The sequence below is a fragment of the Benincasa hispida genome, chromosome 1 (assembly GCF_027475165.1).
Source record: "Benincasa hispida cultivar pf3 chromosome 1, pf3_genome.v1.1, whole genome shotgun sequence".
Taxonomy (NCBI): Eukaryota; Viridiplantae; Streptophyta; class Magnoliopsida; order Cucurbitales; family Cucurbitaceae; genus Benincasa; species Benincasa hispida.
The window spans coordinates 68,325,696-68,397,784 of NC_143478.1; the positions used below are offsets into that span (position 1 = coordinate 68,325,696).

Consider the following 72,089-nt stretch of genomic DNA (forward strand, 5'->3'; position numbering starts at 1 on the left):
ACTTCCTGACTGCTAGAAAATATGTACAAAATATCTTTTGAAATTAATGAAGTGCTTGTTTTTTCAAGAGGTGTTCATATTTGTTCTACAAGACTCGAAAATAACTTGTATATATTAAAACCAACTGAAGCAAATACCATTTTAAATATAGAGATGTTTAAAATGGCTGAGACTCAAAATAAAAGACGAAAAATTTCTCCTAACGCCTATCTTTGGCACCTCAGACTTGGTCACATTAATTTCAACAAGATTGAGAGATTGATTAAAAACGATTATCTAAGTCAGTTAGAAGATAGTTCTTTACCTCCATGTAAGTCATGTCTTGAGGGAAAATGACTAAAAGATCATTTTCTGAAAAAGGGTCTTCGTGCCAAAGAACCTCTCGAACTTATACATTCAGACCTCTGTGGTCCGATGAATGTAAAAGCTCGAGGTGGATATCAGTATTTTGTTAATTTTATTGATGATTATTCTAGATATGGCTATATTTACTTAATGAGCCACAAGTCTGAAACTCTTGAAAAGTTCAAATAATTTAAGACTGAAACAAAAAACTTGTTAGGTAAAAGAATTAAAATACTTCGATCCGATTGAGTTGGTGAGTATATGGATTTACAATTTTAGAACTATTTAGTAGATCATGGAATTCAATCTCAACTCACAGCACCTGGAACACCACAACAAAATGGTATTGAGGAAATGAGAAATCGAACCTTATTGGACATGATTCGATCAATGATGAGTTACGCTCAGTTACCTCAATTCTTTTAGGGGTATGTAGTACAGAATGCGGTATATATTCTGAACATAGTTCCCTTAAAAAGTGTTTCAGAAACACCGCACGAATTATGGAAAGGTTGTAAAAGTAGTTTACGTCATTTTCGGATCTGGGGATGTCCAGCACACGTGTTGGTACAAAATTCTAAGAAACTAGAAATATGTTCAAAATTATACCTCTTTGAATGATACCCTATAGAAACAAAAGAAGGGTTGTTTTATGATCCCAAGAAGATAAAGTGCTTGTATCGACAAATGCTACATTCTTGGAAGAATATCATATTAAAAATCATCAGCCTCGCAATAAACTAATATTACAAGAAATGACCAAAGATACTATAGAAAAATCAACAAAAATTGTTGATTAAGCTAGTCCACCAACAACTGTTGTTGTCCCGTCACGTCCTTCTCAAAAGTTGAGTATGCCTCGACATAGTGGGAGGGTTGTTCATCAACTTGAACGCTATATGGGTTTAACAGAAACTCAAGACATCATACATAATGATGGACTAGATGATCCATTAACCTTTAAACTGGCAATGGAAGATGTTGATAAGGAACAATGGATAAAAGTCATGGACGTAGAAATGGAATCGGTGTACTTCAATTCTATCTGGGAACTTGTAGATCAACCACATGGCCTTAAACCTATAGGTTGTAAATGGATCTACAAGAGGAAACGAGACCAAACTGGTAAGGTGCAAACCTATAAAGTCAGACTCGTGACAAAAGGTTTACCCAAAGAAGGGGGTTGATTATGAAGAAACTTTTTCTCCTGTTGCCATGATAAAATCTATAAAAATACTTCTATCCATTGCCGCATATTATGACTATGAAATATGGCAAATGGATGTCAAAACAACTTTCCTGAATGGACATCTTGATGAAGATATTTTTATGTCTCAACCAGAAGAGTTCATTGAACAGGGTCAAGAACAAAAAGTCTGTAAGCTTAAAGGATCCATTTATGGATTGAAACAAGCTTCTAGATCCTGGAATATAAGATATGACACTGCGATCAAATCTTATGGCTTTAGATAGAATGTTGACAAACCTTGTATATACAAGAAAATAGTCAACAAAACTGTAGCATTCTTGATGCTTTATATTCATGATACCTTGCTCATTGGGAAAGAGACAAGTTTCCTTGCTGACGTAAAGAGATGGTTAGCATCGCAATCCCAAATGAAAGATTTGGGGGATACTCCATATGTCCTAGGGACTCAAATTTTTTGAAATCGAAAGAACAGAACCCTAACACTATCTCAAGCATCTTATATTGACAAGATGTTGTCAAGATATAATATGCAAAATTTCAAAAATGGTATGTTGCCTTTTAGACATGGAATTCATTTGTCAAAGGAACAGTGTCCTAAGACGCCTCAAGAAGATGAGGAGATGAAAAGAATTCCATATGCATTTGCAGTTAGGAGTTTGATGTAAGCAATGTTGTATACACGTCTTGACATATGCTTTGCAGTTGGAATCGTCAGTAGGTTCCAATCCAACCCAGGACACAGTCATTGGACTGCCATAAAAAATATCTTAAAGTATCTAAGGAGAATGAGTGACTATATGCTTGTGTATGGACCTAAGGAATTGATCTTTATCGGATACACTGATTCTGAATTTCAGACTGATGTAGATTCCAGGAAATCTACTTCAGGATCAGTTTTCACTCTTAATGGATGAGCTATAGTTTGGAGAAGCAATAAACAGAGTTGTATCGCTGACTCCAAGATGGAAGCAGAATACGTAGCTACATGTAAAGCAGCTAAAGAAGCAGTATGGCTACGCAAGTTCTTGGCAGATTTAGAAGTGGTTCCAGATATGCACCTGCTCATCACTCTGTATTGTGACAATAGTGGTGCAGTTGCCAACTCGAAAGAATCAAGGAGTCACAAACGTGGAAAACCTATCGAAATAAAGTACTATTTCATCAGGGAGATAATACACCGATGGATGTGATCGTCACGAAGATAGCCTCAAAAGAAAACTTTGTTGATCTGTTTACGAAGGCCCTCCGGCTAAAGTGTTCGAGGGCCACCTGGTCGGACTAGGACTACGAGCAACATAATCTAGGGCAAATGGGAGAATGTCTATGGTATTTTAGATGCCCTAGTTTATTGTATTTTCCCCTATGTTTCTCAACATTATAAACATTGTATATATTTGTATGTTTATTTTCACTGGAGTTTTTGTCCAAAGGGAGATTGTTGGGAATGTCTTAAAACTCGCAGTTCGTAAATTTCGTGTTAAACATTCTATTTATCAATAAAATAAAATATTGAGTATTTTATTCAATAAAATTATTGATATTGCATTCTATTATGAAAATCCAATAAACAATCCATGGCTATAGTATGAATACTTTAACTTTATATGGTGACATACACAGGATCAAGTTACAGTATATAGCCTAAATGGTCTATAAGTATATGGATGAAATTGGGTATCTCATCCTGGTAACACTATTGGATGCGACCCATTTTGTATACTGATACAAATGATGTGATCCATAGATCATTCATGTAGAGACATGTAAGTGGGGAAATCCTATGAAATGAGTTTGCATAAGACAGGACCTCGAAATAGTCACTTTTCTTTATAATGTTCATTCACTGTTAAAACTGACTATTTCAAACTAAAATGACCTAAGTAACTCGATCTTAATCCTTAGCTAACTATGGACTTCTGTTTATTTCAGGATTATCCTTTGATCCACATAGGTGAGAGTAGTCCAACAACACTGCTCAATAAGCCTCCCATTTTGGGGATAAGACCAGATAGATAGCTGGAGATATAACCTTGCAAGATAGAATTCACTCCTACCCGTCTTAGGGTTAGCAGATAGGTTGTTCTCTTAAGTGTTGATTTCTGTTCTTGAACAACGGGGCCCCACCCTCTCTTGGTAGAGAGGGACATAATTCATAAGTGGTGTTATGAATCAGTTGTTCAATAGAGAGTCAGTGGGAGCTTAAGGAACAAGATGTATTTACAGGGGTAAAATGGTAATTTTGCCCCAGCTGTAAATACGAACGACCTGTGAAGAATCGACTTACCAATTATGATTAAAATGGATAGAAATACATCTACAGTGAGGAGAGTGCAACTATCGAGCTATAGTGGTATGTCTTGAGAGTTAACAAATAGTAATTAATTCGGTTTAAAGAGTTTAACCAATTAATTACAAATCGTTGGAGCTCGTGATCTGTAGGTCCATTAGGTCCCTCTACTAACTCGTAAATTGGATTGATAAATTGAGTATTATCGGATGAAATTTGAAACGTTCAAATTTAATTTAGGGTTTCAATTAATTGTATACGATAAAATTAAAACGTTTCATTTTATTGAAATTGGAGAATCAATTAATATTTAAATTATGATTTAAATATTAATTATATGAAATTGAATCATATTAGTGGAAATGGTGTTTTATGAATTTAATATTAACATATTAAATTAATAATCTAATAAAAAAATTTAATTAATTTAAAATTAGCTTTATTTAAAATTAATTAATTTGAATTAATTTTGTAAAATTAAATATTTAAGTAAAATAGTTTATTTAAATATAAAATCATATTTTAATCAAATTGATTAAAATATGATTAAAAGGGTCTAGTGGATTTTTCCAAAAATCCACTATGGTGATTAAGTGTTTAATCACCAAATTCCACTTAAGTTTCATTAAATTGATGAAGCTAGAGCTGACCTCCATACACACTACCTCTCCATGCATAATCTGAACTTATAAATTAAACCTCAATGTTGATAATTGAGGAGGCATGCTGTGTTTTTCACAAAATTTCTGCTACAGTGAAAACACACTTCCCTCTCTAAAGTTCATCCAAATTTAGCTCAGTTTGAGTGTTTCCACCACACAATCCTCACTTGAGATTAGTATAGAAGATCTTGATGGTGGCCTACTTGAATATTTGAGCTCAAATTTCTAGATTTCTTGCTGAATTCATGGAGTTTCTTCAAAGGTAATGTGTAACTCAAACCCTCTTGTGAACTTGTTATGAGTAGCATGTTTCAAACTCAAATTAAGAGCAGTTAGAGTGCTTAATCATTATGAATTCTTTCATTGCATGTTATCTAACTCCTTCAACACTATTCTACAATTCCTTGGTTAAGAGTAGCACATGTAGTTACAGTTGATATCTTCAACCATGGAATTTACGAGTCAAGTCATAACCATAGAGTTTTCAGTATCCCACCCGACAAAAGAAGGGTCATCTGGGCTAGGGCGGGTGTTTCTCTCGTAATGTAGCCAATCTTTCCTTGTCTACGGATATACATTTGAACACTTTGGACCAACGAAGAAAGCTATCCCCATTAAGCCGAATGGTAGTTATATGAATAGTGGGACCGTTGGAGTGGATCTCATTATCGAAGACTTTAGCAATAGTTTACTTAGTTTCTGACATATCGCTAAAGAAAACACAGACCCAAAGAAAAAATCATAGTTTGGAAAACAAATCACCAAAAAAATATTTAACAAATGATAGAAGAGAAAAAATTGGTGGAGAGATAATAACAATGGACGACAGAAAGCGGGAAACACGACGAATGGTGAGGTAGAAACAATCGACCAACCCACGAACAGAAACTTAGAGTTTGGTGTGATATTCAACCAACAACCCAAAAAATTGAACCCGCACAAAGAGACACAAAAACTAGCGAAGTCTAGTGAATTGGAGCAAACCCACGATGTCCGATGGAAATGTGATGTTCGACAAGGTTTTGAGTGACCTATGGTGGCGATAAACAATAAGAAGTCCGATTAGTGGTGGCGACTGCACTCAGGCCCATGTTAAGGTTTTCTGGTTGGCAGAAAATTAGGGTTTTAGGTCTCAATACAATTTTTGTCCTAATGCCATGCTGAAAAAGAATTTTTTCTCTCTTATTCTTCTTAGAAAGAAAGAGTTTCTTAAATAAAAGAAACACCCATTATAAATAAGAAAAATAAAATATACAACAAATAACACAATAAATACAATCATGTTGAGTTTTATGTCCTAAAACTCGTGGTATGCAAACAATGGAACTTATTCTAAAAATCCAATAAAGGTGTTATTGAATAAATCTATTACTTGAATAGAAATCCAATAAACTTAAAAGTCCCTTGATTATTAGATGAGTACTTGAGCTTTATATGGAGACATAAAGATGGATCAGGTTTGAGTAAATAGTCAAAATGATCTATGGTATATGAATAAGGTTGGGTACCTTATTCTGGTAACACTATTGAATACGGCCTGCTCTGTAGTTGTTACAAGGAGTTGTAAAGTGTTACAGACGAAGTGATCCTAATTTGTTCATGTCATACATGAGAAGTATGGGTGTCCTTGTGCAAAAGAATTTTTACAAGATCGGACCACGAAATGAGTCACTCTTACTTTATAACGTTGTTTACTGTTTGAGACTGACTATTTCAAAGCGATGACCTAAGTAACTCGACCTTAATCCTAAGCTAACTATGAACTCCTGTTTATTCGGGATTACCCTTAAATTTGCATAGGTGAGGGTTGGCTCAACAACGCCAGCTCAATAAGACTCCCATCTCAGATGTAAGATTAGATAGATAGTTGGGGATATAAGGTATAAGAGGAAATTCACTCCTACCCGTTTTAGGGATAATAGAGAGGTTGTTCCCTTAAATGCTGATTCTGGGGTTTGAACAAGGGATCTGCCCTCTCATTTGGCATGAGAGGGACTCGATTTTGTTGATTGGATCACAAAGCAATTATTCATTAGGGGATCAGTGGGGACTTAAGGAACAAGAGGTAATTTTTGGGGTAAAACAGAGATTTGACCCAGCCGTTATTACAAACAACCTGTGAAGGGTTAACTTACTGATCATGGTTATATCGAGTGGACATAATATATCTACAATGAGGGGAGTTCAACTATGGGCTTCTGTAGAGTGGCCCATTAGTTAACGAATGAGGGTTAAATCAGTCTAAGAAGTTTAGCCGATTAATCTCGGATCGTTGGAGCCCATGATCTGTAGGTCCATGAGGTCCCCCTATTAGATTAGAAATGGATAAGCTCTGGAGTAGCGTGATAAGTTAATTTGAAACGTTCAAATTGGAATCAAATGGAATTGGAGAAAATATATTTAAATATGATTTAAATATATGAAGATGAATTTGTGTAAAAGTTAATTTAATATTGGATATTAAATTACTTAGAATTATTTAAATTATTTAAATAATTATTTATTGATTTCATTAGAAAATTAATTTATGAAATTAATTTGATTTTAGAAATAAAATATTATTTTAAAATCAATTTTGGATTTTGGAAATTGGAAAATTACACAAACTTGAAAAATGGTTTTATCAAGTTCATCTTCAACTAGCTCAAAATGAAACCCACCTCTTCCTTAATTTACTCCAAGCATGAGCTGTATCCCATGTAGCACATCTCTTTGCATGATAATCTATAATATATTGAAGAGATTGAAGTGAAGAAAAGATTGATGAACCAATAGAATTTTTTAGAAAAATTCTTGAGAAGAAGGTGTTCTTCAATGGGTTAGTTCAATGAGCTTTCTCCATATTCCCTTTGATTCCAGCTTATTTTGAGTCCCACAACCCAATTTAGAGCACTAAAAGGATAGTAGGGAAGATCTTGTGGTGGTCTACACAAAGATTTAGAGGATTTTGCAGCTGGAAATAGAGATTTCGACGGTTCGTCCAAGGTATGTTCTTGAAACCCTAAAACTTTGTTTTAGCATGTTTCTTTTCTGCTAGAATTAATCAATTAGAATGCTTATAGATCCTGATGTCTTCTGCTGCGTGCTGGTATCGATCCAACAATTGGTATCAGAGCATCATATAAGTATTCAATTCAGATTAATTTTGGTTTGGTGGGTGTTTTATATGAAAATATGAAACTATTGTACTGATATGGTTTTCTGAGTTTTGGCCTTTAATTTCTCTTTAATTTATCATTTAAATTTGTAATTGGCTCTTGTTTGATGAGCTTTAATGTGTTCCCAAGAGTCATTAATTTATTTGGAGTCATTAGAGTTGAAATTAAGCTGTAATTCAAAGAAACAAGCGAAGAGGCCGAGTTGCAGATTCCAGACGATCAGCCTCTGTTCATATCGTCGTTGAGCTTCAGTAGCTAAGCGATCGTTTAGCTTCATGCCTCAGATAATGTGAAGAAAAAGCTAAACGATCGTGTAGCTTTGGGCGTTGATCGTTTAGGTATTGTGCGCTAGACGATCGTCTACCTCTGAAGCTAAGTGATGCGTTGTATTGCTATACAATGGCACTACACGATCGTGTAGCTTCGAGTGGGAGCTAAGCGATGCGGTGAAGAGCTATACGATGGTGCTGAGTGATTGCTTACCACGATTGTTTACCTTTGATCGGGAGCTAAGCGATGCGTTGAGTTGCTATACTAAGCGATCATTTGCCTCTACGTGGTATCTAAGCGATAACATTAAGCGATCGTTTACCTTTGAGCGGTAGTTGGACGATGCATCTAGAGCTATGTGATAGCACTAGGCGATCGCTTACCTCGTGCACACGCTAAACGATCAAGATGCAGCACTAAACGATGGGAGCTACACGATCGTGTAGTAAATTGTCTGTGCTAAACGATGGAGCTATGCGATAGTGTTTGACACTAAGCGATCGTGTAGCATCCTCCGACGCTAAATGATGACACTATACGATAGAAGGAAAATACTACATGATCGTTAGCTTTGTTAAACAATAAAGTAAATGTTAAATGATCAAGGCAAATGCATGACGATGGTTGTCAATGTTAAACAATCAGACTGAATGAGATTTTGGCAAGAGCAAGAGAAGACGGTTCGACCGATTCTCTTGAGGTTTGGTCCGATTCAGCTTCAAATAGTTTGTCATTGGTCTAGTTCAGACTCTGCTGGTCCAGTTCAGAAGGTTCGGGTCTGGTTCAAGCGGTTTTGGAGTGATTCGAGCGATGTTGAAGCTGTTTTTGTAATAGTTAGGCTTTTGTTTGCTTGTTTTTGCCAAAACTAAAATCATATCAGTCCATGTGTTAATTATTTATGCATTGGATGTATGTTATAATTAAATAAATCTTGTATGTGCATATAGTATGCCATTTAGATTTAAAATCCCACCATAGGAAGCATGCAACATGCATTGAAAGTATGTTATAATTTGTTATAATATATAGTATGCATGTTAGGGTTTCTTGTATTTAATATAAGTGTTATATTAGATATTGAATGTCTGTATGTTGTGGATGTTTAGCATGTCTAAAATTTTATAAGCTATTATAAAATTGGGATAGACATTTAAAATCCATAACGAAGAACAGTTGCATGCTCACTTAGGTTAACCACTTGTTTTAAATAGTTAAAATATGTCGTTAAACTTGTAAAACTAGGGTTACAAACTCAACCGATAAATAATCTTGTCAAAGGTTGGGGATATTTAAGTTGACGGTCTACGGAACACCTCCTACCTGGAGATTATGGCCGAATAATTGAGTGTTGGTAACCAGTTTTACGAGTATTCGTAAGCGATGTGAGGTAATGAAAGGGTTTATCACCTAGACACGTAGGCTTAAGTCCATTTATAAGTGTTATACTTGGATAAACCACATAGACTTAGGGTTGTTTTTATTAGCCGGAAAATAACCTAAGTATATTTTTTACCCAAAATTAGAACACTTAAGTGGTAGTGAATAACTTCTATATGATAGAGTTGTTAGAAAACTTCAACGGGAGATTAATAACATACACGGTATGTTATTCTTAGCTCTCGCGTCTCTAAGAGTTCACAGTCTAGATTTAAGCGTACTTCATGTCACCCTGGGAGTGACCTCCATTTGGAAAGTATTTTTTAGCTTAAATTTAGACTCTGGTGAATAAGGGGAAGTTGTTTAAACAAGAATCAAGTGTACGATTTCAAACTGCCACGTCTCCACATAGTTCATACCATGAGATTCATATGACGCTTTGTGTCACCCTAAGAGTGACCTTCATTCGGAAAGTGTTTTGTATGAGTCAATATCAAGGTGAACAGAAGAAGTAGTTCATAGTAAGTGGGTGAAGGAAATGTGTCAACATATCCTGGGGTCTCTTCCGTTAGTTTGAACCGTGAGATTCCTATGTTGCGCCTGTTGGTTAGCTTTAAGCGGCCCTTTGCTAGTCGGTCATTTTTAGATGGCTATTCCTTCGGAGGGTTGTAACATAGGATTTAGAACAACTCAAGCTCTAGAAATGGATAGGATTTCTTTGGTCATTAGTGGCCTCTGACATCCGAAAACGGCAGGTTAAATTATTAAGTGTTAATAATGTCTGACCAGAAGCGGTACCTAAATGACTATCAGAATATGAGTTATTCTAGAGGTAGTATTTAGTAAAGAATGTCTTGATGTAGTATCATTGCAAAATAATAATCTTGGGTATATTATTAAAATTGCTAAAACTATATTGGATTTATAATTTCAGAATGATAAGTTCAAAAACAAGTGTTGGCATCGAATAAAACTCATTGGTGATAATTATGTGAATTTGAAATCAAATTTGAACACGATACTTATGATAGATGATTTGCGGTTTGTCTTAACTAAGGATTGTCCTCCTATTCCTAGCTCTAACACAAACACAAATGTTCGAGATGCATATGACAGATGGGTCAGGCCTATGCTTATATCCTGGCCAGCTTATCTGATGTGTTGACAAAAGAAGCATGAGGATATAAATACTGCCAAAGAGATTATAGAATCTCTATAAGGGATGTTTGGATAACCATCCTTCACATTGAGGCATGATGCCATTAAGTACGTTTACAACAGTTGCATCAAAATTGAGACCAATGTTCGTGAACATGTCCTGGACATGATGGTCCACTTTAATGTGGCAGAAATAAACGGTGTTGTCTAGATAAGAAAAGTTAAGTTGGTTTTATTCTAGAATCTCTTCCGAAGAGTTTTCTGCAATTTTGTACAAATGCATTGATGAATAAAATTGAATACAAATTGAATACTCTACTGAATGAGCTATAGGCTTACCAGACAATGTTGAGAACAAAGGGTCTGGAGTCAGAAGTAAATGCTACTACTTCTGAACTGCATCCTATGTAGTATGAGCCCACATCTTCCTTAATTTACTCCAAGCATGAGCTGCATCCCATGCAACACATCTCTTTGCATAATAGTCTGCAATATATTGAAGAGATTGGAGTGAAGAAAAGATTGATGAACCGATATAATTTTTCAGAAAAATTCTTAAGAAGAAAGTGTTCTTCAATGGGTTGGTTTAGTGAGCTTTCTCCATATTCCTTTTGATTCCAACTTATTTTGAGTCTCACAACTCAATCTAGAGCACCAAGAGGATAGTAGGGAAGATCTTGTGGTGGTCTACACAAAGATTTAGAGGATTTTGCAGCTGAAAATAGAGATTTCAACGGTTCGGCCAAGGTATGTTCTTGAAACCCATTAAACTCTGTTTTAGCATGTTTCTTTTCTGCTAAAATTAATCAATTAGAATACTTATGGATCCTGATGTCTTCCGTTGCGTGCTGGCTTCGATCCAACAAATCAAATATATCATAATAAATACAATGTAGATAATAACAAAAAAGAAAATAATCAACAAAAATTATATTAGATTTGGTCCTCATCAAGACCAAATTTGATGCTACCTCCTGTTGGTAAAGTTAACGAAATGCAAATTGTAACATCCCGAATTTTAGGAAAATTTAAGTTAATTATCTAAAATTATTGAGTTTAAATTTTCCTTTCATTTGGAAAATTGGGGTTAAATTGAAATAATTGAAAAACTTTTATTGATTAAATTGAATTTAATTGATTACATATTCGAACTGATTATCTTGAATATTGAATTTTGCTTTCCTTTGATTTTCGATTTTAGGGACAACTTAAAAAAAAATAAAAGAGATAATTAATTTCATGTGGTTTTGAATTGATTTAAATATTTGGAAGGATTTAATTTGTATCAAATTGATGGATCTTATGTATTTAATTTTGGTTTTTGAAGCCTAAATTAAGATAATTTGAAAAGTTAATTGATTTTTAAATTTAATAGAATCTTTGGAGATTTTGGAGATATTGTGATAAAATATTTTATTTATCTTTTCAAAATTTGGAAAAAAAAAAAGAATTGAGATTTTTTTTTTCAAAATTAAATGAGAGTGAAAAAAGGTCAAAAAATTGGGAGAAAGCAATTCGGTTTTTCAGCGACAGCTTCCACAAAATTGTTGATTTCTAGAGTTTTAACTGTTAGATCGTGCTCAAATTTGGCTCGAGACATATAAAATTTCATTTTAAATGGTTGGATTGTTGTTTGAAGCTCTGGTTTGTTTGTAATCGTTGATGAATAAAATCTGTAAACTAGAAATTCTCCTTCTCTCCCACTCTTGCAAACCCTCCTCATGCAATACCCTTACTACCAGCCGCTAGCCTAAAAAATTTATGTCGTCCGATAGCAACACACGCTGCCTATCTATGGCAGCCACAAGTCGACGCACCATCGGCCGCCATTGCCTCGGTCTTTGGCGGAATTTTGAGGAAAACCTTAGGTAAGACTTATTTTTTTCCTTATAATTTGGGAGATGAAGTTCACCCCTTTGATTTTCGGTTAAATTAATAACATCTCTTTGGTTTGAAACTTAGATTCAAGGTTTGGAAGTTTTGAGGCATTGACCATCAAGCTAGATACCATTTTGTTTTGCAGAAAATTGGTGAAGATCGGTAAGTTTTGTAAGTTGTTGGATGGTTATTCTTTTGGATTGAGAGTAATAGTGGAAAAATTAAGTTATTGATTTTGGATTTAATTCATGATCAGATTGACTAATTAAATCGAGTATTGGAATGTCTTGGACCAAGCCACAACTTTAGGTTGATTTAAGTGTGCTAAAGAAGTTCTAAGGAGATTTTGTTTTGCATTTTTTACCAAGTTGAGGTAAGGAATCTTACTACTGGAACTGCCCTAGTGTCCGACAATGATAAGTATGATTTATTGAGGATTATTAGTTAGCATGATATTTATGTCTGCCTTCATTGACTGAGGTTTGAAATGACTAGAGTCAGGAATTGACAAATATGATTTACTGAGGATATATTGATAGTTTGATGTTTATGTATGTCTTGCTGATATAAGAGTTTAAAAGGCTAGTTGCGCATAGAGATGTTTGAATACTAGTATGATTTGAGTATATTAATTTTTATTAGAGATCTTGTTAAATCTGAGGAGGATGAGATGCATACATATGTTGTAAAGCTATGATGAAGAAATTTATATGTATATTGTAGAATCATGATGATGAGATGTATATATATGTTATTGAACCATGTTGAGATTGTGATGTCGAGATTGTGATAGTGATTTTACTGATTAGTTAGAATGCCCACCAGTTTGTGTTTCCTTTGGGATTCACCAATTTGTGTTTCCTTCAGGATTTACCAGATATTGTGTTTCCTTCGGGATTCACCAGTTTGTATTTCTTTCGGGATTCACCAGTTTGTGTTTCCTTCGGGATTCACCAGATATTGTGTTTCCTTCGGGATTCACTAGATATTATGTTTCCTTTGGGATTCACCAATTTGTGTTTCCTTCGGGATTCACTAGATATTATGTTTCCTTCGGGATTCACCAGTTTGTGTTTCCTTCGGGATTCACCAAATTGTGTTTCCTGTGGGATTCACCAGAGGTAGTGGGCATATTTAACTACAGTAGGATAGAACTCAGTTTTTCATGTATGTATGTATCCCATAAGAACTAGGACAGTTTATATGTTCCACCAGAGGTAGGCATCTAGAGGACATAGATGCCTAACCTAACTCCAGTAGTGGGGTTACTTACTGAGTATTTTATACTCATTCTTTCTCATGTTGTTGTTTCAAGTAAGGGTAGAGATGCACCGGCAATGGACAAGCGAAATTCGTGATCGAGCCACTGGGACTAGTTTTATGCTTCCGCTCATGAGATTTAGATTTCTTTTCATGTTTTTCTTAACTTTCAGTTTTGATGTTTGCAACTTACTATTAAGAATCGTTTTTAGACTTATTTATTATCATTTATGATTTATGGGTACCCCATTGTTGTTTTTAATATTTGAATTTAATGAAAGCCTTTTGCACTTACCTTATTTATTTAGCATTTATTTCACCATAAAAGAGTATCGTTTTAAGTTCCATGCATACATGTATTTAGTAACGGCCTAACTTAAGTCCTGGGGGTCGGGTCTTTACACAAATAATCTAACTTTTTGTTGGTTTAATTCGATCAGTTGGGTCACTCAATCTCAATTGACCCATCTCTACAAAACAGATTGTTCATGTTTGTTGGGTTCAAATGTCAAAACAAATTGTTTCATCTTCTACAAGTTATTTTATTCATCAAGATATTATATTTCCATGTTCATCTGTATAACACAATAAAGATGCGGATTATGGATTTTGGAGCATTAAATCAAATGACTGGCGACGCCATTATTTTTCATCAATTCAAACCACACCTTGTCACTCCTTAGTACAAATGCATATGGATCTCTCTCTAAAGTTACAGGAACAAGATCAATAAAATTGTTAAATGATATCTTACTCTCGAATGTTCTTTATGTTCCTACATTGAATTGTAACTTGATATAAATTAGCAAACTTACAAGCGATTTGAGCTGTACTTTTAAATTTCATTCAAACTTGTGTGAATTTCAAGAAGTGGGTTCGGGGAAGGTGATGGCATTGCTAAGCAGCATGGTGGCGCCTATCTTCTTCCGAAAAATCATCCTTTAAATTCATTTTCCAACCTTAGCCGTGAGTCTTCTTCCAATTATGTTAGTCTTGTTCTCGAGTCTACTTCCAATTTTAAATCATTGTTTTGTGAAAGTGAAGTCATGTTATGACACTTCTGTCTTGGTTGTCATTTATTCATCAATATAAAAAGCAGAGTAATTTTTTGTGTGAATTTTGTCAACTCTCTAAGCATACCATGAATATTTATCCAAGTGTGGCATATAATCTTCTAAACCTTTTGCATTGATCCATATTTGGGAGCCTTCGTGAGTTAAAAGTATATCAAGAACATGTTGGTTCATAACATTTATTGAAGCCTATACAAGGCTAACATGAACATATCTTATGAAGGATAAATTTGAAATATCAAATATCTTTTAATCATTCCATTCCATGACTTTGATTCAATTTTGAAGTACGATTCACATTCGTAGAACTGATAATGCTTGAGACTAATTCAATTCAATTTTTGGACAATTTCTTCCATCTCAAGGTATTTTTCCCACTAATTTATGTGTAGAGACTCCTCAATAAAATGGGATTATATTGAAAGGAAAAATAGGCATCTTTTTTAGGTAACATGTTATCCCATGTTTACCCATCATATTCCTAAACATTTTTTTTGGGAGAAGCCATGCTCACTGCAACATATCTTAATTCTTATAAATCGAATGCCTAGTCGGGCTCTCAATTTAAAATCTCCTAATGACGTTTTTCTCAAAATTCATCCCCAACTCTAAATTTTTCCTCAAATTTGACTTCTTATGTATTTGGATGTTCTACATTTGTTCATAATCATTTTCTTCATTGATCCAAACTTGACCTAAAATCCATTAAATGCATTTTTCTAGGTTATTCATGACACAAAAGAGGTTCAAATGTTATTGATGTGAAAACCCTAGCAATTTATAAATTAGGAACCCTTTAATTGAATCCTTAACAACAAATTCTAAAACCTCCAAATCAATTGATACCAATCCAAATGAAATGATTAGAGTTGAATTACATTTTGATTGAGGATCAAGAGATAAGTAGAACTAGTTCCTCACTCCAAATTCAAATACTCCATAAGCAAGATGATTAGACTTAACTGAATCTTCTTGGTTTACAACCCTGACTCAAGAATTGCCAAGTGGTGATGATACTTTGCCATCTACCAAAAGGTTTTCATTAGAAAAAACCCTAAAACTCAAAACTTAAAAAACTATGTATTGTGTTCCCTTTTCCTCCCCTTAAAAGCCTATTTTACTTAACCCAAGGACTCAAAAGTCCATTCTACCCCTGACTAAAAAAAATACTCAAATCCTAAATAAAATATCTATTGGTCCAAAAATAAAAATACCAAAAAATAAGGTACGTCTGCAAATAAAATAATACTAATAGAATTTAACAAAGCTCAACCAATTTCATCTTGTAGTAATCAAATGAAACACTTATAAGCCTTCCATAAGTTGTTGCTTGAATCCTCTTAATTGAGTTCATCTCTATTTGTATGCGAGAATTCAATGCTAAATGTAGCTTCTTGACTCTTGATTGTGTGATTGGTCTTGGAGGTAACACGAGGGCGTCTTGATTCAAATAAGTTATATTCCCCAACCACTAGAATAGTGTACACATTTATGGATGTTACATTCTTTGAAAATTAGTCTTTTTTCCCAAGTCTCAAATTCAGGTGGAGAATATGAAAGAATTTGATTTTGATCCATTGGAACCTAAGTCTATTTGTGTCACTGCTCCTGATCCTATCATGACCGAAGTCCTAATTCCTCATCTTCGACACGAGCTACTTATTTCCATGTCTGACCAACCTATTGTTTCTTACCAGAAGTCTCACAATGTCCTAAACCTCAAGTCTCACAAAGTCAAATTTCGATTATTTATACAAGAAGAAAATAGGCTACCATGAAAACCCCAACATGTTAAACATCTGAACCAAACTCATTCTCTTTGAATCCCACTAGTGAGAATATTGCTCCTATGGTTCCGTTATTTGATGATGCAAGATTACCAATTGCTCAAAGAAAAGGTGTCAGAAGTTATACTAGTCATCCCATTGAAAAATATGCATATCGGAAGTTTCTTCCTTCTTATCAAGTCTTTGTAACTTAGTTGGATAACAATCAAATCCTACATACTATTCAAGATGCACTAAAAGATCCTCAGTGGAAAAGACTGTGGATGAAGCAGTCAAAGCTCTTGAAAGTAATGGAACAAGGACCATTACTACGCTTCCTCTTGGAAAGAATCTTGTTGGTTGTAAGCGGATTTTCACAGTTAAGTACAAGTCAGATGGCAATATTAAAAGATTAAAAGCAAGACTTGTTGCTAAGGGTTTCATCTAGTTATATGATATAGATTACTAAGAGACTTTTGCCTCCATTGCTAAATTAACGTTCTACCTATCCTTTTACCCTTAGTTGTAAATCTAGATTGACCTCTTTTATCAACTTTATGTCAAGAATGCATTTTTGAATGATGATCTCGAGGAAGAAGTTTACATGCAAATTCCTTCTGGAATGGAAAACAAGTCTATGAAAATTGGGTATGTGACAGTAAGAACATGCCGCAGGGTTCTAATGATCAAATAAAATTTATAATTACTGATCAATACTACCTATACTACTGAGTAGTACAAGTGATAAGACTGGATCGATCAATAGGAAAATGTAAATATAGTTTCAAACACATTAGATTTCTAGCTAAAGTTTTGAACAATTAATAAAAATGAGAGTAAGAGGGTATTGAAGAAAAGAGAGAAGAAAAAAGAGAAGAAAAATAGAGAAGCAAGAGAGTATTGACGATTTCTGTTCATATACTAATATAATAGTGTTTTTGAACCTTTTTTTTTATAGTTTGTTTAAGGGTATTTTTGAAACTTTTGAAAGTTCAGAAGTATTTTTTGACGTAAAATATTAATAATTTTTGTTTTATCCAAAATTAAAGGTAGAGATATTTTAAAACTTTTTTTTTTGAAAGTTTAAAGGTAATTTTGAAATCTTAAAAAGTTTAGATATTTTTTGATTCGATAAAACTAGGGTTACTTGGCATAAAAAGAAATTACGAGGGTGTTCTTGCAATTAAAGCAAAATGTCACTTTTCCCGGTGCTGCGACCGTGAGTCCAATTTTAATCTATTGTTTTGCAATCGCCAATTTCGTCATTCACTCCCTCTCTCTTTCTCTCTGCTCGAACCGACAAAGGAACAACATCGACAACACTGAGCTACGGTAGGTAAGCTTTTACTATCAATGGAACCAAGTCGATGTTAAACTTCGAAAATTTCCTCTTGTTCTACCCATTTCTGCACCTCCATTTCTACCTTCAGTTTAATTTTATCTGTAATTTTGATTCTGCTGTTAAAACGTGTTCTGCCTCAAACTTCGAGCTTCTAAAATTGTTTGAGAACTGGGTTTTCCCCATTTTGTTAAATTGAAGCTCCTACACTTTAAACGGTTCAGCTTCGGAAGCTCACATCTTATTCCGAGCGCAAATTTATGGAAATCAGTAGCGAAACAACTATGGGGGTTCTTGTGTTGTTTCTGCGTAGTGATATTTTGAATTAGTGTTGAGGCTCTGTCTTTTCTTCTCTTCTTTTTTTCGTTTAAAATGTTGCAGTGTTCTGTTGCTGATGCGTAAAGGCCTAAAGGGCATGTGTTGGGGGCGTCAAGCCTTATAAGTCTATAGTTGCCATGAGATTGTAATTGGAATTGCTGGAGAAGAATGCCTGGCATACCTCTCGTGGCTCGTGAAACTTCGTATGTGCTATTTTTTTCCGCCAGTCTTTTCAACTTGAGCTTTCTAATGAAATGTAATTGAAGAAAAATTTGTTTGTAGCTTTGATTTTTTTTGAAGGATCATACCATTTGAGAAATATTTTGACTTCTTCAAAATTCGGATGAGCTGTAAAAGTTAGCACTTCTTATGGCCGGATGTACCATGTAGCTTCAAATCATAGTTCCTTGCTGGTACAAGCACTAACACATATGGGAGAACTAGTGTAAGAAGTTACTGTGTCAGGGAGGGTTGTGATTTTGGGAGAAGAACCTGCAGTGCTTAAGTTTATATGCTTTAGAGAGAAGTGTAAATTTTGTTTTGCATTCCTCCATGATTTCTGGCTGTCTACCTTTCTATGAGGCTGCTCTTGTTCTTCTTTCTTCTAGTTCCAGCTTTGTTACAGTTGCCTATTAGTAATCTTTAGTTGCTCTCCCAGCTGTTCCAGAAACGCAGATCAGATGTGCCGTGTAGAATCTCGTGTTCATCTATCTGAAGAAGAGGAAATTGCTGCAGAAGAGAGCTTCTCGCTTTACTGCAAGCCAGTTGAACTTTATAACATTCTTCAGCGCCGTGCTATTAGAAATGTAATGTCTTAGCTATTTTTTCCTCTCTCCAAATGGATTTTATACTCGATGAATATAATGTGGCAATACTCATAAGAACAACTTGCGATCAATATGAAAGTTCAGATAGTCTTAATGGTGGTTCCATCTGTCTCGTGTTCATTTATCTTGAGTAAATTTTGAACTGAAATAATTTTCAATTGTCATACTTACATTGTATGGCCTATTTTGTACTAATACCTATTTTTTGTTCATATGTAGCCACTGTTTCTTCAAAGATGTTTAAGGTACAAAATAGAGACAAAACACAAGAGAAGGTAATTGCTATTAATTTTGTTTCTATTTCTAAAAATTGTCTACGTCAACCATTGGAAGAATTAGCACTCATGTCAGAAATGGCTAACATCATTTAGTCCCTTGGATGTCATTTCACTACTTTCGTGTTCACTGATATTTTTTTGGGTTAGGTGAGGTGCACAACACGTAAAAATAAAATGGTATACTAATGATTTTATTTTGTGAAGCATCAGATTAAGATAAATTAAAGAAACGAGGGATCTTTAAAGGACATGTTTAAGTTGTGGCTTTAGTGAGGGGAGACAATTGTCCGAGTGAGGGTGACAGAAACTTCATGAAAAAAAAAGAAGAAGAGTAGTCCAAATCTTTTGGACTTTTTTGTTTTACAAGTTAGAATTGCTGTAGTTAATGGCATTGCTTTATTTTTTAGAACAAAACTTCATTGAAGAACCTTGTTTAAATTTCATTTTAGTATGAAGTCTTTCTTGCTCCGCTCTCCTCATTAGATGGTTGTGCTGGTTTTCCATTTGAAGCTCTATGCCTCTGTTCTTGGCCACGTCTCTTGTCAATTATGTTCTTTTTCTTTAATGGTGCTTGTTTTTTACAACTGGATTCGGAGTTTTGAATTTATTATGTGCTGAATCTTGAATCTGTTATCTTTAGGATCCAGATGACAATTTCGATCTCTAGGACTTCAAGTGCTAATGGCCAGACACAGAATCTGTTTCCTATGTATGTCATCTTGGGAAGATTGGTCTCTGACATTGCAGTTGCCGAGGTAAGAATGATTGTGGCAGTTTTCAGCTCTGTTTGATCATTGACCGCAAGTTGATTATTAGGTGGTATCCTGCATTTTAAATGGGGGCTTACAGTGCATCCTATCGTTTGTTTTATATTTTTATGACATCTAATAACATTTTTATGACATCTAATTATACGTTTTCTTCATTCCTCAAACCAATAGTTCTCTGGTGTATATCGCTTCAGTCGAGCTTGCCTCTTAACTGGCATTAACAGAGTGGAAAGCAATTCTCAAGTTATAGCTAATTTCATCCTTCCTGAAATTAACAAGCTAGCTGTGGAGGCAAAATCTGGGTCACTTGCTATATTATTTGTTAGCTGTGGTAGGCCTTCACATTTAACTTTTACTGGTGCCCAAATTTATACAGTGTATTTTGTTATTTGGTCTATGTGCTACTTCTTGCAGTTGGATCTGCAAATACTTTGTCTGGTGTAGATTCAGTTGATGGGCCTTTATACATGGCATCTGTTCCTGGTATGCCTTATCCTCCATTGAGTTGCTTATTTTATGATTATTACTGTCTAATATGATTCCACATCTTGATTCTGATTTTGGTGTGCCAAAATATAATCCATGCTAAAACTTGGCTTCTTATTGGGCTCAAAGTTTGAAGTAATTTGGTAATGAGTTATATAAAAAAGAGTACGAGAAAAATGGGATGCTACCCTTGCCTCGAGGGATAATTAAGAACCTTGTTGGTTTGCTTGTTTGTTTTTTAAAGTGCTATTACTTTTGTGATAAGGAATTATTGGAACCACAGAATAAAGGACTAAACCCTTGGTTGCAAGATTGTTTGGATAATAAAAAGCCAAGATGGGACCATCAAAGCAGTACAGTATATTGCATTTTTCCACACAACAAGGAACAACCAGTGTTTTTTAAAGCTCAAAAGAGAAATAAAGAGCAATAGTCTTCTGGGGCTTAAGCAATTTGATTTTTTTAGTTGATAAAGAAGGAAAAACCTAATTATTACCATTTTTTCAAAATTAATGAAAAAGCCCCAAGGCCCAGGGCTTTGAGGTTTGGCTCCACAAAAGGCGCCTTAGGCTCTAGACCTACGCCTTAAGCTTAGGTGCGTGCCCTGGAGGGTTTTTTAAAACACTGGGAACAACTTCTCTGCATCCAGGAAATTTCTATAGTTTCTTTCCAATTTAAAAGTCCAAAGAGAGCTCTAGATATATCCATATAAGTTAGCTTCAGGTTTGAAGAGGTGAACATCAAAACAATTATGTAGAAGGCTAATGGAATTACTGGGAAGGATAATATGCCCGATGAAGGCACTAAAAAGGGATAACCAAAACCTAGAAGCCATCAAGCAGTCGATGAAAAAGGTGCTGTTTTGTTCATTGGTCCCGTACAAAGTACATAAACTTGAGGAGAGTTACCTATTGGTTTCTTCCTTGAACTTTATGATGAGTGTTCACGCTGTTAAAAAACCTCCCACATGACGATCTTAACTTTATTTGATGCGAGCCATTCCAAATATTCTAAAAATTTGCTGTGGCCCGCAGTTTCGTCCCTCTAGTCTTGATCGGAATCCTGTTTCTAATCAATAGAGGCTCTTGCTAGAAAGCAATATTTTTCAAGGCAGAGATGTTTCAGTTTAGGTATATTAATTTCTCTTATTAAAAATAAAAAAAAAGAAAGAAAAGAAAAGAAACGTTAGGTTTCTAGATCTCCTGTATACAGAAAAACCCAACCATATCCAAAATACAGGAGATTGTAGCCTTCCCTGAAATATTGCGATTCCAGAAATTAGAACACAATAGTTCAAGTGGCAACAATAGTCTCAAAACAGTAGAAAATGCACAAGAACAGAAAGCACAATCGAAAAAGCATAAAATACCTAAGCACATTTGAGAGTGCCTATAGTTCTCTCCTAGCTTCAGCCTTCTAGCCAAAATTCTTCAGCCGCTCCTCTTCCATCATAAACCCTCTTTGAACCTCCCTTCGTGGTCCCCACAGAATTTCCTTTTCTGAAATACATAACCACCCAATGTTCCCCACCACCTCAATCTCCCTTACCGAGCAGAATTCCTCTCTTGCCCTTCTTCCTTTCATATGTGCGAATGATCAGTGGTCTCACAAAAAAATGACATCTATATATCAGAAATATTCACTTCTTCTTTGAAATAGTTGATCCAATGGATTTGTAGGTGTGTTCTGTGTACGGGTTTGAAATTTTTACAATTGCTCTTCTTTGGAGGTAGCGGTTGCAGGTTACTGCTTATGGGGCAAGATACCTCTGGAATCACTTTACATTTCGTGGCAGAATTCGTCAAATTTTGGTCTCGGACAGAGGGCTGAGATAATGTCAACTGTTGACATGCGCTCTTGTGTTGTGAAGGTTTGATCAATTGTTTGTTTGTTTGTTCTTTCCCCACAATAAAACGTATTCTGATGTCATTTCATTGCCTGCTGCTTATTTATGTTTAGCTGGTGATAACACTCAATCTCTTATTCACTACTTGCTATGTTATTAGTTTTTATTTTGTCTTGCAGACGAGTTGCTTGGATGGAGAGAAGTGTGTAGGATTTCAAATTCCATATAATTCTGATTCTATGGTCTGTTTTGAGTCTTTTGACTACCAATTTTAATTTATTTTACTTGTGGTATCAAGTATCATTTTTTTCATCTTTCAGACCACTTATCTTTGCTTTTCTTTTTCTTTATTTCTTTCTTAATTTTTGGGTCTCAAAAGCATACAGCACAGCAAGTACAGGTCACAATTTCTGCAGAAGAGTTTGGCGCTAGGGATAAATCTCCGTATGATTCATACACGTACAGTGAAATACCTTCCTCGTCACTATCTCATATGATTCGGTAATACCCTGTCTCTCTGTTTCATTTAGTTTTTCTTCTTTTTTCTTTTTAAGTTTTTAGATATCAACATGCTATTTGATGACAATTTTGTTTTTAGTTTTGTTACTGAAAATTGTGCTTGTTTCCTTACCAACTTTTTACTATAAATTTCATTTTCTGTAAGAAACACTTGAATTCATAACAACCAAAAACAAGAACAAGTTTTTAAAAACTATTTTTTTTTCTTTTTAAATTTTTTATTGATTATTTTTTAGATTTGTAAATTTGGCTTACATTTTGAAAACAGTTTTAAAAAGTTTTTGGAAGGAGTGTTTATAAGCTTAATTTTTCAAAAACCAAAAACCAAAAACCAAAGCCCGAATGGTTATTAGATGGATCATAGTTATCATAGAGATTACCTTCATCAGGGAACTTTCGTAATAACTTTTATAGTTTCTTGCCAATAGGTGAGGGATTTCATTTTTCAATGATCCTCCAACGGTTTATTATTTATTTATTTATTTATTTTTAATCTCTCTTGGTGCTTTCTTTAGGATTTTTCCATTTTTATACTTGATCATTTTAAAGGAATTTTAATTCTTAGTAAAAAGAAAGTATCGTTACTTTTTTTAACATTCTTCTCAGGTTTAGGAAAGTGGTAGGAATTAGTTATCTTAAGGGTATTATTATTATTATATCGTGGGTAAAAAGAATGAAAAAATAGTCCAAACACTAACTATTGAAACAGAATCTAGTTCAAGAGGATCAAACAAAACTCATAATTACAGAAGGTCGGATAATAAGCAGTAAACACCCATAAGTATGCATTAAACCTAGCTACCTTCCAGACCTCTTCCCACAAACTCCTAACCTCCCTAAAATTTTGCTATTCCTCTTGAGCTAAATTCCCCACAACACGGCAAGGAAACAAGTCTGCCACAAAAATGTCTTTATCTCGGAATGGGAGATTTACAAGCACTGGCACACCGCCTCGATCATAATGCAACACTCTCTACCAAGAGCTGAACATAACCTAAACAAACTCAGGCTTTTGCATGAGCAAACTGTCGCTCGACAACATCCAACGACATATAGTCAATATTATGCCTTTGAGAGTGGCAGACTTGAGCATATGGGGTTTCTTAAGGTGTCAGATTCTCGGCTTTTGAAAAGACGATGAAGGGGGTTTCACAACTATGGCTACTTGTGAGGAAAAACAGCAGGAAAATAAAAAAGGAAGTATAATTCTAGAATATATGACAGTACCTTGAGAGTTCACCTTGGGTTTTAGTCTATAAGCCTTATCACTGGGGCTTTATTTCATTTGCTCCTACTTTTCTGCACAATGTAGTGTCCTGTGCAACAACTGAGAAATTTACCTAGGAATTAAGTTGAGAGTTGAATCCATGGGTCTTTGTAGTATCGTCTCTGACTCTCAGGAAATTAATTAAGTTGTAGATCACAAAATTTGCAATGGCAATATTCGTCCAGAAAAGTATAATTCAAAATGGTTGCATGTTTATGGAATAATGTATGCATGGCCATTGTTTTCTTGTTCTTTATGTTTCAGGTTGAGGGCGGGAAATGTTATTTTCAATTATAGGTACTACAATAATAGATTGCAGAAAACTGAAGGTGTGGTATTTCTTGTCTCTATAATATATATATATTTTTTTCATGTTGCGCTTTAAAAATTTGATGCTATTTCTCACAAAAAAAAAAAAATTCTCTTCCCTGCCTGTCAATACTCGATTTCTTTCTATCCCCTGTTTATGCTGCTCATTTTGGCTCTGATTTATTCATGTGGAGTTGTTACTTGCAGTAACCGAAGACTTTTCCTGTCCATTTTGCTTGGTTAAATGTGCAAGCTTTAAGGTAACTTCCATCTCTTTCTATGTATGTGAGGCTGTACTTGGGAGAACTATGTTGGTGAATGTATGTGTAATGTTAGAAAACTTATGAATGCAAAATGTTAATGAACTTATTCTATCTCTTTTACAGGGCTTGAGATGTCACTTATTATCATTACACGATCTCTTCAACTTTGAATTTTGGGTCAGTAACTTTTTTGAGGATCAAGTTGTTTTTATCATCTATTTATGGCTGAGCAAACATTGATTTGATCAAGTTTTGGTAGGTAACTGAAGAGTATCAAGCTGTAAATGTTTCCACGAAGACTGATGTTTGGAGGTCTGAGGTAGGAACAGTTTCATATGTATTATTATAATACTTCTGTTACCACCGTGCAAACATCAGTTGTTCGATATAATATTTATTTTTCCAGGATTTCTTTACTTCTTTCTTCATTTACTTTAGAGGGGCGTCTATATTTACTATCCCTGTTTTGAGATAATTTGGAAAGGTAAAGTTACAATATTTTGCAAGCATGTGTATTTTGTCTCAAATAAAAACGTCTATCTTTTCACAATGAAAAGTCTGTTTCCTCATTAAAAAAGAAGGTACATTAACTGAATCTGATGCTAAATACGCCAAGAGTTGTATTCTATTGTTGGAAGGACAGTCAGAGCTTCTTTATAACAGGGGCAATGTTTCAGATTAAAATATAATCTACTATGTGACAAAAGGTGCTTTAATATTTGGATAAGGTCTAGTTATTTGTGTGTTGGCTTGACAATGACATGAGTTGATTTTCTATCAGATCATCGCAGATGGCATTGATCCAAAGCAGCAGACATTCTTCTTCTGGTTAGTCATCCTGAAATGTTGCTTCTTAACTCCTTGATCTGAATGAGAAACTTTTATCGTTTTAATATGCTTTTTCAGCTCAAGACCTCTCAGACGCAAAAATGTTAAGAGCGCAGTTCAAAGTGCAAAGCACATACATCCTTTTGTTGTAGAGTCTGAATATTCGGACAAGGCGGATGGTATGTGCTTCTTCATTATTTGTTCTCCTCTGTGATATTTTTCTTTTGTAATTCTTATTGAGATTTGTAGTCTTATTTTGGGTGCTACTTATTTTTGGTAAAGCGTGGGGTTGTAATTTTTTGGTTCGCTGTTCTGGAGGAGCTGTCATAGTCGTTTTTGCAAAATTGGCTTGGCCATTATTTGTACCAATTGAGGATGGATTTTCTGACTTATTTTCCTCGTCTCTGATTTTGTTGGGACCACACAATTGTCATTAAGAGAACTTTCTGTGATGGAGCGCGGAATCCTCTTTACATTCCATTAGTTGGTTAGGCGCCTTATCTTGTCCACCCTAGTAAGGCTATCTTCATATGTGAAAGCAGTGATCACCCTAGACTACCATGTCTTTCAAATGGTAGGAAAATGGTCTGTTAGAAGCGTCTCCTGGTAGGAGATAATATGTCCTAGAGATTAGCTGATAGTTTAAAGTTTGTGCTTTGATTCCATTCTTCTTTTCTTCTTCTTCTTCTCCTTCTTTTTCTTTTTCTTCTCCTTCTTTTTGTTTTTAAAAATACCCTTGCCATTTAGTCCGTGGATGGAAAAAGTTTATCCAAACTCTCACTTCCCTCTTCCATGTCCTCTCTTTCCTATATTTCCCTCTTCCATTTCCTCTCTCATTTTTTTTTTCAATCCATGGCCTAGCACTCTCTATTTCTCTTTTTTTCACTCTCTTCTGGAATACTCTCTTAATCTTCTTCTTCCATTCTCCAATCTCTAAAGCCACCCCCTTTTTTTTCCCTCTTTTCTAATTTCAATTCCAAATCCCTCTGCCCTATCGAGACTTCAGGTTGCGTTTTGTTAAAACTAGTTGATGAATGTGCAGAATCGAACAAAATATAAATAACTCTTCAAGGTGAAAATTGGTATAGTATGGCAAGTTAACTGTCAATGTTTTTTTTTATACATTATTTTCCAAAGGAAACAAAAACTTCAGTGAAAAATGACTTCAGATTTCACATTCAACAAATTTGAGTTGATATCATAGATAAAGCAGCAATGACATGATACAGCCCCACAAATTCATTTATTCCTTTATAATCCCAACAAATAAGATTATTAACATATAATTCTCATATTAAAACGTCAGTTCATCATTCTGTGGTATCACATTCGTATGCCAACTTCTAAATTTATAAATACTTCGCATCTTCAAAAATCACAAGGGGCCAGAATAGCCCAAAGTACATTCCATCAGGGAAATAAGGAAGAGGGATTTGGAAGTGAAATTGGAAAAGAAGGGAAGGGGTTAGTTTTCTGTTTCAGAGATTGAGAAAGTGTTAGGCCGTAGATTGAAGTAGATGAGAGAGAGAAGTGTGAGAAAATGGAAGAGGGAAATGATGGGGTAAGGATAAACATTTTCCATCCACCTACTTAACAGTATGAAAAATTTTGAAAAGTCCATGGTATCAATGCAACTTTTAAAGTTCAGTAGTATTATTGAAATGAGGTACAAAGATATTGAGAATTTTCTAGAATTTAGGCTATTTAGCCCAATTTATATGCATCTTTGGAACTCTTGAAACCTGAGCCTTGGCTTTTGCATCAGTTATCCTTAAGGTCCGATATGAGGGTGGTAAGATTAGATCTTACTCATACCTAAATGGATGTTCTCTGGGCAGGATAAACTGCTTACTTATTATTGTTTGAAACTGTCTTTTGAGATATTTTTGAATAGTACCCTCTGACAATTCTCTGTCTCAAGTCTGAAATATTATTGTGTTGCTTAGATGCCAATGATAATGAAAAGGGCTTTGGAGTGAGTTTTTTGCTTGGCCGCCTCTGGCACTTGATTTTATATAGTTCCTTCTTGTACAGATATCATTATTGAGCAACCACCTTCTTGTTTCAGATGCTCAATCTAGCAAAGGTGAAAAGGCTCAAATATCAGGTGAGAATGTCAGCTTCGATTGCCAGTATCCATGTTTTGATGTTTCTAGATTATGTTACATAGTAGCATTAATATTGCAGGTTTTTTAAGTACCACTCTGCATTCATCCAATGTTCCTGACTGCGTACAATCAATATCAGGGCACAATGTCGCACCAACCATGCTTCAGTTTGCCAAGACAAGAAAATTGTCGATTGAACGTGCAGACCCAAGACAGTATGTTTTACCTGTCTTTTTCCATCACTGCAGAAATTTTGTCTTTATGCAAGTCCTATTAAGATTCATATTAAATCATATTGAGTTTCTATTGTGTGAAAGCATTAAAGGTGTTACTTCCAGTTTAGCCGATGCACTTAAGTTGAAACCTTATGGTTTACTTTTATGAACCAAGTTTTCATCGAGAAAAATTTGAAAGAACTCAAAGACACAAAAAAGAGCCCACAAAAGAAAAAAGAAAAAAAAAACCTGGAGACAACCTACACAAAGTGTCTCCAATCAAGCAAGATATAACTAAGAGAATAATTATGAAATAGGCTTCGTAACTGAGGCCCATAGGGAAACATGGAATCTAGCGAGGGACCAAACATCAAATGATTAAGCTCCTTCGCTCTTAAGACTATTATGCCTCTCTCCCCAAAGACCCTACAGAAACTAACTCCTCCAAGGGAGAAGGGTTGACAAGATAAATGAAAAAAGAATGGAGAGGTTAAACTTTGATTCAACAAGGAATTCTTGGGGAGATGAAACCGAGCTTAGACTTTTAAGATGGCTTGAAATTTACTTATTTTTGTTGAGTTCCTTTGCAGCTCTGTGAGAGTTTTTGGATTTAGAGAAATAGTTTTTCGAGAGATCGAGAGACTAGGTAGAGAATGTTTGGGAGGTAGTGAGGTTTAATGGCACCTTGAGCTTCGGTCTCTAATTTTTATTTTATTTTAAATTATTATTATTATTATTATGCTCTAATATCTTCCATTTTTCTCGATGAGGCTCAACTTCTTACCAAAAGTAAATAAATAAATAAAGCTCCCTTCTTCGGTTTGTTGTTTGGTGGGGGAGGGGAAGGATACTTACTTTTGGAAAGATCGGTGGGTGAAGGATAGACCCCTCTGCTTGATGTTCCTGCGTTTTCTTCACCTCTCGTCCTTTAAAAATCATATGGTGTTGGATTTTTTAGTTAGAAGTTGTCTCCTTTTCGCTTACATTTCGTTGTTCTTCATCAGATGGAGAAGCGATGGATGTGGCCTTGCTTTTGTCTTTGCTTGAGGCAGTTGTTTTTAGATGGGGAAAAGAGGATTTTAGGGTGTGGAATCTCAATCCTTTGGAGGGATTCTCATGCAACTCCCTTTTTTTGTAGGAATATCGATCCTTCTCCCTTAGGTGAGTTGGTTTTCTCTCCTCTTTGGAGGATTAAGATCCCTAAGAAAGGTAAGTTCTTTACCTGGCAAATGGAAGCATTAACACTTTGGACGCCTTGTGGAGAAGATGCCCTCATTAGTTGGTCTGTTTTGTTGTATTCTTTGGAGATGCGAGTTTGCGCGAGTCATGTGGAGCGATTTCTTTCAGACTTTTGATTGGGATATCTAACAAATGTTAAATCTAAAATAAATCGTGCAACTCTTTTTTTTTTTTTTTTTTTTTGAGTTAGATTTCATGTTTCCCCCTAGTTTCAATTTTAAAGACTTTTTGTAATTTTTTGGTTCTATTTTGTATAGACGGATTCCCTTCTTTTAGGTGGACTTCTTTTGTTGAGCTGGTTTTTTATATGCTCATGTATTCTTTCAATTTTCTCCATGAAAGTTGTTTTTATCATCCAAAAAGGGGAAAAAGGGCTTGAGGGAAAAGTAAAAACTATAGTGCTCACCCTCCCATGATTTGAAATTCTTACGGTTTCTTGCCCTGGTAGCAGATATTGTTGCAACTCCTTTCTTTGGAGCTTCAACTGTTTACCAGTGCTTACTAAGCGAACAAGAGAGAGAACTAGTTGCTTTGTGAATCTTTTTTAAAAGAAAAAGTAAAATCTTGTTAATGAATGCAGTAAAACCATCAATTTGGAACTTAGGACTCGAAAGAAGAAACGTAGATAATTGCTGGAAACAAAAATTTAAAGTATGATAGAGACAGTACAGATGCTTGAATGGCTCTTAAAGTATGGTAGTTGATCCCTTTCCTTTTTAGTTTAATTTTTGGCTTGACGTTTAGTTTACTCTTGACAAATCACTCATTCTTCTGACATCAATTTTCTGTTGCCTACTAAGAGCATTGTTATCCCATGAAGTTGTGAATGATTGGAATTGATTGTACTTCTCAGTAGAACAACTAGTTTAAATTACTTATTTTATAAGGATTTTGTTCTGTAGTTAGAAGATATGAACTTTAATCTGATTCTTTTCTTTGTTTTTATTGTCTTTTAGCTGTACCCTCTTAAGGAAGAGACAGTTCTTTCATTCCCACAGAGCTCAGGTGAATTCCTTTTTATCTTATTGTTGATTGGTAAAATTTTCATGGTTCATAACAGATGGGAAGCTGTCCTGTCCATTATAGCACGTCACCTGGGTATAACTGGCATGATGACTTCCTGGATCGAACTTTTCTAATATTCAATGCTCTTTAAGCACAAAAAAATTCTTTGCACTCTTTATTATTTATTTTATCTTACTGTCTGTTTTATTACAGATTTAGGCCTTAGATAACCTTTTTCCAGATTTTGATATGTACGTAACATTCTTGACTGTCTAGTTTTGTAAATCTTGGCTTGTTTCAAAAAAGTTTGATATGTTTTAAATCTTGGCTTGTTTCGAAAAAGTTTGATATGTTTTTGCAGTAGTCTTAAGTATGTTATGAGTCGATGGGATTCTTGCTGAGGTAGGTACTGCTAAGTTCTATGAGTAGGCATCCATGTGTTGTTAGTCATTTGGAATTCTTCTCTTTTAGATCTTTTGTTTTGTTATATTGTTAATGCATATGATTCTTAGTTTAATTATTTCTTTTCCAATATTTAATGACATACTTGAAGCCAATGGCATTGGAACAAGTGTTATCAGATCGAGATAGTGAAGATGAAGTTGATGATGATGTTGCAGATCTCGAGGATAGGAGGGTAAGGTTTGAAGTTTTGATAACATCTGATAACTAATAGGGGTTTGTAACCTTGTAAGCGTGTGATTCTCTCCCATGAGGTCCTTTTCTATTGCTTTCTTTTCTTTTGCTTGGGGTGTCTGACCATTAGTGTTAGTAATGTTTTGCTCAATGGTAGTGACCTTTGTCATTTGTGTTATCATCTTCATCCAATTACACTAGATGTTGTGGGTGGGTTGGTGCAAGTGTCGTACATTGTGATTCTTTTTACATTTGCCTGAGAAGTCCTTTATGCTGTGTTTTATGTTTCCTTCATCCATTGGTTCTGGGTAGTCGAGATTGTATGGACGTGTTAAAATTAACTCGAGACCAGTCACAGTTCAATATGGAGGACGTTGTGGCGAATGGGTGAGGGAAATAGCGGAAGGATGAAAATGTGATCTTCCCATGTGTTTTTGTTTTCAGTTCCGCAGGATCATTTATTGTTGTCCTGCTTGATTTTAGAAGTAAAAATGTGTTTTAATTTTCACGAGACCCCTACCTTTGCTTTCTTCCTTATTTTGTGGAGAGACTATAAAATAGATTTTGATTCCTTGTCCTAGTCATTTGGTAACAATATGATGAAAACATAACTGGATTTTGCATTGATCTAGATGCTCGATGATTTTGTCGATGTAACCAAGGATGAGAAGCGAATGATGCATATGTGGAATTCATTTGTCAGGAAGCAACGGTAATTCAACAAACATTTTTCCTGGCTTTTATTGTCAGTATACTTTTAGATAAAAAAAAAAAAAGTAAGGTCCAAAGTCACATTAAAATTTGAAAAGAAACTTACAACATACTAGTTCTGCATGTTCTTTTAGGAATAGATAAGAATTATGGTGGATCTAGATGTTATATGTGGATAAATTGTATTGGACTAATCTTCAAATATAATGTTATCTGAACATGGTGTTATTCATTTTTAGGGTGCTGGCAGATGGCCATATCCCCTGGGCTTGTGAGGCATTTTCACAATTACATGGACCAAACCTTGTCAAAACTCCAGCTCTACTATGGTAGTTTCTCATCTCTTTATGTTGTGAACCACAAATTCTCAACTTCTTTCCCAAATTTTCCGTACGAAAATCCTTTAAGAACATGAATACCATTTAAGAAGGTTACCGTGTCTGGAGATGTTATTGAACTGCCTTTTCTCTTGTCTTCTGCTTGAGGAGAATGTCGTGAATTGCATTGTCACTTCATCTAAATTATAATGACAGCATATGGCACTGTGTGATTCCTATAACATGCTCCTTATTGTATGAAATGGAGAATAGTTTGAGTTATTTAAGTCATATTTTCGTGTAAACCCTATACCCACATACCCGTTAACGTCTAGCCGTCATGTTTTATGTTTGAACATACTCTTCTTCTGGGGTTGGCAGGTGCTGGAGATTGTTTATGATTAAATTGTGGAACCATGGGCTACTTGATGCAAACTCCATGAACAGTTGTAACATTATTCTTGAAAGAATACATAGTGAAGCTTCGGATCCTAAAAGCTGAGAGGAATCAAATTTATTCATTTCCTTACTGAAAGTCAAGATTATTGGTGAAAGAGAGATATTTGTTCACTGCATGCCACTATGTGTTGTATTTCTATACTACGTGGACCGTTGTCCCCTTTTATTATTATTTTTTTTTATCATCATTATTTCTTTTTTATAAAATGTTGAGATACTGTATAATTTGGATTTGGGAACTCCCAAGAAAGGAATTGGAATACAGAAATTTGATTTCATGCACCCAATTTGGGATTCCTTTTTCTGTCTTGGTATGAGAATTACTAGCTAACAAGCCAGTGTTGAACAAATCGAAGAAATTCCATCATCTTTTTTAGGAGTTCAAAGCTGAAACCGAAGAAGTCGACCAACCTGACTTATTTGGGTTGATTTGGCGTGTTTGCTCGATACAAATGTTGATTGTTTATGGTTGGCTGTTGTCGGTTTTGTTCGTTCTTCATGGTTCATTCTGGTTGGGTGATTTTAATTTTGATTTTCTACTTTACTTAATTGAACCTTAAATTGATTCAGTTTCATCATGGATTTCATGAAGGATGAGTTATATGATGAAGAAGCAATGATGCAAGTAACCAATTACTTAAGATCCATTGTTCTTTTGGAAGTGATAGAAATCCAATTCCTTTGGTTTTGCTTTTGGCATGTTTTCGGGGTATCATTTTATGTGATGTATACATCACTTCCAACTTCTAATGATGGAGTCTAATTAGAAAAATAACGAAAATAACTAAAAAAAAGAGGAAAAGCAAATATCAATTTGATATCTAAGTTTTGGTTGTATCAATTAGAATCTTGAACTAATAATCGTATCAATTTATATTTTGAATTTTTATCGATTTATATCCTTTAACTTTCGTTCAATCAGAAACTTTTAGTGTGATTACATTAATTATTTAAATTTTTATAAGTCAAATCAATTTTGACTATTCACTATGATTATCTTTGAAAATTATATATGCATTAATTCTCAAATGAATGTTGGTTTTATAAAGCAGATAATTAGAGTAAATGCATGGATGATTCTAATAGAAAATTAAGAGTAGATTCTAAATGAATTTATTTATGAAAGTTTAGAGGTTTGATTAATACAATGATAAATTTACACTATATTTTTCCAAATAGAATAAATGAAGGGTGTATATTGATTACAAAAGTTCATAGTTGAAAAAAAATAATTATTAGTTTAGGGTTTATATTGATACGATTCTTAAACTAAGTGAAGAGGTATAAATTGATATTTTCTATAAAAAAATTAAAAATGTAAGAATATAATGTTTTGACCTAAAATCAAGAAAGATGTAAGTAACTAACTTACTATGTAACTAATATTTAAAAAATATCCTAAAATTTAGTAATATTTTATAACCAGATTTTATCAACATTTTTTTTTTTTTTACATTTTTCATCTTTTGATATTCTCTTTCATCTTTTAGTTTCATAATATTTTAAAATAAAAACCATATCATTTCCAGAATTACTATTATATAAGGATTTTATTTTTTGAAATATTATTAATTATATTCTCTCTTCAATAAAATTTTGAAATATTTTTTTTTTCTTATTAACATAATTTTTGAATTTTAACTGTCTTTTTTTTTTTTTGTTATTTATTAATTTTGTTTGGTATCCAACTACTGCATAATATTTCGTATTAATCTTTTCTTTATTTAGAGAGTTCTTTTATTTTCTTTTTGTATTCCTAGTTGAAAATTGATCATCTCTCCATTGAGATCTCAAATATTTCTCGAATATAATGAAAAATGTAAATATACATTGCCCATACCGTGGTTTTTTTGACGTGTTTACAAATATATTTGAAAATGTAAATGCACATTGCATATATTATTCGGTATCGTACAAATTGTCTTGTTCATACCGTTATCAAATATACCTTAGTTTATTTCTAGAAAATTCAAATATGTAGTGCTATATATACCAAATTCACATTGTTTTCTTCTTCAAAACTTATTGGTGATTTTTGCTTTCATTTATGAGGGAAACAATTTTTGGATTTTTGGAGAAACTTCCCTTACTTATGTAGGTTTTGAAAAGAAAACCGTCGTGGGAAGTCTATAACCATAAAAAGCCTTCCTCAAATGCTCACTTTGGTCTTAATATTATTATACCATAAATTTCATACAAGATTTTTTCAAACAGAACTCAATGAAGGGTGTATTTACACTTACAAAAGTTAATAGTTGAAATTAATACAATTATTAATTCAAGATTTAAATCGATACAACCATTAAACTAAGTGAATGTTAAGGAGGTCTGAAAAAGATAAGTTTGTGATATTTTTTTTTCTGGGTAAAATAATGCCCATTAGGCTATTCATGTTAAAAAAAGAATTAGAGAATTATGTTATTGGAACTATTTATTTGGGTAATTGCAATAGATAACACTTTTAGGATTTATGAATAATAATGAAATGAATAACAACATTTTCAAATAATTGAAAATATAACAAAATCTATCTATAATATACTATATCGTTTATAGACTACTCCTACCAGCTATATAGTCTATCCTTGATAGACTACGAGAGATTAATCTAAATTTTGCTACATCTATATATTTTTTTACATTGGACTATATTTACTAATACTTTGTGTTTGATTGTTATATTTGTAATTGTCCTTATTTATTTAGACTGTTTGTATAGAAAGCCATAAAATCAATCAATGCCACCATAGTTTAAGATAGTGGACAATTTTAAAATTTTGGCTAGTAACGATTTCGTTTTTAGTTTTCTATTTTTTGAAATTTATGCTTGTTTACTCACTATTCCTTTATATTTGTTTACCTACCATAACTTTTACACTTATAGCAATTGCTTTCATCTATTGATTTCCTTATTTTGTTATCAATTTTAAGAATTGTTTTAAAGTTCAAGTTTATTTATTTTTAGCTATTATTATTAAAAAATATGTTTTTGTTTCTAGAATTTGATCAAGAATTTTTATGTTTAATTAGAAAAAATGAAAATCATGATAAAAAAGTAGTATTAAATTGAATATAATTTTTAAAAATAAAAATTAAATGATTATCAAACCAGCATAAATTTTTGCAGTTTTTAAAGATTTGATTTTTTAAAATTTTCTTAACAAATTTAAAAACAATTATAAAGAAAATGTGAGACAACCGGCATAACTAAAAATATAATTAAATAATGATCAAATGAGGCCTTTACTATTTATGTCATCATACTAATTTGTCTATAGTTCACTGATTACTGATTTTTTTTTTTAAGTTGAACACATTTTTAGTTCTCGTATTTTGAACCCTTTTCATCTTTTCGTCCTTTTATTTATACTTTTTTTTTTTAAAAAAATAAAAATAATGATTTTAAAAAAAATAAATTTGTTTGATGATTTTTTATTCTTTTTTAAACTAATCTTGCAAATATCATTTCCAATTTTTATGTTTTGATGTTTATATTTTAGAAGTTATTTTCAAAATCAAGCGAAAATTAAAAACTAGAAATAAATATATTTTTCAAGAAGAGTTGTTTTCAAATATAGAAAAATGAACCAAAATATTTATAAATATGGCAAAATTTGAACGTTTATCTGTGATAGACCATGATAGACCACTATTTATGTCTATCTATGTTTAATGTAGATACAATAGTAGTCTATTGTAGTTTATCGTGGTCTATCGAAGATAGACGGTCATATTTTGCTATTATTTATAAATATTTTCAACAATTTTGTCATTTAAAATAATTTACTTTCAAAGACTTACTTTTGTTTTTGAATATTGGTTAAGAATCCTCCATTTACAAGGAATATGAACATTATGAGTAAGAATTTGTAGAGAAACAAACGCAATTTTAAACAGTAAAAAATAAAAAATAAAATAGTTATCAAACGAAATCTAACAATAATAACAAATCACTTCAAATTTAAAAGAAAAAAAATGTTAATTAAATAAAACTTATATTCATGAAATAATATTTACGATCCAAATCGTCCCTAAAATCTGGGAATGCCGTGTGATGCAAGTTTTGAAAAGTTAAACTCGTTGAAGAGGGAAAAAGGGTACCAAAATTAAGTTTAATTTTGTCATTTCGTGAAAAAGAAAGAAACGCTCACAGATTTATAGAAAATTGAGTCGGTTTTCTTTTTCTTTGTGTTTTTTAGATCCTTAAATGTGTATTTTCATGCTTTTCAACCATTACCTTCAATTAATTCCTCCTTTTAATCTCTTTTCCTATTTTATTTTATTTTTTTTAATTCAAATTTTTACAGCTCGTCATTTTATCTATTTTCGATTTAAAATTCATAAAAATATGTTTGTAGACTCAAAAATCAAAATATCGATATATATAAAAGAAAATTTTGAGCTTAACTTAACGGTAGTTATCATGTACTCTTTCTGTTGAGATTAGAGGTTCAATCTCTCATTACTGTAATTATGTCGTACTAAAAAAGTAGAGATATAATTAATCTAATTTAGATTCGTCACAATAATAGTTCATAAAATTTCATTTGATAACCATTTTTTTTTAATTTACAAATTATGCTTAATTGTTTGTCATTTCTTGACTATGACTTTTACATTTTTCAAGAAAACATTAAAAACCGTAATAAAGAAGTGAGAAAACAATGTACTATTTTCAAAAATCAAATAATCATCAAATTGGTTGTTAATTTTCAAAATTTAGCTTGAATTTTGTAAACATTTAAAAAAATAGATAATAAAATAAAGTAATTTTGGATGAAATTAGTATTTATAAGTTTATTTTTTTAAAAAAAAATCAGTTAATTATCCGATGATGCGCAATTGAATATGTTTTCGTTTTGTTTGTACTTCTAAAATAGTATGTTATTAAACAATTGTACCACAAGTGAATTTTTCCAGTGGAGTAAAGTATGATTTTCCTTTGATATTATCATTTAATATATTTTCATATTTTGATCATTATATTATCATAACCTATCTTTCGTGGATTTAGGTTTTTTATGTTAACATTTTCTTCTTTTATAACGATAAAAAATTAGTTGAATATGGCAATCGATTAAGCGCATTACACGAATTTAAAATTACTTTGTCAATGCACAACGATAGGATAACTGTCGTCTTAAATTATCGGTATCGTTATAAATATAGAGATCAGTTTATCGAACTATTTATCTTTTTCTTTCTCGTCATCCTATAACTTCACATTGGATATCAATAAAAGATTATTATCATGTATCATTTTGTACTATTGGACCATTTTTTTTCCTGACAATCGTCACTAATGTTTTTTTTTTTTTCTAATAAAAAATATATCTAATTATTATTACTAATTTTATTGGATTTATCAGGTATCATTTTGAACTTCTTTTGGTTATTACCAAAATAATAAAAGAAACGGATGCCTATTTAAAGGACACTTTTCAACAAAGTTTAGAAAGGAACAAATATTTTTCTCAAAAAAAAAAAAAAAAAAAAAGGAAAAGAAAAAAAGAAAAAAAATAGAAAGGAACATATATAATTTAGCTTTAACGTAAAGTGCTTTTAACGTAAAATGCTTTTACACATCTTTTTTTTGCATTTTTTTTTCGCATTAATCTTTTTCAATGCCCATATATATATATGGATAACTCTCTTCATTTATAAAAACAAATATAAAAATAAATGTAATGGCCATATTCAATTTATCCTCCTAAAAGAAAAAAAAATAACCAACATGGTTAGGGTTTGGTTAACCAAAACAACTTCTTACCATTTATTGACATACTAATACATTGAATAGAAAGAAATATATTCTTTCATAGGTTCATTGTTTTTTATTTATTTTTTGGTTTGAGATATAAAATTCTTTTTTTAGTTCCGCTCTAAATATGTTTTGTGAGTGCCTCGATTTTCATGTTTTTTTAGGCCGCCTAAGAACCAAACACACCCAACACCTCATCTTGAAGGAGAGGGAGGAAACAATGTGGAAAAGCATCTTTTTGGAACAAACAATTTTGAGAGGATGCCAAAGCTGCACAAGCGTGAGCAATTTTATTCTCCTCTTAAAAAACATGACAAAAACACACCAGATTAATAGAGTTCCTTTAAATATATATATATATATATATATATCCCATGAGAACCCCAATCTCAGTAAAAGAAACCTCTTCCTCTGTGAGAAGCTTAATAACTTTCAGTGCATCTGAATCGACCTTAACTAGGGGTTTCTTCTAGCTCACTTTATCTCTCTAACTCTCTAACAGAGCTTCAGCTTCAAGCATGATTATGTTTAAATTTGCAACCTCCCGTGGCACGACCAAAGTGATCTTGGATGATCCACCGAGCCCCCCTAAAATTCGCAGAAGACCAAGCTACATCCGTATTCAGTTTCCAATTGCCAGTAGTTGGCTGAGACTAACAAAAGCTAGGAGGGACAGAGGAAGAAATAGACGTCGACAAAACTCCAACCACCCTCGTGGAGCCTCCACCCCATCAATCTCCAGAAGAAAAGAATCAATCCTCATCGTAAAGAAATCTAGATCAGGGGACCCCTTTTTGCACTAAACCTCAAGACATTCCCAGTAATCCATTCAAGACCATCAACCCCTACCAGAGTCGCATAGAGTAATATTAGAGAGAAGGAACAAATTCCAAATTTTCCTTCAAAACCTAAGGCCCCTTTTAATAGAGAATTTGAATTATGTTTTATGTTTTTAAATTCATTGAGTTCAGCAATAATATGTGTTTGACAGACAATCCGAATTCTGTTTCTGAAAACTGTTATAGATTCTGTGATCTAAATAGTACAAATTCTAAAAATAACATTTTTATGTTTTCACCGTATCCAGATTTTGAATTTTAAATTTTAAAATGTGAATTATATTAAATAAAGATAAACACGTTTAAAAATACTGTTTATCATATTATAGACCCAATTCCTTTTTTTTTAAAAAAAAAGATATATATAATGTAATGTATATAAATTATATAATATTACAAAATAATTATTATTTAAATTTTCTTTAAACATAAATCATATTCATAAATAAATTATTAATAGTTTATCGTCATCTAAATATTAGTGGATAACCACAACTACTTTCATGATTTAGAAATATAGTATCAAATACATTTTAAACCATTGTTTAAATTAGAATCCAATTTTTGAATTTGCTACCAAGCACATATCTGAAAATATAAAATACAAATTTGTTTTCATTAAATCCCCTATTTTTAAATTCTCTACCAAATAGAACTTTACAATCCTAGAACACATGACTCGTAAACTCGAATGGGACCTGCACAAATAACACAGAGTTATATAAATTCCTTTAGCATAAATGTTCTCAAAGGGTGGAAATCAAGTCATGAAAAATTCGCCAATAGGTAATTTAGACTTCAGGTTTGACCGTCGCTTGCTAGAGATCCTTCCAACACTTAGAAGCCTCCATCATGCAAGAAATTGGAGGAGTTCAAACATTTCTTAGAGAAATACCCAAATGATAGGCACTTTTGATAGAGATCTGTCCCCTTTTATCGGAGAATCAGGACACTTCATCCTTGATCAAATGCCTCCCAAGATGGATCTTGAGAATTATTGTCCGCGTCAGGTGGAAGAAACACATCTCTTCTAAGAGCTCTTTTTATCGAAGAACTCCTACAATGTTATTTTCACCTTAATTAATATTGATTCCACTCGTTGGTTTGTTTTGGGTCAATCGATAGTTTTGTAATAATGAATGGAAAAATTCATCTATAACTATTGGCAGTGATTTTATTTTTATTTTTTTTAAAGTATAGGAATAAAAAATGTTACATATATTATTATTATTATTTTTTAATAATAATGATAAAAATAATACTCAAGAAACAACTTAAACTTTTTGGTTTGTTTTATTTTTATATAATAGCCCTTAAAGATTTTTTTCATGTTTCTTTTTTCACAGTATATTTAAAAACAGAGATATCTTATAAGATCATTTTTGGGTTTTCGTTCTTTTTTTTTTCCTGTAATTTCAAAACATACTAAAAATTCAATTATTTATTCTTTTAATCGAGAAGTAAGTGTTCTCCAAGGGAGAACAATGAATAAGCTAAATGCACGTATAGGTGAAAATGTAGGTTTATTTATGTCGATGCCAAAATCTAGACATGAAAAAATACACTTGACCTTCACGTGATAACAACGGTGAATTTGTAATTTAGAGAAGACATGACATGTAAAACAAGAATTTGGACATCAGTATGGTACTTGTCACAATGGCTTTTGATGCCTTAGTCAGTAAGAGGCTTTAGGTTATAGCAAGAGTTCTGTGGATGAGAATGAACTTACTTCTTTTAAAGTCATAATGATATATTTATAGTGAAATTTTGACCTAGAGCTTCTATGTTAGGGTTTCCTTGCCATCTTATGTTAATTCTGGAGTCAAATAGACTAGGGTGTATATTCTGTTCCTCAAATGAGGAAGGTCGGCCGAGGAGGTCATTTGGGTTTTTGGCCTAAACTTTCTTCTTTCTAAGGCCCAAATTGGGTCATAACATTCCTTATTCATCAAATGGGGAGGGTCGATACCGGTTTCATACTTGGCCATGAGGTTGAGGCCAAGCCGGTCAGTTTGTGCTTTAGCCCAACCTTCCCTCTTCCCATGCTCAGTTAGGCCTTAGGGTGTGGTTTTTTGGCTCTAGTTTTGTCATAAAGTCGAGTCTATCTTCTACTTCAAATCTACTCATAATTACTTCCACTTTCAAAATTCTTCCTTTGTTATTTACTTTTTACCAATAATTTAAAAAATCAAGCCAAATTTTGAAAACTAAATTAAAATAGCTTCTAAAACTTGTTTTTGTTTTTGGAATTTGGTTAAGAATTCAACTATTATATACTTAAGAAAAATGCAAATCATCATAAGAAATCGAGAAAAAGTAGATATAATAAAAAACAAAAAACGAAATGATTACCAAACAGAGTCGATCTCAATTGGTTAGTTTTTGAGTTTTGTAAACTCAACTTTATAAAAGAATATATTTTGAAATTTGGTTAATACTTCAAAAATACTTTTAAAATGTGAACAAATCTTTCAAAATTTTGAAAGGTCAAAAGGCAAAATAATAACGGATCATTATTAAAATTACCTTGTATTCTTGTTAGGGGTTTATTTCTCATTTTTTTTAAAAAAAAAAATTGAACAAATCGACTCTCTTTACTCAATAGGAAAAAGGGATATGGGAAACAAAATCTACTCACATTGATATCATTTAAAACTATGGAGTCTATATTTGGCATAGAGAGTAGTAGCAATGCATATATAAAAAAAGTTGTACAATTATATACCATAAAAAATATTAGAAGTAATTATCATAATATAATGTCTTGGTTGGCTTTCGCAATTATTAGATATACAACATTTTTAGATAGGTAACCTCATTCTACCATTACATTGAATAATAGTTGGTTTTGAATTATAAATTTAGTTAGTGTATTATTTTATGTCTATTTTAGTTCATAGATTTTTTTTTTTTAATTTTTTTTTATTTGAAGTATGCCCATTACTAGTCATACAAAGCTTATTTCTCACCTCATATCAAATTTCACTAAAATTTATTTCATGGGTATGTCAATTTAGTATTCTCTTAATGGTATGAACAAAATAATAACTTATAAATTCAATGCCTAAAGGAATATTAAAGAAAATTCAAAGTCTCAAGATCTCATTTTTTATTTTTGGTTTGTTCTTTAAAAACGATTTTAGTTTTCTCACCATTTCTTTACCTTGATATTCATTTTTATCTAATGGTGATATTTAAATTCTTAATTAAATTTCAAATTCTAGAAGTTTAAAAACTATTTTTTGTAGTTTTTAAAATTGATGTATGTAGTTTTAAAAATTTGATATAAATTTCGAAAACATGGTTAAAAATTAAAGCAGATAACAAAAACAAAGAAATCTCAAAGTTGAAGATAGTTTTTTTGATTTTTTTCTAAAGATAGTTGAAGATGGAATTTATAAGTTTAATTTTTTTTTAAAGAAAATCAAAACACTGTTTGGTAATTATTTTATCTTTTGTTTTTGGTTTTTAAAAAATAGGCTTGTTTTCTCATAATTCTTATGCGTGATTTTCATATTTCCTATATAATATTTGAATTTCAACCCATTTTTAAAAAACAAAAACAAGTTTTTGAAAATTACTTTTTTTAGTTTTCAAATTTTGGCTTTAATTTTGAGAACATTACAAAAATCTAGCAACAAAACATATAAAACAATAGATGAAAGTGATGTTTATATACTTAATTATAAAAAATAAAAAACTAGAAACTAAGACCTCATAATTTGGTAACCATTTGTATTGTTTAAAATTGACTTATAGATACCACTTCCATCCTCTATTAATTTCTATGGTTTGTTGTTTACAAATTTTAGGAGTGTTCTAAAAATTAAAGGCAAAGAAATAATAATAAAAAAAGAAAATCATAAGAAAATAAGCACACTTTTTAAAATAAAAAATAAAATAATTATCAATCAAAATTTAATTGATTAATTATCAAATAAGATCCAAATAATTATTGACCGATCAGAAGTTAAAGATGAAAGAAGAGTAGATTTAAGAGAAACACATGGCTAGAAAATTGTGTTGCAAAGGCAACAACTGGCTTGACAATAAGGCAAGTGTCTCAGCTTCTCCAATCGCTTCCATGCATCAAATCAAATCAATTCTCTTTTCTAATTTCTCTTTCTTATCCTCACTTCACTACACAGCCGTTACCGTTGGAACACATCGAACAGCAACCCAAGGTTCCAAATTAACTCACCACTCTACTTACGTTTTAAACCCAACACATAAAAAAGAAAAAAAAAAAAATTAAATTACATTTGACTCTCTAAATTAAATAGATTTGTGAATTTTAGAGATTAAAATTCTATTTTAGTCTTTATATTTTGAGTTATTTTCATGCCACAAAAAATATCATGTTAAATATGTTCAAAATTTTATTGAGAAAATGTTAATAAAGACTATGTACATACCCAAAGCCTCCATTAACTTTAAGATTTATATTGAACATATTTAAAAATACATTTATTAAAATAAAACACACACATATTTACAAATCTAAATACAACGAATTGATAATTTAGAGTTTGATTGTGTTGAATAAAATTAATTTTATGTTTAATAGATATGTTAATTCTTGACAATATAAAATATGTCTAGATCCAAAATTAAACATTTTAAAGACATGTTTTATAAATATTTTTAAATTTAAAAATGCGATAAACACAAAATTAAAAAATTAAAATCGTATAGGAATTAATTATTTAATGAAGAAAAATTTATTAGACACAAAATTAAAAAAAATAATAATAAAAATAAAACTTCTTTTTTGTCATTTTATCCAAAAGAAAACAAGAAAAACAAAGCATGTTAAACCCCTCTTCTGTTTTGTTCTATAAATGAAACCACTCTAATTCAACCTTTTCCTCTGTGCTTTGTTTATTCCCCTTGAAACCAGAGCCTTTCTCTCAAGCTCTCTCCTTTTCCCAACAATGGTGTTTCTCTCTCTCTCCTCTTATTCAAACCATAATTTCTCTCAGGTACCATGTCATTAAATAGCACATTTTCCCAAGACTATTTTCTTAAAAACCCCATTTCTCAATTTTTTGTTTTTAATTAATTCCCTTAAATTCTTTTCCTAAAGTTGAATTTTTTAAATTAGTTAACACATTTGTGATTTGTTCTTCTTGCAGGTGAATTAATATATATATATATGTCTTGATTGGAAAAAAAACAAAGCTGTTATATTTATATTTCCAAAAAAAGAAGAATAAAAAAATGTTTCAAGGGTTTGTTTTTGGCATTAATGACGTGTACGGTCACGAATTCTCCGCCCTGTCTGTGCCGGAAATCGACGACACGGCGATGTTCAGCTCCGACGAGTTTCGAATGTACGCTTACAAGATCCAACGGTGTCCAAGAAACCGCAGCCACGATTGGACGGAATGTCCGTACGCCCACCGCGGCGAGAAGGCGCAACGCCGTGACCCACGGCGGTTCAATTACACTGCTGTGGCCTGCCCAGCTTTTCGGTCGGGCAGCTGCCCGAAGGGCGATTTTTGTGAATTTGCTCATGGAGTTTTTGAGTACTGGCTTCACCCAGCCCGGTACCGGACCCGGGCCTGTAATGCGGGCCGGTTTTGTCAACGCAAAGTTTGTTTTTTTGCTCACTCGCCGAAGGAGCTCCGGCCAGAGACCAAACAGAAGTTTAATTTTAATGCTCACCGGCAGCGTGTGGCGGTGGCTGACGTTGAAAGTCCGTCAGAGGAAAAATTTGACGGCGCTTCGGAAATTCCGGTGAGGGGAACCAGCGGTGGACGGGAAAAACAACGGAGTTTTGGGTTGGAGGTATCGGAATTGGACTTGCCGCATGTTGAATGGATATCGGAATTGTTGCAGTAAATTAAATTTAAAAAAAATACTTTTGGGGTTACTTTATGGTCTTTTTTTCTTTTTTTTTTCTTCTTCTTCTTCTTCTTTTTTTTTTTTAATATGTAAAGATTTCTTTGATGCTCAAAGATATGCTTCAATTGCTTGTTGATTGTTTTTTTTGGGACTTCTTTTAAGAAGTTTTTCTTAATTTTTGTAAGGTATTGATGATGAAAGTTGGGAGTGATTAATGGTGAATAGTTGGTTATATTTTAAATTTGATAATAAATTTTCAACATTTCTGTCTATTCAATTTGCATGTTAATTATAGGGTTATTGTTTTAAATGATACGTAAATATTTTTAATATAACAAAATATCATTAATCGATAGATGTCTATCATTCATGGACTGTGACATTTTGTTATATTTGTAAATAAATTTATTTATATTTTTCTCTCTCTATATATTTCTAATTCAATAAACTAAACTGGTAGAAGATTTGAATTTCTTAGTCGATGGTATAATCGATAGTATATAAATTAATCATTTGAGCTATTTTATATGATAATTGTAAAAAAAAAATGATAAAAATTAATGATAAGACATATAAATAATCTTTTAAAAGTACAATAATAAGGGGTAGGGGTGGAAAGTAAATAAAAAAAAACCATATATTTAGTAGGGTTTAGAATGATATAATTTTTGGGTTGATGAGCTAAACTAAGAAAGTAAATATAAAGTAGGGGCTAAATTAACTATTAATACCCACTAATAATGGAAATAAGGTTTTTTTTTTCATATATATATTTATTTGCATATTTTAAAGCACTCACCATAATAGTAATGTGATTTTTTTTATATAAGCTAAATAAAATATTTTAAAAAAATTTCTAAGTGCAAAATCAAAAGGAAATTAACCTATAATTAATAAATAGATCATTCAAACTTCCTATAAACTTGTTTACTTACTTATTTTACACACACATATGTTTGTTGATTTGATAAATCAATTTTTGTATTACTTAAGATAGTTAAAATAAAAGTTAAGTCATACTCAAATGGTATGCTTCCATTAATATTGTTGACTAAATTAAAACATAAATAAAAGTGTGGGGATATCATTGAAAAATATATATGTATATATGGGTTAAAATAATTAAAAAAATATATAATACATTTTTTTAAATGAATGGACAGATTATTATAGCTAGATTCAAGGTTAGACGGATAGATTTATAACTTCACCATTATTTTCTTACGTTATTATATGAATCTTCTAAAAGTTTTAAAATCCATTCTTTGCCTTTCCAAAATAATATTTCGATCTCATTTCCATCATGTTATTGCATTCTAAACACATAAATATTTTTTGATCACTCTATATTATATCGATATGATTTCTTAGACTTATCAAATTGAGAAATATAATCCAATTGTTTCATGGAGATAACTTACTATAAACAAATTAGTATGTAAAAAAGAAATTTGCTCAATGTTTCAAAAATACATCTATATTCTTTTTAAAAAACTGTAATTCTTGATCTTTCATAAATATTTCAAAACTATCATGGTAATAGATTTAATTATGATATAATAAAGTTGAATAAAGGTTGAGATATATAGCAGTGTGGCCGTGATGACCTAGAATACGAAATCAGATACCTGAACACTAGCCCATCACTTTAGGTCACACCATATACTTATTTTAGATCCCAATGTACATTCAAAATTAATTCTTATTAATTTCTCTACTTCATTTGACACCTCTATAAAAAGTCAAGTTAAGAATAAACATTGCAACTTATGATATCTAAATTAATTTAGCTTGGTTTTTCATCAACACTTATCGATATTTCAACTAACACTTTTACTAGGCACCTATCAAACATTAGTTAAGCACAATATGAAAGATGTGTACCACACACTATTACACTAATGCTCTAATCAACGGAAAATTTTCTTATACTATGATAGTGATAGAATCCAAAAATTTTGTTAATGGAGATTTTATATAATTTAGTAATGATTTATCATAGATTTACCATAGGCTAGCTAATGATTTTGATACTATGACAATTTTCTATATATATATATATACATAAAGAACATAAAGTTGATGGGGCCTCGAGTCCCCCAGACCCATACTAAATCCGTCTCTGACTATGTGAGTACGAAAATTTTCCATACTCTCTTATGCATTGTGTGCCATATTAGCATGTTTTTTTAAAAAAAATGGGTGAAATTTACTGACGATAGTGTAGGTTTCATTGATATTTATAGAGATAAATTTATAGTATGAACATAAGAGTGTTGGTCGACGAATATAGGCATGGGAAAATGGCTCTTTTCTTATAGTGTTAAAAAATTAGTGAAACAATGATCAATAGATGTATAAATTAAAGAAATTCACTTTTGTAATAGAGGCAAAAAGGGAAAAAAATTTAGTATTATCGTACTATATACTATCCCTATTCGTTATTTGACATGCCATTTAATGATTTATTAATTTATTATTTATTTATTTCATAGACCGCACATAATTCTTAAATACTGGGTAAATAATAAATGTCCATATTATTGTAGTCCTAAAATTTTTTTCGACAATATGGACATTTATTATTTACCGCAACATTTAAGAATTATGTGGTTTAGCAGTGTTCGCTAGTGCTGTGGGTGTGACTGGTTTCGCGAAACCGAACGTAGCCCACTCGGATAGGGGTTTGGCAGTGTTAGCTAGTGTCGTGGGTAAACCTGTCTCTTTTGATGTTACAACAAGAGAGCGACGACGGTTATCGTATGAAAGGGTTTGTGTTTAGGTGGATGGTGATTTGTTAATGTCCCCTTCAATCACTGTTGGAATGCGAGGTCAAGAGTTTATTATTCCAGTAGTGTATGAGTGGAAACCTCGTAGGTGTTCTTGCTGTGGTTCCTTTGGGCATACTGAGGCAGTGTGTGAGCAACAGGGTATGGAGAAGGGACAGAAGTAGTGTATTGTGGTAGTCAATGAGGGGTGTTTGGAGGAGAACGGGGGAATTAAGAGTGTGAGGAAGAGGCATAACTTGGGTATGGGTGCGAGGGGAGCTAGCCTAGTGGATGAGATTAAGGGCACGGAGAGGGTTGAAGAATTTACTATGGTTAGTCGTCGTATGTGTGATAGAAGAGGTGTAGGGCATAGGGGTGGTAGTGGGTCACCAGGTACGGCGCCCTTGAAGAGCATAGTAGTTTATGGGTCTCCTGGAATTACGAGGTTTGTAAAGCATATTGATGATTGTAATCAGTTTGATGTTTTGTATGATAAGGGGAGAGACTCGTTGGCATTGGCTCTAGTGCAGGCAGATTCTAGTCCGTTGTTTGTTATGGATGGGATGTTCGGGAGTTTGGGCAAATGCCCAGTGGAAAGTGGTAGGTGTGATCACTTTCAAGATTCATGAGTTGGTGTTCCTGGAATGTTAGGGAGTTGAATGACCCTGTCAAGTATAGGGTGGTGGCAGACTTTCTGGCTTCCTCCTCTGTTACTTTTTGTTGTTTGTTTGAGATGAGGGTTCATCGTGCAAATTTTGGTATAGTGATAGGTAGGTTTGGTGATTCCTTGAGTTGTGTGTGTAGCTATAGTGTGTAGGGAGTTAGGAGGATTTGGGTGATGTGGCGGAAGAGTGTCTATGATTCTTCCATTGATGTCAGTGGGGATCAATTCATTTTTGGAATCTTATTGGATATTATATCCAGTGCTAGGGTACATATTGGTGCGGTGTATGCCTCTAATCATGTCAGTGAGAGGAGGAATTTGGGGTTTCAGTTGATTGATGTGCGTGCCTCGTGGCAGCTTCCTGGAGTTGTTTCGGGGGATTTTAATGCTATTCGTAGTAGTTCGGAAGATTTTGGTGGTTGTCCTAGCTTGAGGGAGATGGAGTAAAGTGTTATTGGAGGCGGATCTGATTGAGTTGGGTATGACAGGTAACTGGTTTACCTGGACTAGTAAACTTTAAGGGAATGGTATCTTACGCCGCTTGGATTGATGCTTGTCCAATGAGGCGTGGAAAGTAGCTTTTTCGTGTTTAGAGGTTAGGGTTGGTCAGTGGGAGATTTCTGATCATAGCCCTCTTTTGGTTTCTACAGGGGAGACGAGGAGTAGACCGCCTCCTACATTTCGTTATTTTTCTCATTGGGCGGAGGCAAAGAGTTTTCTTGATACTATCAGGTCAGCGTGGAGAAGGTATGGGGATGTGTCTCCTATGGTTAGTTTTGTGCGAAATTTAAAGGCAGTGAAGTAGGTTTTTCGTGCATCGTTTGGTAGGCATATCTCTGTGTTAGCTGATGAGGTGCAGGCGGCTAGGCAGGTTATAGAGGCTACTCAGGCTGCGGTAGAAAGGAATCCTAATTCAGAGTCGGTGTGTACGGAGGCGGCTCGAGCCACTGAGGTGTTTTGGTTAGTGGCAAGATTGGAGGAGGCGTCGCTCCAACAGAAGGCCAGGGTTAGGTGGTTGGAGTTAGGTGATATGAACACAGTTTTTTTTTCATAGTTGTGTTCGTTCTCGTCGCAGCTGCATTGGTTTATTTACGGTCATGATGATAGGGGGACTCGCCAGACGGTGGATGACAGGGTGGCAGGGGTGGCGGTAGAATTCTTTCGGGGTTTCTTAGGGACTCAACATGTGAGGTATAGGGATTTTACTGCCCAAATTGAGGATATTGTACAGTTCAGCTGGCTCGAGGAAGGGGTGGAGGCACTTGGTCAGCCAGTGAGTCGGGAGGAGATTCAGAAGGCTTTATTTTCGATGAAGTCTAGGAAGGTTCCTGGGCCTGAAGGGTTTTCGGTGGATTTTTACAGAGCTATTTGGAGTGCGGTTGGGGATGATTTCTGTGACACTCTGCTGAATTTTTTCGAAACATGTTACCTGCCTGGTGGAGTTAATTCTACTGCTATTACTCTCATCCCTAAGAGGCGATGAGCTGAACATATGGAGGAGTTTCGTCCTATTTCATGTTGTAATGTTGTGTATAAGTGTATCTCGAGGATCTTAGCTGAGAGGTTGCGGTTATGGTTGCCTGGTTTCATTAGTGGTAATCAGTCTGCGTTTGTTATGGGTAGGTCGATTTTCGATAACATTTTATTGTGTCAGGAACTCATGGGGAGCTATAAGAAGGGTAGAGGGAAGCCACGTTATGTGTTAAAGGTAGACCTTCAGAAGGCTTACGATTCGGTGAATTGGGATTTTTTGTTTAGTGTGTTGTTGGTTATAGGTACGCCCCTTCAGTTTGTTAGTTGGGTGAGGGCTTGTGTTACTTCGCCTAAGTTCTCTATCATGATTAATGGTTCCCTTGAAGGGTTTTTTCCTAGTAAGAAGGGGTTGAGACAGGGGGATCCGTTGTCTCATTTTTTGTTTGTGATGATGATGGAGGTCTTGTCTAGGTTGTTGAATAAATCTCTTGTGTGGTTTAAGTTTCATGATCGGTGTGAGCGCTTGGGCCTAACTCATTTGGTTTTTGCAGACAATTTGATGATTTTCTGTGTAGCTGAGAGAGATTCTTTGGAGTTTATGAGGCAGGTATTGACAGAGTTTACTGAGCTGTCTGGGTTAATTGCAAATGTTGGGAAGAGTTCCATGTTTGTTACGGGTATGGAGTCTGGGGAGGCGGAAGAACTAGCTGCGTATATGGGTGTCTCTCTTGGTACGTTGCCTGTTAGGTATCTGGGTTTGCCTTTATTGGCGGGTCGGTTGAGGGCTATGGATTGTGCACCTTTGATACAAAGGATTACAGCTCGTATTAGAAGCTAGGCAGCGAGGTCCTTCTCCTTTGCTGGGAGGTTACAACTTGTTAGATCTGTTTTACAGTCCTTTCAAGTTTTTTGGTGTAGCGTATTCGTGTTTCCTGTGTGTGTAACTCATGAGGTTGATCGTCTGTTACATAGTTATTTATGGAAGGGTAGTGTGGTGAGTCGGGGTGGTGCACGGGTGGTGTGGGATGAGGTGTACTTGCCGGTGGGAGAGGAGGGGGGGGGGGGGTGGGAGGGGAGGGGTTGGGCGTGAAGCATGTGGCCTTTTGGAACCAGACTACTATTATGAAACTGCTTTGGCTTCTCTTAATTAAATCAGGGTCACTTTGGGTGGCATGGGTGGAGGCGTATGTTTTGCGTGGGCGGTCGTTGTGGGTTGTTCGGAGTGAGGTTGGGAGGCCTTGGTGCTTGAGGCCTATCTTGCGAAGTAGAGATAGATTCAAGCATCTAGTTCATTTAATGATTGGCGATCGACGGTCTTGTTTTGTTTGGTAGGACCATTGGCTTTCGGGGGATGCAATTTTGGATTCATATGGGTATACGATGGTTCATGATGCAAGGAGTAGTTTGGAAGCGCGGTTGTCAGAGTTCTTGGATGGTGAGGGAGGTTGGAGGTAGCTTACAGTTTCTTGGGAGCTGCTTGAGATCTGGGGTTTTATCCAGACAGTGGGGCCTAGGGTGAGGGGAGGGGATTATTGGGTTTGGGTGCCGAATGCTAGTGGTCAATTTTCTATCGCTAGTGCTTGGGAGAGTGTACGTCATCGTCTTCCTAGGGTGTATTGAGCTGGTATTTTGTGGGCAGGGGTGGTATTCCACGTCACTTCTTCTATGCGTGGTTAGCAGTGAGGGACAAGTTGGGTACGTGTGATTGGTTGAGGAGTTAGGATGTGTTGTCAAGGAGGGGGGGAGGGGGTGTCTTCTGTGTGGGGGAGGTGTGGAGTCGCGGGATCATTTATTTTTTGATTGTGCGTTTGAGAGAGAGATGTGGTCCAGTGTGTTGTGTCAGTTGGGTTTGATGCATCGGGTGGCTAGTTGGGATGTAGAGTTAAGTTGGTTGTGCCGAGTGGGGTCAGGTAAGGGGGTGCGTAGTAAGTTGTTCCTTCTGGTGTGCGTCCATATACTACATCTGGCAAGAGCGTAATCAGCGGCTGCATGGAGGTCGATCGAGGTTGGTGTCTGCTCTGGTTCACCTTATGGTCTCTACGGTTCGTGCTCGTGCTACTTCCTGGCGGGTTGACCTTCTTAGTCTTATCTAGTGTGTGTACGGATATTTTTTCCTTTTGAACTTCACGTTGTTCTTTGTTTTGTTGTAGCCCCTACTTTGTGGGGTTTTGGGTTATTTTCTCTACCTTTCTTCTTGGTGGTTTGTGAGTTTCCGTCTATGTGTTGGTTTTGTTCTGGTCTTATCCTGTTGGTTTTGTTTTGGTTTTGATGCTTTGTCTTTGCTTGTGCTTTGTTGCTTTGATACCTTGATTCCAGACTGTGGGATCCTCTTTGTTGTTGTATAATAATATCTCCTATTCTAAAAAAAAAAATTTCAGCAAAAACAAAAGTTAATATAAGGAGTTGATGAGAAGAAGGCACAATTAAAGATCAAAATTTATTGCATGAAACGGTCATATTTTTAAATACAAAACCCACTGTCCTTTAGCCTTTGTTTTCCTACACGTGTGTGTGTCTTCAACAAATTAAACAAACTGCCATGCATTTTCGTGTCCCCACCTTCCATCCTTAACTCCCACTTATCGCCACAACACAATCCCTCTACAATTAAAATTTCGAATAAACCACTCATAATTTAACACGTAATTTATATGTAATAATTTTGTTAGTTAAGTTAATCATAAGAATTTTTAATAAATTTCTAAACTTTAAAAAGTAATATTTAATATATGTCTTTAACTTTTAGTTGTGTGTTTAATTGGTCAAATGACATATTCAACATTATTAGTGAAACAACTATACATAAAATTTAAATGTGTATTTAATAGGTCATCAAATTGTTATATTTCTTTCTTCTAAAAAATTGTTAGATTATGATCGGTTAAATATAAAATTAAAAATTTAATTACTCATCACATAGGATATTTGTTGATCAAGAACATAATATTAGAAACTCAGGAAAGTTGTAAAGACTTAATTGAATACAAATCTCTAAATTTAGAGACTAGAAACCTGTAACTTAATCTTCTTCTTCTTTTTTTTTTTTTTTTAATGATTCACCCCTTCTTAAATGATTATATAATGAGTTTGTTGAATAGTAGTATATGAAAATTCTTGTCATGGAGTACTAGCGTTTTTCTATATGATTTTCGCCTTTCTTTGTTGTCTTTTCATTTTTTTGTAAAAGAAAAAAAAATAATTCGTGATATTTGGAATTTTATGGTGATGATTGTTTTATAATTTTTTTTTCTAATCATATTCATCGATATTTCAATAAATTTGAGATCTTGACATTTTCGTGGACATCAAAATTTTATACCTTAGCTTATTATACCTCTAAAAATATGGTAGCTACTTATGATTATTATTATTATTATTATTATTTAACACTTATTATGTGTATATTTTTTTTCTGATCTTATTGTCAATATTTTCCCAAAAGCCCTTATTTTTTCCCACATGCAAAACCGAAAACCCCACTTTCTCTCGTTTTTCTCCTCTCTTTCTCTGTCATTTTCAGTCGTTTCACTTTCAACTTTTCCTCTCTCAAGTCTCAACCTTGTTTTATCATTCATTTAATTTTTTTGTTTGAACTAATTTAATTATGATGCCCAAATTTAAAACCTTCACAACAAACACAACCCATGAAAAATTAGACAAGTACCAAGAACATGATGAATATGAGTCCTTCGCCGAATCTTCACGGCGGCGCGTGCTCGACCCGCGCTGCATGTGGGTCCAACGGTGGAATCGCGTGGTTCTGCTGGCGCGTGCGACCTCGGTGGCGATTGACCCGCTCTTCTTTTACGTCATTTTTCTCACCAAAGCTGGCCCGCCCTGCTTCTACCGGGATACGGCCGTTGCCGCCGTAGTCACTGCCGTGCGCACGTGCGTGGACATGGTGCACGTCTGCCACGTGTGGATGCAGTTCCGTCTGGCGTTCATTTCGACGGCGTCGTTGGTGGTCGGAAGTGGAAGCCTCGTGTGGGATGCACGTGCCATTACTTCTCACTATTTGAGGTCCTTCAGAGGCTTCTGGCTCGATTTGTTTGTCATTATTCCCATCCCTCAGGTTTGCAAAAATAAAATTCTGTAATTAATTTTATTTATTTTCAAATTTTAAATTTGGTAAAAAATGTTATGAAATTCGTACTTTGTACCAAAAATATTCTTCGAACTTTCAAAAGTTTCAAAAATACCTTTAAACTTTAAAAAAGAGTTAAAAAATATTTAGTTTTGGATGAAATCGTTCGTATTTTGTTTTAAAAACACTCATGAAGTTTCAAAAGTATAAAAAATATCTTTAAACTTAAAAAGAAGAAAAAATACCCTTACTATTCTTATATGAACAGAGATCGTCAATATCTCATTACAAAAATAATTTTAAAATTAAAAAAAGTTAATAAATACTCTACTGTTAGTATAGCTAGTTTGAAGTTTTATTGAGTTAAAAAAACCAATTTTAGAGCAAATTATTTAGGCTCTTTTAAGAACAATTTCGTTTTTGGTTTTTTAAAAATTAAGCCTATTTCTTCCTCATTTCTTACAAAGATTTTTATCTTTATGATGGTTCAATTCTTAGCCAAATTCCAAAAATAAAAACAAGTTTTTAAAAGTTATTTTTTTAGTTTTCATAAGTTAGCTTAGTTTTTTAAACTATGGTGAAAAGTAGATAACAAAAGAAAAAAATTTGGAGATAGAAATAATGTTTATAGGCTTTATTTTCAAAACTAAAAACAAAAAACCAAATGGTTGTCAAATGAGACCTTAGATATCCACATTCTTTTCCATATAAATACTCTTATTTTTCTCTCATTTGTCCAATTCTTATACCAAATTTTCTCCAACAACCAAAATAAAAATTGAAACGGTAAATTAAACATAAAATATGATAAATTAAATTCTAAAATCAAAATCACTGAAATACAAAATTGTTAGAACATTTGATTTAAGTTCTAAGTTTCCTTGGTATTTGACTATTAACATACACTCAACTACTAGCGTATTTGACTATTAATATACATACAATTACTAAAGTACACTATTACTAAAACATTTAAGTCCTTAGTTCCCTTGGTGCTTCAATTATTTTTTTTTCTTCTTGTTATAGTCTACATACCTTAATTGAAGTCAACAATTTTATTTATCTATTTATTTATTTGAGATAAAAAAAAAGTGTCAAAATACTTAACAAAAAGAAGAGTAAGAGGGTATTGAAGAAGAGAATGAGAAAAAAAGAGGAAAAATAGAAAAGTAAGAGGGTATTAACGATTTCTATTCATATACTAACACTAAGGTAATTTTGAACTTTTTTTTTTGTTTTTTAATTTCAAAGGTACTTTTGACACAAAACATTAACCGTATTAATCCAAAACTAACGCTAAGATATGTTTGAACTTTTTATTAAAAGTTTAAGAGTATTTTTGAAAATTTTTAAAGTTTAAGAATATTTTTAACACAAATACAAACTTTAAGAGTATTTTTTATATTTTAGTTTAGGTTTTTTTTTAATACTACCTTTGGTATATAAATCCTTATTTTTAGTTGAGATTGAGTCGTTTAAGATGACTATAACTTTTAAAAGAGATTAGAGAGTCCTTTTAGCTAAATCATCGTCAAATGCACTTTTTAGAACTTTCGTAGATTAATTTATTTAGATAATCAAAATTGTAGACTCAGTTTGGGAGATTAGAGGAATAAATAAAATAAAATAAAAAGTTGATTTCATAAATTTTTGTAGGTTGTGACATGGTTGATTTTGCCAAAACTATTGAGAGAAGAAGAGATAAAAATGATGATGAGAGTGGTACTATTGAGCTACCTATTTCAGTTCCTTCCAAAGCTTTACCACAGCATTTACTTGATGAAGAAGCTCCAAAAAGTCACTGGCTTTATCTTTGGCAGCATTTGGTGGCGCTTTAACCTCAATATCTTTGCCTATTTGATTGCCTCTCATGTAAGTCCATATATTCATATTTCCACTCTCAATCCCATTTTTCTTACCATTAAACTTAATTAGAACTTGCTCAAGAATGATTTTCTAAGGTTCCATTTGGTAATTATTTTATTCTTTGCTTTTGTTTTTAAAAATTAAGTCTACGGATAGTACTTCTACCTCCAAATTTTTTACCTATTTTTCACCAATTGTTTAAAAAATCAAGCCAAATTTTAGAAAATGAAAAATGTAGTTTTAAAATTTTTTTTTGTATTTAGAATTTGGTTAAGAATTCAACCATTGTATTTAAGAAAGATGCAAGTCATTATAAGAAATGTGGATGAAATAGGCTTAATTTTAAAAAAAAACAAGAACAAAAAACCAATTGATTATCAAACGGGACTTAAAGTTTTTTGTTGGATAAAAAAAATTAAACGCAAACATGTTTAAGATAATTGCTTGATTTTGATAAAGTGGCACATGCACAAACCTTCATTTTTTCTCTAAAAGAAATTGTCAAAATTCTTTTAATATGTTAAGGACTGCCCCAGGCAAGGCTCAAAGTTTATGGACGGATTAAGGAATGCAGGCCCATATAAGGGTCCTTGAATCCCAAAAGAAAAAGTCAAACCCTCTAATTTTAGGTCGACCAGCCGAATTCATGGAGTTTTACCAAAGGAAAAATGATTGAGCTGAAATCATTGTTGACACTATGCAATCTTGAGGATCACACCCATTTTGACACTACCGACACTACACGTAACCCCATATCGATAACCTCATAAGCAAGAAACTATAAACAACTGCTAGATGAGCTAAATACTCCCTATATTAACTTAAGCAACAGAGATTCAGGGTGTACTCAACTTGGCATCGCACAAATACGAGTATTTTCATGCAGGCCAGCTCTAGCAATCCGTTTAGGAGCACTCAAGGCACACAGGCAAGTTTCCCACACCAACACTATAGATCAGGCCGTTCTATCTTGTCAAGCTATTTAATTTGTTTTTGTTGGAGATTTGTTTAGTTGACTTTATATTTTTCTAAGGCAATAGTTTTTGCAGATGTATCACCAAAATCCCCCAATGCTTGATACCTTGCCAGCCCTGCATGTCCAGTTGCCTTCAACATACAAATGCCAACACCTCCCCCTTGACACATTTTCTTTGCATGTGGCTGAAGTGTCCTCATCCTCTTAAGCCAACACATAGCCTCCCTCTTCATGCCTTATGATGCGCCCACCTCAGTTTTGGTCTAGCCTAAACTTCACTAGATTTAGCCATTTGCCCCGATTTGCTATCAACCTAGTCTTGCTCCCCAAGTTTACTTCACTCAATGCTTCACCCCTTGGTCGCATAGCCCTTCTTGGCCATCCACCTTGTCAACACATAGCCCCAATTGAATGCCTAACACCTCTCTTGATCACATAGCTTACCCAACATTAATCTCACTTGAACGTATAGCCTTATCTTGGCAGAATAACCCACCTTGCATCCACACCTAACCTCAAAACCAACGTATAGTCCAAATAATCGCACACTCCTTCCAACGCGTATTCTCCCTTGGCGCATTCCCCATTCGGCCAACGCATGCCTTTGTGCCCAATGCCTAATGTCATGGCCTTCTTCCACACACACCTTACCTAGCCTATGCTTATCAATGCACAAATCTCCTCGCCTAAAGCCATTATTTCTACGCGCGTCATGTGTCTTATCTTTAACATGGCTTGGCGAACACATGGCTTCAATACAAGACCTTCTCTTCATCCTCGACCAACCCTTAACCATGTCCTCCCCCTCCTCAACGCCTACACTTGTGCTCGCTAACCTCCATGAATCATGGTTCCCGCACACTAGACATCACTCTTTAACGCATAGGCACACTTATACTTAGCCAAATTTTTCCATTCATAACCAAACTTAACTATATTTTTATATTTGGCCCTCCAAAGTCTCATTCTTAACACTTAAGGTATTTCTTCTCCTACTTAAATATTCACTCATTTTCCTTATTATCCAAGTTTGACGACCTAACTTGCTTAAGTAAGACTCGAGGGTTTATAATTTACCACCCCTTAGAAAAATTGTGTTGAGTGATCAAAATTACAAATAATAATAATAATAAATAAACAAATAAATAAATAAAATTTAAAAAAAGGTAAGAAAAAAAACCGGGGACTGACATTGTAAATCTTATGTGAATAAGATGAAGTATGTAAAGCTGAATCCTCTTCCCACTTCCACGAATTGAGAGAATTAAGGGGGAGGGAGCACTCCCTGGTTTTTTTTTTCTTACCTTTTTATTTTATTTTATTTTATTTTCTTACCAATATTAAAATTCAAATAAACAATAAATTATTTAATTAATATATAAATATATGACAACTACCTTATAATATATTAAACTATATGTTATATCAAATATAACACATAACCTATAGTTTTTATATTATATCAAATACAATATAATCTATAGTTTTTAATTCTCTCAATCATTTGTGATATTTAATATAAATCACATATAAATTTAATTATATGAATTCATATGATTAATATTTGAATCATATTCAAATATTTAATTCCTTTCAAAATAACTTTTATATTATAATGTATCAAATACATTATTCTAATTATATCACATATAATCAATTTAAATTAATTATATCGTATATAATTAGTTCCATCAATTATTTTGAACAATTCAAATTAATCCAAAATTAATTCTCAATAATCCCAATTGAGGTATAGAAGGGATATTATGAACCTATAGATTGAAACTCCAATGTTACTTGGATAATTAATTAAACTCCTTTGATTAAATTATCCAATATCCATTAACTGCCGGTCACTCCACTAAAGACCGATAGCTGCACTATTCGCACTACAAATACATTTCTGTGTCCATTGAATATAACCAATCAATAGTGCGACAACCCTTCACAAATTATTCGTAAGTACAACTGTGCCAAAATTATCGTTTTGCTCATGTAGTTACATCTAACTCCTTAAGTACCATTAATCTCTCTAATGAACAATAAGTCATAGTTCAACTATGGCCAAACCCCTCTCGAGCCAAGAGAAGGTGTGGCACCACATTATTTAAGCTCAAAATCAACCCTTAAGGGAGTAATTTATCTACTTACCTCGACATTAAGGAAGGAGTAAATTTCGTCTTGTGTAGCTATGTTCCCAACTCTTCATTTTCAATCAGACGAATCCCCAAAATGGTAAACTTATTGAGTCGGCGATCTGGCCACTCTCACCCATATAAATCAAAGGAACCCTTCATAGATAGGAGTTCACAACTCATTCAGGATTCAAGTCATGTCACCTATGGTAATCTTGATGAAATGTAAGTCTCTATTATTAATAATGTTATATAATGAGACTATTCATTTCATGGTCCCGTCTTATACAAACTCATTTGTATAGAATACCCTAGCCCACATATTTCTACATGAATGACAAGGATCAGATCATTTGTAGCACTTTACAATAATTATAACATCTACAAAGCGGGCCATATTCATAGTGTCACCAAGATAAGGTACCCAACCTTATCCATCTACTACACACCATTTAGGTTATCATGTAAACATGATCCACCTATATGTCTCTACATGTGTAAGCTACATAAGATAACCTTGAATGTTAGTTTATTGGTTTGTGGGTTAATACTACTAAATATCAAATAAAATACCTCAGATTTTATTAAATAAATAAATCATTTGTACATTACAATTAAAAACCACAGGACCCATGAGATTTAGGGCATCAACCCCAATACTCATGGGATCACTACTTACTTTTGAGATGAATTTTGATAGGAAACGTGTCAAAAGAAACCAAGGTATTGCCCTCCAATCCTATATAAATGATCAATTTGAAGGTAAAATTGTAAAATAAGAAGAATCTCTTGCAGATTCGATATCTTTGCTATATGATCAGTTTAACAAGGTTCTAAAGAAATTTGAAAATGAAGGGATCAAATCTTGTAGCGGAAGCGTTGTGAACGCCTTACATCCCACAATTCAATTTTTACATAAAAAAATTTAATATACTAAAACAAAATATAAACATGTAATATAATATGCTTTAGGAAAAAAAATTAGAATCATTCTTAATTTTGTAGATTCCGAAGCTTCACAAACAATCCTTTTTAAGTTTCAACGAACGACTCCTCCAACGATCTTGATCACGAATGATTTCTTGAACAATCTCAAACACTATCATGAGAGTAACCTCGTTATTCTCTAGGATTTCAATAGAGGGATAGGTGGTATCCAACTATTGAGAGAGGGAGAGGAGAAAAGGATTTTGAAGAGTAGAGAGGATTATCTTTGTGGCTTAGGAAAAATTTTACACAACAACACTTGTATGTTGTGCATTGTCAATGTGTCCTAAAGGGACCATAGAGAGGTCTTTATATAGAGAATGGTCAAACCCTTTTCCTAATCTTTTTTCTATTTCCCTTTTCCATAATTAATTAATTAAATAACACTTATTTAATGTTATTTAATTAATTAGCCCAATTAATTTAATAACACTTATTTAATTAATTAACACAATTAAATAATACTTTTTTTTAAAAAATTTAATTTGCACATTAATTAAATAACTATTTATACATTAAATCCAATTCAGAGTATATATATATATATATATATATATATATATATTTAATTATCATAAACATCGTGTATGTATATGTACAATACCTCTCTATTAATTAATTCTTTGTGAATCTCATTCTTTTGAATTAATTAATTAAATCTTATTCAAATATTAATTTCCAATTTAATTTGAATTATAGATCATATCCATAATAAATTATATATTAATCATATTAATATATGGTTTTCTCAAATTAATTTGAACAATTCAAATCATCCCTCTTAAATATTCTCCAGTGAGCTAACAAGGGGACCTAGTGGACCTGTAGATCAGAAGCTCCAACGATATGAGATTAATTGGCTAAATTCATTAAGCAAGTTAATCGATATTCGTTAACTGTGGGTACATAATCGATATTCGTTAACTGTGGGTACACTCCACTAAAGACTCACAACTACACTCTTCTCATTGCAAATATAAATGTGTCTATGGGTACCAATAACAGCAAGTTAGTCCTTCACAAGTGTTCATAACTCTAACTGGGTCAAATTGCTGTTTTATCCTTGGGTTACCTCTGATTTCTTAAGAACCAGTGCTCCTTTAATGAACAACTTATTTATTTTCCAACCAATAAACAGAAACCCCTCTCGCACCAATGAGAGGGTAGAACCCTTTGTTCAAGTCCCAGAGACACCACTTAAGGGAACACTCATCTACTTACCCTTAAGGCGGGAAGGAGTAAATTCCATATTGTATTATTATGTTCCCAACTCTTCACTCGGTTTTGTCTCCAAAATGGTAGGAATATTAGGTTGGTGAAATGGCCACCCTCACCCATATAAATCAAAGGACAATCCTTCGTGAACAGAAGTCCATAATATACTAAGGATTAAGATTAAGTTGCCTATATCATCCTATTGAAGTAGGAACCTAACTAGTTAACGGTGTTACATCTAGTGGTTACTATTTCGCGTTCCAGTCTTATGCATACTCATTGCATAGGATATCTCCACTGACATGTCAACTACACGAACATGTTGAATCATTGTGTTTGTATCAAATAAGTGGATCGTATCTATAATGTTACCGAGATAAGGTGCCTAAATTTATCCCTATACTAGACCTTTTAAACTATATCTTGAATATCGTTCCCTGTATGTCTCCACATATAGTTCAAGACTCATAAGACAGTCTTGGATGTTAGTTTATTGGATTTAGAGCTATTAAGATAAAATAGACAAACAATACAAATAATAACATTTATAACTATTTATTGATGACGGTGAATTGATAACATTTATTATTTATGAGTTTTAAGGCATAAAACCCAAAAAAATCTCACTTAAACTAAAACTCTATTCAGTGGGTTGTACATAATATCAGAATCCAAAAGACGGGATAATGCTAAATAAATACAATAAACTAGGGCATCCATATACCCATTACAGATCTCCTACTTGTCCTAGATTATATAATGTACATGTCTCATAGACCTAGATTCTCTAGATGACCCTCGAACACTTTAACCGAGAGAGAGCCTTTGTAAATAAATCAACAATGACTAGTGCCCCACTGTTTTCACAGTATAAGGTGACGGGCAAGTCCATATTTGGAACCACTTCCAAATCGTTTGGGAACTTCTTGAGCCAAACTGCTTCCTTTGCTACTTCACAAGTTGTTACATACTCAATTTCCATAGTAGAATCTGCAATACATCCTTGCTTGATGCTTCGCCACACTATAACTCCCTCATTTAGGGTAAACACTGATCTTGACATGGATTTCCTAGAATCCTTATCAGTTTGGAAATCAGAGTCAGTGTATCCTATTAGGATCAAATCCTTTGCTCCATAAAATAACTTATAGTCCCTTGTTTTCTTGAGATACCTGAGGATATTCTTAGCCGCAGTCCAGTGGTCTAACCCTGGACTGGGCTAGTACCTTGTGACTATTCCCACTGCATAAAAAATCTTTAGCCTAGTGCAGAGCATAACATACATTAAGCTACCCACAACTGAGGCATATGGAATAAGTCTCATATCCTTAACTTCTCGAGGTGTCTTAGGACACTGTTCCTTAATGTCAATAAGGTACCCTACATCATTCCCGATGAGTAGGATTTGTCCATATAAGTACTAGAAAAGCTACTTTATCGTTGATGATTTTCTTGAAGATACAAGGTTCATCAACGTTTTAATCAAAACCAAAAGATTTGATCGTTGTATCAAATCTAATGTTCCAAAATCTGAATGCTTATTTTAACCCAAAAATGGATCGATTCAGCATGCAAACTTTTTGCTCCTGACCTCGGGCTATGAACCCCTCGGGTTGAGATATAAGGATATTCTCTTTAAGATTTTCATTCAGAAAAGTAGTCTAATATCCGTTTGTCATATCTCATAGTTATAACATGTGACTATGGACAAGAGAATTCTTATAGACTTAAGTAGAGCAACAGAGGAAAAAGTTTCATCATTTCAACCCTTTTCCTCTAAGTATGACCCTTTGTTATAAGTCTAGTTTTGAAGGTTTGTACCTTTCCAGCTACATCTCTCTTTCTTTTATAGATCCATTTGCACCCTATGGGTTTTACCCCTTCATACTGAATTGGAATACATAGACTCCATTTGCACCCTACAAGATCCTATACTGAATTGGAATACATAGACTCCATTTCAAAGTCTATGGCTTTGACCCACTGGTTCTTATCTACGTCATTCATTGCCTGTTTATAGGACAATGGATCCTTAACACCATCATCTAACATGAAAACTTGAGTTTCACTTAAACCTAAGTAGCGGTTAGGTTGCATCACAACAGTCCCACTGCGTTGAGGCACTCTCAATGATTGAGAAGAAGAACGAGACTGACCTGAAGTGCTGGCTTCTTCATTAGCTCTTGATGAAGGACCAACTGCATAAAAAACCCTTGTTTATTCTTTAGTAGCTTCACTTAATACTATTTTTCTTCGTGGTTTATGATCTCTCATGTGGTCTTCCTCTAACGATGTAGCATTTGTCGATACAAATACTTTATTTTCTTGAAAGTCATAGAATAGACCACCTCTCGTCTCCTTAGGGTAACCAACAAATTGGCATAATCTTGAATGAGGTTCCAACTTCTTAGGATTTTTCACTAACTTCTTAGGATTTTTCACTAACACATGTACAGGACAACCTAGAATCTGAAGTAATGTAAACACAGTTTACACCCCCTTCATAATTCAAAAGGTGTTTTAGAAACACTCTTCGAGGGAGCATCGTTCAAGATGTGAACTGCAGTCTCTGTTGCATACCCCAAAAACGAATTAGGAAATTGAGCATAACTCATCATAGAATGAACCATATCTAATAAGATTCTATTTCTCCTCTCTGATACGTTGTTCTGCTGAGGTGTACCAGGTACTGAAAGTTGGGATTGAATTCCATGCTCTATCATATAGTCCTGAAATTCTAAATCTATGTACTCTCCACCCCAGTCAGATCGAAGTGTTTTAATTATTTACCTTATAGTTTTTCAACTTCATCCTTATACTCTTTGAACTTTTCAAAGGCTTCAGACTTATGTTCCATTAGGTATAGGGTATAAGTAACTATACCTTGAATAATAATCTATGAAAGAGATGAAATATTCGTATCCTTCTTTAACCTTTACATTCATTGGACCACAATGATCCGAATGTATAAGCTCTAAAGGTTCTATCTTTTCCACTAAAAGGTCTTTTAGTCATTTTTCCTTTGAGATAAGATTCACATGGAGGTAACGAATCATCTTCTAACTTTCTTAGAAGTCCATTCTTTACCAATATCTCGACCCTATCAAGATTTATGTTGTTTAATCATAAATGCTAAAGATACATATCATTGTTACTTGGAGAAATTTTTTGTCTTTTTGTTTGAGTATTTGCAGTTTTAAACATCTCATAATTTAAAAGTGCTTTTGATTCAGTTGGTCTTGACACATATAAGATGTTTTCTAGTTTAGGTGAATAAATAGTTACACCACTTTTCATAATAAATGCTTTATTTGAATCAAAAGAAATAGAATACGATTGTTCAATTAAATAGGAAATAGAAACAAGGTTCCTCCTCATTTTGGGAACAATGTATGAAATCTACTTCCAAAAAACAACTTAGCAGCTTTTATTGCATGAGTTGAAATGACGTCTCCCGTACCAACCTTGAGCATCATTTCACCCTCTTCAAGCTACTGGAAGGAATTGATTCCCTATAAAGAAAAACAAACATGATTAGTGACTTCTGAATCTAGTATCCAGGCATCACGGTCATTTTCCACTAAACAGGTTTTCAAGACTAGTAAATCATATTTACCTTCCTTCTTTTTCTTCTTCTTAGCAAGTTACTTGGGGCAATTGCGTTTCTAATGACCATCCACATTACAGTGGAAGCATTTCCCTTGTCAACCTTAGTTTTGCCCTTGCCTCGGAGCCTTCCCATTCCTTCATTTCTTTTATGGATCTTTTTAGAACCAAAGATCGAAGAAACTGACTTAGTACCAGAAGATGAACCCTTATGGAACTTTTGGGAATGGGTAACATTTGCCTCTCCTTCTACTGGTCCTCTACTTTTCGCAAAGGACTCAAAAGTCAGTAACTCGTGTTTAGAAGGATAGTTAGATTATACTATATTTTATTAATAATCGCATTACTAGGGAATTGAAGAAAAACTCTTTGGAAGATATTATAAAATAAAGGACACTTGACTCTGCTCGTCGATGATCACACCATTCATTTCAACGACATTGAACTAGACCACCAGGTCGAGAACATGTTCTCTCACTGATTGGTTTTCTTTCATGCACACATTGTAAATGTATTTGAGGGTCTTATGCGGGATCTGAATGGACGATTGTCCAAACATCTCCTGGAGAGACTCCACGATATGACGTGCAGACATTATGGTCTTATGCTTCTGGTAAGAATGTCAGATAGACTTACCAAGATGTAGACTCGAACCTTATAATTGTCCTTCGTCCAACGGTCATAAGTATCTTTAAATGCTTGGGATGTATTTCGAGCGGGGACTGGAGGACATTCCTTCATCAAGAAAAACTGCAGATCATCAATAACCAGAATCGTATTCAGGTTAAATTTCCATGTCGCATAGTTTTCATAGGTTAATTTCTCATTTTTAAGTAAATATATGATTGTGGAAGACATGCTAAAACATACAACAATCAATTGACTGTATTAGTTATATTTGTCATGACCCATTACTTAATAATCCAATCAATTTAGCAAAAACATAAGTAATCATAGAACCCTAATTAAACTATTAATTTTCGTTTTTTCAATGATACTTTAGAGGTTTAGAGCAACATCCACCAGAGGTTGATTAGCTACTCCTCCCTTGAATTGAGACAATCTCAGGCAATCACTAACACAAGAATAACTCTTATTCCTATAGTTTTTAACTACCGTTGTTTTGGTCAATGATTTATTGACTAATTTAATTCATCCCGTAAGTGTGATCTTCCCATTTTCGGATCTCAGAGGTACGTTTCAGCAGACTATTGAAGGAAAAAACAACTGTTGAAGATTAACTAAAAAACCTTATCCATTACTGAAGTTTGCGTTGTTTTGACCCCTATGATTAAGACCTCTGAAGGGATGGTCGCTCCAGGATGACATGCAACCAGACGTCCCTTAGTAATCTCACGGTGCAACCTAATGGAGGAAACCGAGCATACGTTGACACACGTCCCTCTCCTATTTACTATGAACATCTTCTCTATTCACCTTGTTATTGACCCATGCAAACACTTTCCAAAGGGAGATCGTGCCCAGGGTGACACGAAACCGAGCATGAATCTCACAGTGTGAACTCTTAGGGACGTGAGAGATGAAATTTGATATATCACATATACCAATATCCTTCCACTAAAGTATTCTAATATTTTTAGGATTTTATTATACTTAGTTAAAACCTGGCTAATGAATTTATCTAAGTCTCTTTAAATTTGCTCAATATAACATTTATATTGGATAATTTAACAATACTTGATTTTATTTATTAAAATATTTTAATAAAATAAATAATTTATTTCATGGTTATAAAATATTTGCTCAATTTACCTTCCAGATCGGTTCCCAAGTGGAGGTGTTCCATTTCTGTCAGCTTAAATACCCCCTCCTAGATAGAACCTTCATTAGACAAAGGTCCCTTATAGACAATTATTTTATAAATTTAATCTTTTAATTAAATTTATTTTAATCCTATTAAAATAAATTAAATGATTAACATATTCCTAATCCCATTAGAAAAAACATAAGTCTAGCTTGATTAATTTTAAACTATTTAAAATTAATTTGGACCTATGTTTGCATGCAACTCTTACTTATAGATTTTAAACTATCTCATTAAAATTATAACACTTGTATTTAATGCTTTATTAAAACCTATAAATTTGTATCTAAAGACATTGATTAAATACAACAATTATATTTATCTAAGTAATGTCATGCTCAATGCGAATTCTATTTTCATTTGATAGATATAACACTTATATAAATCAGACATGAAAAAAAAAAGCATTCACATACATCGTTCTACTATTTATTATAAGAATTTTAATATATAATATGATGCATGGACATGCTTAGGTTAATCATACACCACTAATATAACACTTATATCATGATGCATGAGCATGCTAATTTAATCATGCATATATAAACTATAACCCTTTATATTTATTTATGATGCATGTACATGTTTATCGTAAAGTAAGTATTTTTGAATCTATATGACATAGACTATATAGTATGAATTCAAAGATAAATTTAAATAACTATCTAATCCATAATTAAATTAATTTAAACATAAAAATTGGACCGATTTAATTTTAATTATAGATCATATCCATAATCAATCATATATTAATCATATTAATCATATTAATATATGATTTCCTCAATTTAATTTGAACAATTCAAATCATTCCCCTTAAATATCTTCTGGTGAGCTAACAAGGGTACTTGGTGGACCTGTAGATCAGAAGCTCCAACGATATGAGATTAACTAGCTAAACTCATTAACCAAATTAATCGATATTTGTTAACTGTGGATACACTGCACTAAAGACCCACGACTGCACTTTTCTCACTAAAGATATATTTCTGTGTCCACGGATATAGATCAATTACAGTAAGTTAGTCCTTCACGAGTGTTCGTAACTCCAACTGGGTCAAATTACCGTTTTACTGTTGGGTTACCTCTGAATTCATAAGTACCAGTGCTCCTCTAATGAATAACCTGTTTATGGTCCAACCAATAAATGGAAATCCCTCCCGTGCCAATGAGAGGGTAGGGCTCTTTGTTCAAGTCTCGAGACACCACTTAAGGAAACATTCATCTACTTACCCTTAAGGTGGTAATGAGGGAATTTCATCTTGTATTATTATGTTCCTAGCTCCCCACTCAGTCTTGTCCCCAAAATGGTAGACATATTTGGTTGGAAAAATGGCCACCCTCAGCCATACAAATTAAAAGAAAATCCTTCGAGAACAAGCGTTCATAGTATATTTAGGATTAAGATTAAGTTACCTAGGTCATCCTATTGAAATAGGAACCTAACTAGTTAACGGTGTTACATCTAGTAGTTACTATTTCGTGGTCCAGTCTTATGCAATCTCATTGTATAGGATACCCTCACTTGCATGTCAACTACTTGAATACGTTGGATCATTGCGTTTGTATCAAATACAAAGTGGGTCGCATCCATAGTGTTATCTGGATAAGGTACCCAACCTTATCCTTATACTATAGACCCGTTAGGCTGTATTTTGAATATTAATCCCTGTATGTCTCCACATACAGTTCAAGACTCATAAGACAACCTTAGATGTTAGTTTATTGGATTTAGGGTTATTAAGACAAAATAGACAAACAACATAAATAATAACATTTATTGAATTAACGTCTATAACTCTTTATAGTTGAAGGTCAATTAATAACATTTACTAACTATGAATTTCAGGGCATAAAACACAACAGAAAATAAATATGGAAATTATATGCCTCGACATGGTAAAGAAAGAAGAAGCACATATTCAAATCTATACAGATCTCAGAATCAGAAAAAGGATGTTGATAATTCAAGCAGTATTTATCAAAATAAAAGAAAATCTTTTCGGTACAATTAATGTGAAGGTTATGGTCATTATCAATTTGAATGTCCAAATTACCTCAAATGACGGAATAAGAGTTATGTATGAACTTTGTCTGATAAAGACTTTAAAGATATAAGTGAATCTGAAGAAAATGTTAGAAGCCCTTGTTAGTAACATTTCCGAGGACATCCATAGGGCCCAAAACCAAGAAAAGTTGTGTAAGGATAATAATAATGAAGAAGATGATTCTCATGAATCGATTGCAACTTCTTATTGTACTTTACACCAACAATGGTTGGAGGATGTAAAAGTCATGGATATTCATAAAGAAAGAATTGAGTCACTTCGTTAAAAAAACCATAGACTAATGACCACTATTTATGAACTTAAACATGAGTCGAATCAAGCCAAGACTGAGCTGGAATCCATGTATTAGTGCATAAAGATGTTAAACTCTTATACGAATGATCTTGATAAGATCTTGCTTCAAGAAAAGAAAGTTGGTGATTTAAAAGTCTTAGAAACTCTGAAACAAAGAAGAGTTTATGATTAGTCTATTTCTAAAGGAAAATAAAAGACTACTAGTTGATGTGATTAGAGGCAGATGTCAACACATATGTGTCCTCAATATCTGCTCTGTCATCCTCTCTGAAGTTTGTAAAACATGCCAAGAGAGTGTGAATATGTCATCACTGTGGTAAAAAAAGGTCACATTAGACCTTATTACTTTAAATTGTATGGTTTTGATAACAATTTATCTTGGTTACCCTCTGCACAGGTCAACAAAAGTAATATACGAAAGCCCTTTGCTCCTATGTTGAAATAGGAGTGGCGTGTAAAAGTAGGAGTTAGATTCAATATGGTACTTACATCTTGTAAATTGTCCACAATAGATGATTGATACTTTCACAATGGATGTTCTTGGCATATGACTGGTGAGAAGTCTTTTGTGACAAATCTTAAATTTGTGTGATCTGGGTCAAGTGACATTTGGTGATGATGCTACTAGAAAAATCATTGGAAAAGGGAAAAGGGCAATATCCAGGTCTCCCACAACTAGAATATGTAATGCTGGTTGAAGGGCTGGACTGAATGTTAACTTCACTAAAGAGAAATATCTTGTTACAGATGATGTCAAAGCTCTTTTCTTGACAGATATGCGCTCCTCTAACAACTACTATCTTTGGTCTTCTAATATTATTAATGTTGTTTGCAACATTTCTAAACAAAACGAACCTACATTGTGGCATAAATGTTTTGGTCATGTAAGTATTAGATCTGTTCAAAAAGCTTTAACAAAGAATGCTATAGTCGGTTCACCCTCTTTTCATGATGTTCATGAAGTCATTTATGGGAACTATCAAGCTAGAAAGCGATTAAAGCCTCTCTTAAACAAGTTCCTTAAAATGCCACTGATAGAGTATTAGAGCTTCTACACATGGTTCTTAGAGGTTTAATGCAATTTGTAAGTCTTAGTGGGAAGCGCTATGTCCTTATGTGTGTGGATGACCTCTCGAGGTATATTTGGGTTCGATTTGTTGGAGAAAAGCCTGACACTTTTTCTGTGTGTCAAACTTTGTGTATTCAACTTCAGAAAGAAAAAGACTTCTAGATTCTTCACATCCATAGTGTTCATGGTAAAGAATTTGAAAATATGCAGTTTGTTAAATTTTGTTCCTCTGAAGGAATATATCATGAGTTTTCAGATCTTCCTAACCAAATGGTGTGATTGAGTATAAAAATAGGATCCTCCAAAAGATGTCTTATGTTTTATTATATGCCAAAGATTTGCCTTTTCAGTTAAGGGCTGAAGCTTTCAACACTGCATGTCATATTCTCAACCGTATTGCTCTTTGTCTAGGAATGGCTTGCATAAATTATGAAATTTGGAGGGAGAGAAAACCAAATGTTAAATACTTCTATATCTTCGATAGTATGTGTTACATTCTGGCTGATAGAGAAGCTTGACAGAATTGAGATTCAAAGTCTGATGAAGGCATATTTGTTGGATATTCCACAATAGTCGAGCATACTATTCATGCTCAAAATTGATGTCGTTAATACGACCCCAAATCGAAACAAAAAAAAATTATAAATCATCGAAACCTACATTTTATACTAATAGGTAGCATAAATGGAAAATACATGGTATATCTACAAGGAAGGCTTATCTCTAATCTTTTCTTAAGCTAAATTCAACTATGAAAGTGATAAAAACAGGGGTTTTGATAAAGCAAGAAACATACTTGAAATTAAAAGAAAGAGAATAAATGTAAACAAGAATTGGTCAATCTCATTTCTAGTTCAAGTTAGACATTCTTTGTAAATTCTACCATTGATTTCTATGAATTAATCATGTACACAACTACTCGCTTAACTCGATTAAGCTAACCTCTACAATGGCGGATAACTAGCAAAAATCTAATCAAGAAAGCATTCTAAACATTGATTAAAGTTGGAAGACCTAACTCTAATCAACCTATATGTTTCTAATCCTATTGGGTTCGATAGCGTCTATATATAATAGAAAACATATGTATTAACTTTGAGAATTCAATTGGGTTGATTAATCGTCAAGATAACCATATTCAATTAATCGAGATTATCTTTGAATCTAGAAATTAATATATTCTAAGAATAACAATCAAATACACAATTAACTATTGCCATTTAGTAGATCTTAGCTACACATTATTATATATGAATACATTCAAGCAACATATTCAAGCAAGATTGTAGCAAAACTAAGAATCTTGGCTATACATGCTTAAAAGATAAAAATCCATAAACATGCTTTTATAAGTTTGAATTGATTCAAAGAAGCATATATTCATATTGCAATGAATTAAAGAAAAGTAGAAAACTCAAGAAATGTACAAAAATTCTTGAACTAGAAATAAGATTGAAGAATTTATTTTCACAAAATCATAGACAAATCCATGAAAAAATTCATTACATTGTTTACATATCAAAAAATAAATGAAAATCTAACCTAAATGGAACATAATTACTAAGGAGATGAACTGATCTTGAGAGAAACTCTGGACTCCTTGAGAAAATTTTGCTTCCCTTTGCCAAAAATGAAAGAAAAGTTTTTATTTTTGCAGGTGTAGCGTTGCGACGCTATGGATAACGTTGCAATGCTAAATCGTAAAAAAGCCAAGAAACATTGAGTGAGAGTCAAAACGCTTGGCTGATGCTGGGTTGTGCAAGGCGCGCGCGTGCACGACCATTTTTCGTCAATTTTCGGAGCATTGCGACGCTCTTGGCAGTGTTGCAACGCTGCCCTCTTGTGCAGCAATATGATGCGTTCTGTCTTCAAGCGTTGCTCAATGTTTCTTGGAGGGTCATGATACTGCTTGTGATGGCATTTTGGTAATTTTTTGGTTCTCTTCAATTTTGTTGATTTCTTGGTTCTTCTTGATCCTTTTCCAAACTTCTTGAAATGACTTCTAATTGTCCTCGGGACTATTTTACCTATAAAATTGACATATTAAGCAAACAAGTAACATAAAATTGAGGGAATTAACGTTAACATCTATCTTTGGCTACTGAACATGTTCTTAACATCTCATCTGACATGAATACTGAAACTCCAGTAGAGAATATCCAGTTAGTTTTTTAGTATGCTGAAACTAGTAATAAGCACCCATCTAGCAGGGTTCGTAAAAATCATCCCCCTAATGACATAATTGGTGATCTGGATGCAAGAGTGACTACCAGAAAGAAGGATAGGATCGACTATCTCCAGATGATTAACAATACTTGTCTTACATCTCCAATTGAAACTAAGAGTGTTAATGAAACCCTAAGGACTACTTTGGGCTTGTTCAGAATTAAATTGTAGCAATTCATGAAAATTTGGGTTTGA

At 33.4% G+C, this 72,089-nt stretch overlaps 2 protein-coding genes across 31 annotated transcripts; both read left to right on the forward strand.

Annotated features, from left to right (window-relative positions):
- Positions 1–17,625: 17,625 nt before the first annotated feature.
- On the forward strand, positions 17,626–32,471 carry EMF2 (VEFS-Box of polycomb protein). 30 transcript variants are annotated; one of them, XM_090317163.1, is made up of 24 exons: positions 17,667–17,776; positions 18,165–18,304; positions 18,384–18,514; positions 18,760–18,907; positions 19,148–19,203; positions 19,847–19,961; positions 20,148–20,307; positions 20,391–20,459; positions 22,205–22,332; positions 22,488–22,550; positions 22,688–22,809; positions 24,359–24,423; positions 24,611–24,663; positions 24,790–24,843; positions 24,926–24,985; positions 25,448–25,494; positions 25,573–25,673; positions 27,563–27,601; positions 27,742–27,817; positions 30,013–30,061; positions 30,615–30,698; positions 31,330–31,409; positions 31,648–31,737; positions 32,107–32,471. In XM_090317163.1, the coding sequence occupies exons 4-24, from the start codon at positions 18,782–18,784 to the stop codon at positions 32,225–32,227; spliced, it is 1,758 nt and encodes a 585-aa protein (XP_090173289.1). In that variant the 5' UTR covers positions 17,667–17,776; positions 18,165–18,304; positions 18,384–18,514; positions 18,760–18,781; the 3' UTR covers positions 32,228–32,471. The 30 variants fall into 30 exon arrangements, with proteins under 30 accessions (XP_038877092.2, XP_038877085.2, XP_090173260.1 ...); XM_090317122.1 differs by having other exon boundaries at positions 17,706–17,780; positions 22,196–22,332; positions 27,682–27,817; XM_090317160.1 differs by having other exon boundaries at positions 17,706–17,780; positions 22,196–22,332.
- Positions 32,472–43,665: 11,194 nt separating this feature from the next.
- Positions 43,666–44,851, forward strand: PEI1 (Zinc finger C-x8-C-x5-C-x3-H type family protein). Its single transcript, XM_039022203.2, has 2 exons — positions 43,666–43,769; positions 43,923–44,851. The coding sequence occupies exon 2, from the start codon at positions 44,008–44,010 to the stop codon at positions 44,629–44,631; it is 624 nt and encodes a 207-aa protein (XP_038878131.2). The 5' UTR covers positions 43,666–43,769; positions 43,923–44,007; the 3' UTR covers positions 44,632–44,851.
- Positions 44,852–72,089: the final 27,238 nt, after the last annotated feature.

Coding starts and splice junctions, on each gene's coding strand:
- PEI1 (XM_039022203.2), top strand. CDS start 44,008: ATGTTTCAAGGGTTTGTTTTTGGCATTAATGACGTGTACGGTCACGAA.
- EMF2 (XM_039021133.2), top strand. CDS start 18,479: ATGTACCATGTAGCTTCAAATCATAGTTCCTTGCTGGTACAAGCACTA. Junction 24,664..24,789: donor TTAAATGTGCAAGCTTTAAG/GTAACTTCCATC, acceptor TCTCTTTTACAG/GGCTTGAGATGTCACTTATT. Junction 24,986..25,447: donor CTGATGTTTGGAGGTCTGAG/GTAGGAACAGTT, acceptor ATTTTCTATCAG/ATCATCGCAGATGGCATTGA.